Source organism: Manis javanica, chromosome 16, assembly GCF_040802235.1.
Source record: "Manis javanica isolate MJ-LG chromosome 16, MJ_LKY, whole genome shotgun sequence".
Taxonomy (NCBI): Eukaryota; Metazoa; Chordata; class Mammalia; order Pholidota; family Manidae; genus Manis; species Manis javanica.
Genome location: NC_133171.1, coordinates 20,085,462 through 20,157,391, shown reverse-complemented (window position 1 = coordinate 20,157,391; position 71,930 = coordinate 20,085,462). Strand labels below are relative to the sequence as shown.

General features: G+C 42.8%; 2 protein-coding genes and 1 pseudogene across 10 annotated transcripts in view; 2 read left to right on the top strand and 1 right to left on the bottom strand.

Annotated features, from left to right (window-relative positions):
• Positions 1-10,337, top strand: part of LOC108383710 (sodium-dependent phosphate transport protein 1-like) — a 39,265-nt gene extending 28,928 nt beyond the window's left edge. Inside the window, exons 11-12 of one of the 6 annotated variants that reach the window (XR_012126083.1) lie at positions 7,699-7,835; positions 8,498-10,334. Coding sequence is in view for 5 of the 6 variants with exons in the window: in XM_036994469.2 (XP_036850364.2) it covers positions 7,699-7,833 (135 nt within the window). In the remaining variant the exon portion in view is untranslated. Of the gene's footprint in view, positions 1-7,698; positions 7,836-8,497 lie in introns of all 6 variants that reach the window. The other 5 variants (XM_073224261.1, XM_073224260.1, XM_073224259.1 and 2 more) reach the window with 5 other exon arrangements.
• A 23,701-nt stretch (positions 10,338-34,038) lies between these two features.
• On the bottom strand, positions 34,039-34,524 carry LOC118967610 (histone H2A type 1-E-like; annotated as a pseudogene).
• Positions 34,525-40,020: 5,496 nt separating this feature from the next.
• Positions 40,021-61,511, top strand: STMND1 (stathmin domain containing 1). Of its 4 annotated transcripts, none has more exons than XM_073224328.1 (6): positions 40,028-40,563; positions 48,966-49,146; positions 49,736-49,834; positions 53,211-53,362; positions 57,408-57,560; positions 58,312-61,511. In XM_073224328.1, the coding sequence occupies exons 2-6, from the start codon at positions 49,011-49,013 to the stop codon at positions 58,360-58,362; spliced, it is 591 nt and encodes a 196-aa protein (XP_073080429.1). In that variant the 5' UTR covers positions 40,028-40,563; positions 48,966-49,010; the 3' UTR covers positions 58,363-61,511. The 4 variants fall into 4 exon arrangements, with proteins under 4 accessions (XP_036850367.2, XP_073080429.1, XP_073080427.1 ...); XM_073224326.1 differs by lacking the exon at positions 40,028-40,563 and adding an exon at positions 41,056-41,168; XM_073224327.1 differs by lacking the exons at positions 40,028-40,563; positions 49,736-49,834 and adding an exon at positions 41,056-41,168.
• The last annotated feature ends 10,419 nt before the right edge of the window (positions 61,512-71,930 follow it).

Genomic DNA, 71,930 nt, shown 5'->3' with positions numbered 1-71,930 from the left:
CTGGGGGAAGCCAGGACCTGCAAGAACTGAGTGGAGGACTAGGGGTTATTTTCTCACTAGGGTGAAGAAAGCTGCTCTCCAGGGCCAGTCAGGATGAAGACCTTGAAAAATTAAGTTAGAATTTAATCCGAGAGCTTCCAAGTGCTTCATGGGAAGAATAAAGGCTAACAAAAACAAACCAGCCCTCACAAGGTCCGCTTTGAGTCATCTGGATAGACCAGAAAACAGCAAACCTCAACTTAGAGGGGTTCAGAAGTGCTAGTGTCCCAGACGAGCCTGAACATAGCAAAGAAGAACGCTGCTTGCAGGAAGATAGCATCACCAATCAAATTATTACTAGAAATAGTTTTTGAGCACAATCTTCTGCAAACAACAAAAGGTAATCAGGCACACTGAGGAGGCATGACAAAATGGGGGAGACCAGCAGAATGCACACAACAGCAAATAGCTGCAGCAGAAACAGACTCAAGGACTACAGTAACGGGCTCTTCAAATCAGACGGTAACACCAGCACGTACTCTCTGTTAAAGTACAAGCCAAGCTTGAAAGTTTCTGCAGAAGGCTCAAAACTGTAAGTCATATAGAATATTTGAAAAAGTACTAAAAATAGTTGTTTTTTTTTGTTTTCTGTTTTCCCTGTTAATGTGTAATTTAATAATTCATTTTGAATATGCATCAATATTTTAGCCCCATAAGTAGTGTCATTTTCCAGGGTCAAATTGTGTTTTATTCTTTGATTTTTGATTTTTTGATTAAAAAATTTTTTAATTAAGGTATGGTTGATATACACTCTTATGAAGGTTTCACATGAAAAAAACAATGTGGTTACTAGATTTACTCATATTATGAAGGCCCCCCCACACCCCAATGCAGTCACTGCCCATCAGTGCAGCAGGATGCCAGAGATCCACGATGTGCCTTCTCTGTGCTACACTGTTCTCCCCGTGATCCCCCCACACCACGTGTACTAAACATAACACCCCTCAGTCCCCTTCTCCCTCCCTCCCCACCCACCCTCCCACACCCCCTCCCCTTTGGTAACCACTAGTTCATTTGTGGAGTCTCTGAGTCTGCTGCCATTTTGTTCCTTCAGTTTTGCTTCATTGTTATACTCCACAAATGAAGGAAATCATTTGGCATTTGTCTTTCTCCACTTGGCTTATTTCACTGAGCATAATGTCCTCCAGCTCCATCCATGTTGCTGCAAATGATAGGATTTGTTTCTTTCTTATGGCTGAATAGTATTCCATTGTGTATATGTACCACATCTTCTTTATCCATTGATCTGCTGATGGACACTTAGGTTGCTTCCATGTCTTGGCTATTGTAAACAGTGCTGTGATGAACATAGGGGTGCATGTGTCTTTTTGAATTTGAGAACTTGTATTCTTTGGGTAAATTCCAAGGAGAAGGATTCCAGGGTCAAATAGTATTTCTATTTTTAGTCTTTTGAGAAACCTCCATATTGGTTTCCACAACGGTTAAACTAGCTTACTTACATTCCCACCAGCAGTGTAGGAGGTTCCCCTTTCTCCACATCCTTACCAGCATTTGTTGTTCTTAGTCTTTTCAATGCTGGCCATCCTTGCTGGTGTGAGGTGATATCTCATTGTGGTTTTAATTTGCATTTCCCTTATGATTAGTGATGTGGAGCATCTTTTCATGTGTCTGTTGGCCATCTGAATTTCTTTGGAGAACTGTCTGTTCATATCCTCTGCCCATTTGTTAATCAGGTTATTTGCTTTTTGGGTGTTGAAGTGCGTGTAACTTTATATATTTTGGATGTTAACCCCTTGTCAGATATGTCATTTACAAATATATTCTCCCATACTGTAGGATGCCTTTTTGTTCTGGTGATGATGTCCTTTGCCATACAAAAACTTTTTAGTTTGATGTAGTCCCATGAGTTCATTTTTGCTCTTGTTTCCCTTTCTCAAGGAGATGTGTTCAGGAAGAAGTTGCTCATGCTTATATTCAGGACATGTTTGCCTATGTTGTCTTCTAAGAGTTTTATGGTTTCATGACTTGCATTCAAGTCTTTAATCCATTTCGAGTTTGCTTTTGTGTATGGGGTTAAACAATAATCCAGTTTCATTCTCTTACATGTAGCTGTCCAGTTTTGCCAACACCAGCTGTTGAAGAGGCTGTCATTTCCTCATTGTATATCCATGGCTCCTTTATCAAACCAATTGACCATATATGGTTGGGTTTATATCAGGGCTCTCTAGTCTGTTCCATTGGTCTATGGGTCTGTTCTTGTGCCAGTACCAAATTGTCTTGATTACTGTGGCTTCGTGGTAGAGCTTGAAGTTGGGGAGCATAATACCCCAGCTTTATTCTTCCTTCCTAGATTGCTTTGGCTCTTCAAGGTCTTTTGTGGTTCCATATGAATTTTAGGACAATTTTCTCTAGTTTTTTGAAGAATGCTGTTGGTATTTTGATAGGAATTGCATTGAATCTATAGATTGCTTTAGGCAGGATGGCCATTTTGACCATATTAATTCTTCCTAGCCAAGAGCATGGGATGAGTTTCCATCTGTTAGTGACCTCTTTACTTTCTCTTAAGAGTGCCTTGTAGTTTTCAGGGTATAGGTCTTTCACTTCCTTGGTTAGGTTTATTTCTAGGTATTTTATTATTTTTTTAATGCAATTGTGAATGGAATTTTTTTCCTGATTTCTCTCTCTGCTAGTTCATTGTTAGTGTATAGGAATGCCACAGATTTCTGCATATTAATTTTGTATCCTGCAACTTTGCTGAATTCAGATATTAGATATAGTAGTTTGGGTGTGGATTCTTCAGGGTTTTTTATGTACAATATCATGTCATCTGCAAACAGGGACAGATTAACATCTTCCCTACCAATATGGATGCCTTTTATTTCTTTGTGTTGTCTGATTGCCATGGCTAGGAACTCCAGTACTACATTGAATAGAAGTGGGAAAAGTGGGCATCCTTGTCTTGTTCCATAGCTTAAAGGAAAAGCTTTCAGCTTCTTGCTGTTAAGTGTAATGTTGGCTGTGGGTTTGTCATATATGGCCTTTATTAAGTTTAGGTACTTACTTGCCCTTTATATGCATTTTGTTGAGAGTTTTTATCATGAATGGATGTTGAATTTTGTCAAATGCTTTTTCAGCATCTATGGAGATGATCATGTGATTTTTGTCCTTCTTTTTGTTGATGTGGTGGATGATGTTGATGGATTTTTGAATGTTGTACCATCCTTGCAACTGTGGAATAAATTCTATTTGATCATGATGGATGATATTTTTGATGTATTTTTGAATTTGGTTTGCTAATATTTTGTTGAGTATTTTTGTGTCTATGTTCATCAGGGATATTGGTCTGTAATTTTCTTTTTTTGTGGTGTATTTGCCTAGTTTTGGTATTAGAGTGATGTTGGCCTCATAGATGAGTTTGGAAGTATTCCCTCCTGTTCTATTTTTTGGAAAACTTTAAGGAGAATGGGTATTAGGTCTTCACTAAATGTTTGATAAAATTTAGTGGTGAAGCCATCTAGTCCAGGAGTTTTGTTCTTAGGTAGTTTTTTGATTACCAGTTCAATTTCGTTGCTGGTAATTGGTCTGTTCAGATTTTCTGTTTCTTCCTTGGTCAGCTCTGGAAGGCAGTATTTTTCTATAAAGTTGTCCATTTCTTCTAGGTTATCCAATTTATTACCATATAATTTTTCATAGTATTCTCTAATAATTCTTTGTATTTCTGTGGTATCCATAGTGATTTTTCCTTTCTCATTTCTGATTCTGTTTATGTGAGTAGACTCTCTTTTTTTCGTGATATGTCTGGCTAGGGGTTTATCTATTTTGTTTATTTTCTTGAAGAACCAGCCCTTGCTTTCATTGATTCTTTCAATTGTTTTATTCTTCTCAATTTTATTTCTTGCTGCTCTAATCTTTATTATGTCCATCCTTCTACTGACTTTGGGCCTCATTTGTTCTTGTTTTTCTAGTTTCATTAATTGTGAGTTTAGACTGCTTATATGGGATTGCTCTTCTTTCCTTAGGTAGGCCTGTATTGCAATATATTTTTCTCTTAGCACAGCCTTGGCTGCGTCCCACTGATTTTGTGTTGTTAAATTATTGTTGTCACTTGTCTCCATATATTGCTTGATCTCTGTTTTTATTTGGTCATTGATCTCTTGGTTATTTAGGAGCATGTTGTGAAGCCTCCATGTGTTTGTAGGATTTTTCATTTTCTTTGTGTAATTTATTTTTAGTTTCATACCTTTGTGGTCTGAGAAACTGGTTGGTACAATTTCAACCTTTTTGAATTTACTGAGGCTCTTTTTGTGGCCTAGTATGTGATCTATTCTTGAAAATGTTCCAGGTGCACTTGAGAAGAGTGTGTACCCTGCTGCTTTTGGATGGAGTGTTCTGTAGATGTCTGTTAGGTCCATCTGTTCTAATGCGTTGTTCAGTGCCTCTGTGTCCTTACTTACTTTCTGCCTGGTTGATCTGTCCTTTGGAGTGAGTGGAGTGTTGAAGTCTCCTAGAATGAATGCATTGCATTCTATTTCCCCTTTTAATTCTGTTAGCATTTGTTTCACATATGTAGGTGCTCCTGTGTTGGGAGCATAGATATTTATAATGGTTATATCTTCTTGTTGGATTGACCCCTTTATCATTATGTAATGTCCTTCTCTGTCTCTTGTGGCTTTCTTTGTTTTGAAGTCTATTTTGTCTGATACAAGTACTGCAACTCCTGCTTTTTTCTCTCTGTTAGTTGCATGAAATATCTTTTTCCATCCATTCACTTTTAGTCTGTGTATGTCTTTGGGTTCAAAGTGAGTCTCTTGTAGGCGGCATATAAATGCGTCTTGTTTTTTTTATCCTTTCAGTGACTCTATGTCTTTTGATTGGTGCATTCAGTCCATTTACATTTAGAGTGATTATCAATAGGTATGTACTTATTGCCATTGCAGACTTTAGATTCATGGTTACCAAAGGTTCAAAGTTAACTTCCTTACTATCTAAGAGTCTAACTTAACTCACTTAGTATGCTGTTACAAACACAATCTAAAGGTTATTTTCTTTTTCTTCACCTTTTTATTCCTCCTCCATTCTTTATATATTAGGTATCATCCTCTGTATTCTTTGTCTATCCCTTGATTGACTTTGGGGATAGTTAATTTAATTTTGCATTTGCTTAGTAATTAGCTGTTCTCCTTTCTTTACCATGGTTTTATCACCTCTGATGACAGCTATTAAACCTTAAGAACACCTCCATCTATAGGAGTCCCTCAAAAATACACTATAGAGATGGTTTGTGGGTAGTAAATTCTCTCAGTTTTTGCTTATCTGGAAATTGTTTAATCCCTCCTTCAAATTTAAATGATAATCTTGTTGGATAAAGTAATCTTGGTCCCAGGCTGTTCTGCTTCATGGCATTAAATACATCATGCCACTCCCTTCTGGCCTGTAAGGTTTCTGCTGAGAAGTCTGATGTTAGCCTGATGGGCTTTCCTTTGTATGTGATCTTATTTATCTCTCTGGCTGCTTTTAATAGTCTGTCCTTATCCTTGATCTTTGCCATTTTAATTACTCTATGTCTTGGTGTTGTGTTCCTTGGGTTCCTTGTGTTGGGAGATCTGTGTACCTCCATGGCTTGAGAGACTATCTCTTTCCCCTGTATTGGGGAAGTTTTCAGAAATTACCTCCTCAAAGACTCTCTATCTCTTTCTCTCTCTCTTCTTGTTCTGGCACCCCTATAATGCGATTATTGTTCTGTTTCAATTGGTCACACAGTTCTCTCAATATTCTTTCCTTCTTAGAGATCCTTTTTTCTCTCTGTGCCTCAGCTTCTTTGTATTCCTCTCCTCTAGTTTCTATTTCATTTATTGTCTCCTCCACCGTATCCAACCTGCTTTTAATACCCTCCATTGTGCTCTTCAATGATTGAATCCTGACCGGAAATTATTACTGAGTTCTTGGATTTCTTTCCATACCTCCATTAGCATGTTGATGATTTTTATTTTGACCTCCCTTTCAGGAAGAGTCATAAGGTCCATGTCATTTAAATCTTTCTCTGGAGTTATATTAATTTTACTCTGGACCGGGTTCCTTTGGCGTTTCATATTTGTGTATGGCACCCTCTAGTGTCCTGAAGCTCTACTCTCTGGAGCTACTCAGCCCCTGAAGCAATGTCAGGGGTCACAGGGGAGCTTCACTGGTGCCTTGGGGGAGGAAAGAGCTGTTCCCCACTTCCTGGCTGCTGTGCCTGTCTCCACTGCCTGAGCCAGTGGGCCGGGCACACAGGTATAAGTTTTTGTCCCAGAGCAGCTGGATATGGATCCCTGCTTTCCACAAGTGGCTGGAATCTCAGTCTCTCCAGGAATTCTGCCTGTCTTAGCTTTCCAACCCTGTAATCATGAGAGTATCATGAAAGCACCATGAAATGTAGGTTTGTGCTCCCAGAGCAGATCCCTCCCTGCTCCATTTCTCTTCCTCCTGCCGGTGAGCTGGGGTGGGGAAAGGGCTTGGGTCCCACCAGGCCACAGCTTTGGTATGTTACCCTGTTCCGTGAGGTGTGCTCTTTTCTCTGGGTGTATGCAGTCTGGCACAGTCCTGTTTCCTGTTGCTCTCTCAGGGTTAGTTGTATTAATTATATTTTCGTATTATATGCAGTTTTAGGAGGAAGCCTCTGTCTCACCTCTCATGCTGCCATCTTTAATCCTCTCCTCAAAAAAATAGTTTTAAAAATGGAAAATTTAAAAACAAAATTAGGAACTCAGTGGATGAACTTGACATATATAGCTGCAATGCTAACAAGCCAAATCCTGGGAGCAGAAAACTACAAAAGTTTTCCCTTTCTTGGCTGATGGAGACATCACAAGTCACCTGGTGGGTTAAGCGGGGAGAGCCCCTTCCCTAAGCATTCCCAGTGGCCGAGGCAGAGAAAAGGTGGGTAGTGAGTCATGCGACGTCTCTTTAACCTTCTGCTCCACCTCATGGTCCAAAGGAGTTGCACGGCTGAACTTGACTTTAAGGGGGCTATGGAGTGCTACCTTATCATGTGCCATTTGGTCAAGAAAGAGGACCAAAATGTTTGGTGAGCAACTTACTGATTATGTCAGTCTACTCTTCCACTCACCAAAAATTCAGTTTACTCTTCCTGCCTGTGGGACAATTTTACTCCTCCATACAGGATGTGGCACAAACCCAGAGTCCCACCTAGTTGCAGCATCAAGTTCAAAGTGCAGAATGCATCATCCCTTCACTGGAAGATAAAGCACGACACCCTTCTACAGCAGGGGTGACATGCCCCATTGTGCTGTAAACTATCACAGCACAGGGATCCAATGGCCATAATAAATACTTCCTTTCAGAACAGGAAGACTGGTAGACAGACAGCAGGTCCATAGTAATACCAATACCCTGCCAGTCGCAAACATGTTTATGATATATTTCCAAATGAAAAACCATATACATTTTTGGCTTTAACACCATGTATATCATAATGTCATTTTTATATATGAAAATGATATGGACATTGACACAGATCAGAAGATAGACAAATAGTGATTATCTTTGTAGAGTGAAATCATGACCGTTTTTGCCCCTTATGAGTTTTCCATGTTAATGACCTGCATTGAGCCTAAATTAATTTTAATATTCTATTTTAAATGTTAAAAAATGCAACAACAAGCCCCATAATTTATAATTACTTTGTCTTTAATTCTTCAGGATCCAGAATCTTCCTTGTTTAAAACTTTCTACCTGATTGTGGCCGTTAATGTGATAAGCCTCATTTTCTGCCTTGTATTTATTAAAGCAGAAATTGAAGACTGGGCTAAAGAAGGACAACACACACGCCTCTGAAGGTAGGAAGTACTTAGATTAAGAAACAGATTTTTTTTTTTAAACTGGCAGTGTTGGTGCAAGTGCACTGAAGATGACTCCTGAACAAACTGTGGTGTTGCTGACTGAGATGGGGAAAGATAAGGGGTGCGGTTTTGGAAGAGAAGAGGGCCCCATGCAAAGCATGAAACTATATGACATCCTGATGGGGATGGTATGCAGCCCAGAGGATGTACTACCCTTGATTCTGGGAGATACTGGAGCTAGAGATATAAATTTGGAAGCCTGGGCCCCTCTAACATTTAAAGGTGAGAAGGGAAGGGGATGTCTGCAAGGGTGCCTGGGAAGGGCCTTCAGTGAAGTAGGAAGAACCGAAGACTGGGGTATTTCAGAAAAGAGGTAAGAATGAGTACCCATGACAAATGCTACCCCGAGGTCAAATTACATAAGGTTTGAGAATTTCCTAATGGATTTGGCAAGAGGCACCTTAAGGTCACCCTGAGTAGAATGGTTTTGAAATGAATCATGGAGACAAAGGCTCCATTAAAGTTCAAGAGTGCCTTTCTTTAAACTCTGTCAGTGGTAAAATAGAGAAATGTGTTTTTGTAAACCTGTTTCAGCTACTACACAAGTAAGAATTGATAGGTGTGGGACATACCCATTTTATAAACTTCTATGAATTCAGGGATCCAGGTGCTGTGCATCCACGGCTGTTAACATCACAGAAAGAGAGACATGGGAGACATGGCGTACATCCTGATGAAAGAGCGCACCACCACCGAGGTCCTGCTGCGAGGACCACACTGAGATGATCTAGCCCCTGGATAGAGCTACTGTTTGTAATAAGAAGCAGGCAGGACGGAGAACGTGTTGAACTAAATTCTAAGGATATCATCAGCAAATCTAAACCGTGAGAATTTTACAGGTCAAAGACTCAGATTCCGTAACAAATAAATAAATTAAAAGGAAAAAGAAAAAGGTTGGAGAAAGTAGCCTCTAGATTAGAAGGGACTTTAAAGACATACTAACTTTTCTGGCAAGTCTAACTCTACTCATATATATACATGGGTGATAAATCTATAAGTACATGCACAGAAAACATTACTCTAGATGTCAGGATAGTTATTACTTTTAGGGGCAGGGAGAGATTGTGATTAGGATAGACCACATGGAAGCTTCTGGGGTCTTGGCAGTATTCTATTTTTCATGTCCAGGGTGGCTATTAAAAGTATTCATTGAGTTACACATTTGTTTTGTGCATTTTTCTATATCTATGGTTTATAATAAAGGAAGGAAGGCAAGGAGGGAGGGAGACAGAGGACATGAACTGGGGGAATGGAGACAGCAGAAACAGACAACTCTGCAAAGGGAATCAGAGACATGGCATGGTACCTGTAGGGGTATGTGGCACTGGGGGCTTTTGTTTGTTGTTTGTTTTAGAATTGGTTATGGGGACAAATACGGTGGGTCAATATATGGGTTGGTATTTTATCTGTGCAATAAGCAGTGAGGTTTTTACTTAAGAGGGACTAGTTGGGAGGAGGAAATAAGAATTTCACATTGGAAAGGGGTAAAATTACCATTATGAATGAATGATATGATTATTCACCTAGAAAAATCCAACTTGGTTGACTAGAAAGCTATAGAAATAATAAATGCATGCAGTAAGTTTCCTGACTAACCTATTAGTACAGAAATAATTTTTTTCAGGTTAAACAAGAATAACCATTTAGCAAATTTATTGAAAGAAATGATCTAAGTGATGATTGGAGGGAAATTTGATAGTTTTAATAAAAAAATTAAATGGATTCAGTACTGTTGGTACTAAGAATTTCCATAATGGTGCACTCACAAAATTTAATCAAGATGCATTTATACTCAATATTGCTTATTAAAAATGGCAAAGATGTAGATAAAAAATGTAGTCTTAGTTAATAGATTAACTAAGAGTCAGTGTAGTCTTAGTTAATAGATTCTGTATAAATGAATGGAATATAACCAGCAGTTGAACAATATGGGAGATCATACAAATGTTTTAATATAGAAATTACTGAGGTCTTTATGAATAAACACATAACAACACTAGGATATATTTCATAGGTTAACAAAGGTTTACCTTCTCTTTCCAAGGTACAGAGTTGGACACATCTATGGCAGTAATCATTTTATTCAGACCCTATACATTTTATTTGTTTCTATATATGTGACCTATTAAATACAAAATGTTATACTACTAAAGTTTTCTACTATTGTTATTTCTATTCACTTCTGTTTCTGCTCAGGCAATCATTATTGAACATTCTGATGTTATATTACAATTTCAAAAAATTTTGACAAGTGAATCTTAATTGGAAATCATAGAGAACATGGATATTTATGACCATCATTCTCTCCTGACTTTAACACGAGCCACTCTCCACATCAAGGAGCCTACTTTGCGTACCTGTGGGCGGTAGGATGCTTACTGGCCCACAGAGCCGCCCATCAGTCACGGGACTCTGAACCCAGGGGAGAAGTGCAGAGGGAACACACAGCACCTGGGTCCCATCGGTCAGTGGTGACAGTCACCACAGAGACCTGCCCGCAGAGTCCCTCCTGGCACTATGGGTGGGGAGGCAGCCGGAAGATCGGGGAAAGTGGTGGGCATGGGCAAGCCGAGACCTCAGGGGGGCGGGGAGAGGACGGGGGTGGGGGCGAGAGAAGCTGCATGGAGCCCCAGTGCTGAAAGGGGAGAGAGCCCCGGGCTGGGGAGCAAGCTGCAGGGGCGCAGGACCAGCCAGGAGAGCGCGCTGTCTGCGCCCGGGGACAGCAAACCTGTGGGGACCTGCTTTTAGCCCCCAACTTGCCCTTGTCTTTATTGGGTTTCACCAAATTCATAGTGAACCTGCCTGGAGTGGGAAACCCCCTCCTCCTCAAGCAACAGAACTTTAATTTTGATTTTCTGAAATTATCAGTCTTTTCCATTTTGTGATTTTCGCTCTTAACTGCATTATGATATTGCAACCTCAAATTTTTTGTTTGTGTGTTTGTTTTTGATTCCCTGGAATACTTTTTTGTATTCTTTAAATTTCACTTGAGTCATTTCATGGAATATTTGGTTCTTACAAAGTGTACCTAACTGGGGTCACGTATTTCATCCCCTCAGAGCTATCTCCTTCCTACAGATGAGTTGAATCCAACTGCATTTATTATCATTACAAATATACTTCATTTTCTGTTACTTTATATTCCCTTAAAAAATTTCCTCATTCTTGTGGTCCTCCCTCTACTCCAGCCCCTTTAGTGCCTCTAGCAATTTGGAAGGTTTATGGAATATTTTAAATTTTGATTGTGCTTACACTTTCATTAAATCTTTGAAAATGTGTTAATTTTCATTGGCATGCTATTTTCTCTTTCTGCCCTCTCCCTTCCAAAATATCTAACACATTCAACTTTTCTAATTCTTTTTCTCTGGTCAGAACTGATTCTACCTGAGCTTACAATTCCCCAAACATGATGTGGGTATAATTTTCTCCATTACCTGGTCTTGTTAGGCTCGGGCTGGAGGGCCGGAAGTGTGGAATCCGCCTCGCAGCCCCTGGGCTCCGACCGACAGACAGCGCAGGGAATGCCAGCCCAGGCAGCAGGGTGGTTGGGAGATGTTTTCCTCCACGCTGCTTTTTGTTGTGTTGATTGCTGTTACGTCCACACGTACCTGTAACCTATCCTCCATCAGGTGCACACAGCTTTTGCTTTCCGAATCAGCAGTATTTTTCCATCAGGGGCAAAACACACGTTGTTGCAAAACTGTTCAATCTCAACTTCCATCTTAATTGAAGAAGTTAGGGGAAGATAAAAAAGAGCTCAGTCATGGTCATGCATTTCTCCTCCAGCCCAGAGGCCATTGCCAAGGGCCAGGAACTGCAAAAGCCCGTCTGGTAACCAGATGCGCTTCTGCCCTCTTGGCTTCACCCTGGTGGGAGGACCCTGCAGGCCTAGCCCTGGGGCGTTTCCTGTCTTCCTTCCTCGGAGGAACGCCTGGGAGCCTCAATCTGATGGGCAGCTGTGAGTTGATACCAATGTCAGCTTTTCGTTTGGTCCTCGTTGTTTTAAATTTAGCAAAAAGTCCTTGCTGGTTTTGGCATGAGATAGTTTCCTAGTTTTTGTAATTTTCTATTATTGCTTCTTTGAATTTGTTTCAGTGGGTTCCTGAGACAATAGTTGTGAAAAGGGACATGCATTCCGCCTGTGGAAGTTCCTTAATGGAAGCAAGGCTTCTTTGTGCAATAGACATCAATTCAGAATATAGCAAGGAGAACTCCAAAGGAGAAGAATTATGTGAAATAGTTACCAAGATACTTAAAAAGCATATTTATGATAATATATATGTTTTTTATTTCATTAAATAATTAGAATGAACAACAGGCCTGATATAACTAATGTAATTTCAAACTAGTGATGAGCAAAACAATATATTCTGGGGTATTGGTAATAACTGTAATGTCATAAGAAAATATTTCTTATGGCATCTGAAGGGCCCCCACCAGTAAGATGGCAAACTTCCAGCTTCTCTTCGGGGTCCTCGGTTCCCGCCGGCGCCACCTGAAGCCCAATCACCTCTCCCCCGCCTCCCAATCCCAGCACCTAGCCAACAGCCACCAATCTCGTACAAGTAACACCAATCACCCCATGCCCCTTCCTATATAACCCAGCACCTTTCCCTAATAAAGCGGAATTCTCCGGTAAATTGCTGCTGTGTGTCGCTCCTTTACTTTCAGCATCAAAGTCACAGTACTGCTGATACTACTGTCGCTTGTTGCCTGCCATTCATAATGGAAAGAAATGCTAAATTTCAGTCATTGTTTAGGGATATAGAGATGTAATTTTTTTCTATATAAATTCACAGATTCCAGATTAAGAACTCCTGCTTTATAATATTCAACCAGATAAGAAATATTTTATACTGAGATAGAGAAATGAGCAACACCATCAAGAATGTCCAGCCTAAAAGAGCTTTGCAGTGTGGTGTGCATGACAGGGTGAGGGAGGGAAGGGAAGGATGAAATCTATATTTTAAAAGTTGGGACAATTCCAGGTACTGATACACCATGAAGAATATGAAATAAGGTAACATGGTAGGAATGTCCAAGTGACCTACATTAGATGGAAGAACAGAAGATGACATTTGTGCCGAGACTTTAGTGATGGGGGCCATGTGAAAATCTGGGGAAGGAGTGTTCCAAGCATAAAAAGTTACTAAGGTAAATATCTTAAGATGGGAGAGAGCTCAGCCCACCAAAGAACAGAGGACAGTGTGGCTGGGATCTAGTGAGTAAAGGGAGATGAGATTTGGAACTACAATTGACCCTTGAACAACATGAGTTCAAACTGTGTCCACTTATGTGCAATTTTTTTTCAATAACTGTATTGGAAATTTTTTTGTAAATTTGTAATAATTTGTAAAAACTCACAAACAGTGTAGCCTAGAAATAGCAAGAAATAAGAAAAAGGTATGTCACGAATACATAAAGTATATGAAGATACTAGTCTATTTGATCATTTACTGCCATAAAATCAACAGAGTAGGCTATTCATAGTTAAGTTCTTGGGGAGTCAGAAGTTACATGTGGATTTTCAACTGTACAAGGGTCAGTGTCCATAGTACTTGAGCTGTTCAAGCGTCAGCTGTTAAGGGCCAGATTCTGTAGAGTTTTTAGGTCATGGTGAGAGCGTGGTTTGAATCTAATTCTGAGTTTAACTTTTGACTCCCCCAAAACTTTATTAATAGTTTATTTGACCAGAAGCCTTACTGATAACATAAACAACACATATTTTGAATATTGTATGTGTTATACACTGTATTCTTAACAATAAACTCCAAAAATTTTTCCTATATATTTATAGAAGAAATCCATGGGTAAGTGGATCTGCACAGTTCAAACCCATGTTGTTCAAAGGTCAACTGTGTTTCTTGTATGTTTCTTACAAAATTTAATTTATATTTTATGAATGTGATTTTTATTATATTTTCTTACATGTTTGGACTAGGATATAGGGAAGATAAATTGAATTTTTTTTTTTCCTGAAAAACATAACCATGGCTAAGCTACCTCAAGTTATCTCTTTAGGATGGTTTATGAGTTGTTTCTCTGGTTTTCAGGTAGACAGTCACATCATTTGCAAATAATCATAATAATTTTGATTCCTCCTTTTTCTTTTCTTTTCCCTTGGCTCATTACCCTTCACAGAATTTCTAGAAAAACTTAAATAATGGGTTAATGTTACTTTTCCTTTATTCTTCATAGCTTTAGCTGCATAGACTCTGGTTTTACTCTTAAGTAATAAATTGGTTGTTTTTTAAGTTTTTTATTGAATAATAATTGACATACAATGTTGTATTAGTTTCAGGTGTATAACATAGTGATTTGATATTTATATACATTACCAAATAGGCAACATAATAAGTCATTATCAGCAGTCATCATACAAAGTAGTTACATTATTATAGACTATATTTGCTATGTTGTATGTTACAACCTTAGGTCTTATTTATCTTATAACTGGAAGATCACCTTTTAATCCCTTCACCCTAATTTGGCCAATTTATGTTCAGGAAATGAAAAGGGGATGGCAAGGGCTTGTGCTTTCCTTTGGAAATCACTCAGTGAAGAAGCAATGAGAAGTCTGGATTTTTCCCCATCTTTTCTTTTTTAATACACACATGGGTTAAAAAAGGTCCTTGGTCATTTTAAATAACAAACGCACAATCCCAGTGAGGTCACTGAGGATACTCATTCCAATATATAACTCAGCACATCAATTACGCTTCAAGTATGAGACCCCTTTCCGGACTGTCCCGCTGGGACAGAGTTGCAAGCAGACAATCTCCTTCAGGGAAAAGGTGTGACTATTTTCTTCTCTCTCCTCACCTCACCCCCCCAGTATGCTGACTCCACTTCTGGCCCCTTCTGGGGTATAACAAGGGGAGGGAGGGAAAGCAGGTATGGAGTTTCTTGATCACCTGACCCTGTTGTGAGATGCCTTGTGCTCCGGGGTTGGCAGATGTTAAAAGAAGACTCTTCCCTTCACATACACGAGGTCTGTAAGGCGGCAGCACAATGGGTTTTTCCAGCCACTTACCTCCCCTGGCCCTTGGCTCCGCTCTTCACAGACACTTGCTGTGGGTACCCTGTCACCATTTCAGGGGGTCCCTTGATCTGACTGCTGTTCCTGTGATCTGCATCTGGTACATGAGAAATAGCCATTCATCCTCTAGGCTGACAGAATTGGGAAGTGTAGCCCACTCGCAATGCAGCAGCCCTTGTCTCTCTGCCCTGCCCCTCCGATGCAACCCCTCGCTCTCGGGGTCCTCAGGGGTGCCAGTGGCAGAGCCACGTGCCCACCCAAATGCACACTAGACTCCCGTGGTTTCACTGAAGGCCCATCCCAGTAGATATGAATGTGGGATTGGCCAGCCTTCCACCTACTCTTGAGCAGAACAGGACAATTATTTTTAAAAAACAGCTTTAGTCACATAACAGTGTAATTCACATACCATATAATTTACCTATTTAAAGTGTGAAATTCAGTATTTCTTAGTATAGTCGCAGATATGGGTAACCATCACAGTTAATTCTAGAACATTTTTATCTAGAGAGAAACCTTGTACCTTTATCCTCACTCTCCTGTCCCTTCATCCTTTGACCTTGAAGCAACCACTAATCCAATTTCTGTCTCTACATATTGGCCTATTGTGCACATTTCATGCAAATGGGGTTATATGTCTTTTAACTAGCGTTTTTCCCTTAACATGATGTTTCCAAGATTCATACGTGCTGTAGCATGTAGCAGCAATACTTCATTCCTTTCTGTAGCTGAGTAATAGTTGATTGTATAGGATATACCATATTTCATTTATCCATTCATTTGTTGATGGACATTTGGGTGGTTTCCACTTTTTGGCTATTGTGAAGAAATTGCTGTAGACATTTGGCACAAGTTTTTGTGTGGACATTTGCTTCAGGTGTGTGGGGTATATATCTATGCCCAAGGAGTGGAAATACAGGCTCATATGGTAATTTTATACTTAACTTTTTTAGGAATTACTAAACTGTTTGTACAGTGACAGCACCATTCTACATTCCCACCGGCAGTGTGTGAGGGTTCCAATTCTCTACATTCTTACATTTGTCATTTCTGTTTTGTTTTTGTTTTATTCTAGCCATGCTGTTAGTTTGAAGCGATCTTGAGTTGCATTTCCCTAATGACTATGTTTAACGTCTTTTCATGTGCTTATTAGCCATTTTTATATCTTTTTTGGAAAAATGTTTATTCAAGTCTTCTGCCTATTTTTAATTGGGTTTGTCTTTTTTTGTTGTTAAGTTCATGTATTCTGGATACTAGATCCTTATTAGATATGTGATTTGCAAATAGTTTCTCCCATCCTGAGGTTGGCTTTTCACTTTCTTGATAAGTGTTTTTTGATACACAGAAGTTTTTAATATTTATGAATTCCACTTTATTTTTTCTTTTGCTGTTTGTGCTTTTGGTGTCATTATCTAAGAAACCATTGCCAAATCTGAGGTTGTGAAGATTTACCCCTGTGTTTTCTTCTAAGAGTTTATTGTTTTAGCTCTTACATTTAGGTCTTTGATGTATTTTGAATTAGTTTTTATAAATAGTGACATTTCTGGGCAGCTCTCCCCTATGCACTAGGTGAAACTTCAGCCTCCACTGGGAGGGTCCTTGACTCTGAATGAGAAGGAGCAGGTGGGAAGAGTGTAGGTGAAGGAAGGAAGGTGCCTTGCAGACAGCGGAGGGAAGAAAAGTGCAGAGGGAGGGGGTGGGGGCTGGCGAACTTCTTCGGCCGGGGGAAGTCTCCCTCGCCAGCTCCTGAAGCCCGGGTCACCTGGCAGCTCATGTCCACTCAGATCTGCATGGCATGGGGGGCTAAGCTAACCGCACCATCCCAGGATTTGGGGGAGCTGCAGAGCACGGGATGGAGTGGGATTACGTTCTGAGAACTACTCAAAGAAGGGAGGTTTTCAAAGGCCGCTCCTGCAGGTGCAGTTTCCTCTGGGTCACCCAGGTGATGGGAACTTGCAGGCCCAAGTCTGAACTCTCAGCAGCCCGTCTCTACGTATCAGGAGTAAAGTGGAGACCAAGTGAAGACTTAGAATGAAATAGCAGAGAAACAAAGATGCTTGCCACTGGAAAAGTGCAGAGAGACAAAACGCGGTTAAGTTGAGCAGTGGGGAAAGCTTGATTTAAAGTCACACACTTGAAGAGACAAGTATCAGTGTCCTCGGAGAGGAGGTGCTGAAAGGCTGGGGGGTTAACTTTTAAGCATTTATTCAGGAATGTGACAGAGGGCCGGAGGTGTAGACTTGTCAGGTGGTCTCAAGACGCTTGTCTCCAGTGAGAGACACCAGGTCTTCTCTCTTCCGTTATTAGTCCGTCAGCCAATTCTGCAAAATAAACTTAACACAAGAAATTTATTGATCCAGTTTCTCCCCAGGATCATGGCTTCTTTATGGGAATATATTAAATACTGTTTGCCTCATTTTAAGATGGGTTGAGTTATTATCTGTTTCCCAAAAAATATGTTAGGAATCTAACCTCCTAATTTCCTGGCTTTTAAAATGGAATCTTATTCTGAAGACGGAATTCCTTCTGTCACACTGTTTATATCTCAGCTTGCTTGGAAAACTAATCACAATGCTTGGTTCCTGTCTCTGTTCTCCATGAGTGAGAGCTGACGATCCAAATTCATTCTTTAGCATATGGCTATCCCGTTGTTCCAGCATTACATGTTAAAACAGCTATTCTTTCTCCATTGAACAAAAGCCTGGGCATTCTTGTCAAAAATCACTGGACTATAGACACCTTGGATTCTAATCGTGTCCCACTGGCATGTATGTCCGTCCTTACACCAGGACTACTCTGTCTTGTTTACTGTCGCTTTGTAGAAAGTTTTGAAGTGTGAGTCCTCAGAAGGTATGAGTCCTCCAACTATGTACATCTTTTTCAAGATGTTTTATTTATTTAGGGTCCCTTGCAATTCCCTATAAATTTTAGAATCAGCTTGTCAAGTTCTACATAGAAATCATCTGGGATTCCGATAGTTTGCTTTGATTCTGTGGATCAATCTCAGGCGTATTGCCATTTTAACAGAACTGAGTCTCCCAGTCCATGAACATGAGATATTTTCCCATTCATTTAAATCTCTTTTAATTTCTTTCAACAATGTCTTATACTTTTAAGAATGTAAGCTTTGTGCTTTTTTGAATTTATTTTTTATTGAGGTATAATTGACATACAGTATTATATTAATTTCAGATGTACAATATAATGATTCAATATTTGTATATATTGAGAAATGACCACTCACCACAGTAAGTAGTTAACAGCCATCACCTTACATAGTGAAAAATTTTTTTTCCAGTGATGAGAACTTTAAGATCTACTCTTAGCAACTTTCAAAGATGTAATACAGTATTATTAATTATAATCACCATGCTATACATTATATACCCATGCCTTATTTGTTTTATAACTGGGAGTTATAAAATAACTTTTGACCCCCTTTACCCATTTACTGTATCTCTTAACCCCACCTTCTGCCTCTGGAAACTATCAAATTGTTTTGCACTTCTTTTTTAAAATTTATTCCAAAGTATTTTATTCTTTTTCTATCCTATTTTAAATTAAATGGCTTTCCTAGATTAATTCTTGGATTATTCATTGTAAGTGTGTAGAACAATCACTGATTTTTGTATATTGATCTTGTATCCTGAAACCTTGATGAACTTATTTATCAATGCTAATAGTTTTTTAGTGGATTCCTTACCATTTCTATGTAGGAGATTATGTCATCTGTGAATATAGTTTTACTTCTTCTTTTTCACAATCTAGATGCCTTTTATTTCTTTTTCTTGCCGAATTGCCCTGCCTAGAATCTCTAGCATTATGTTGAATAGAAATGTCAAGAGTGGATATATTTTTCTGGGTCTTGATCTTAGGGAGAAAACACACAGTTTAAAATTCTTCCAAAGCCTTTCTCCATCTCTTTTCTCGTGAGGCTTTCACTCTCATGTAATCCTAAATTGTTTTAGAACCACATGACTGCTTTTCTAGGACATTCTGAGCAATGTCTGCACAGTACTATTTCACTTCACTTCAGAATTTTGGATCTATTATGTGTTGCGCCCTACACCGAATTCTCCCATGTAATATCATCATATACTGTTACATAATTACTCACCATAACTTTGGCTACATATGAGCCACACCAGAAAAGAAGACAACAAGAACTGGGACTGAGGGGCAGTCACGGAGCCCAAGAAGATGGCAGGCAGACTCTTAGGAGGCCTGGTCCTCCCCACCTCCTTGCCCTGTGCATCTCTATTGTAGCATGGAATTGTTTACAATGGATAACATGTCTGAATTGCAAAATGTGTGTTCACTTGTCTTCCATTCTACATCAGCTGCTTTACAAATGATTGTTAAATAAATCAATAAACAAACATAAAAAGATCGAATTTTATTCTAAGACTTTTTGAATGACCTTTTCCACAATTCTGAACTTTCACTATGCTGCACTGTAGATGTATAGGCTAGAGAAAAATCTGAGATTTCTATCCTTTAAGGATTAGCCCATTTGGGGGAAACTGTACTAGTCAGGCCCAAGGAGAAATCAAACTTCTTTTCAGAAGCAGCTAAAAGTGACAGATTAGGAAGAAACAAAAGGGCCAAGAAAAAGAGTGGAGATGAATAAATGCAGACATGGGTGGCTCAGCAATAAGCCGGAGACTGCACCGATGAGCAAACAGTTACCTCGGATAAGAGCCTGGGTTGGCTCTGTGATTGCTGGAGAAACAGAATGGAGCCGCCCCGTCTCTCAGCACCTTAATACCAGATGAGATACGGAAAGGAATTCACAGGTTAAGATGAGTCTATGTTTTGAAAAACAAAGGAAATTAAAGAAAAATTGGATCAAAGTAGATTCTTTTTCTTCTCACACATTTCTTCCTTAACCAGACTTCCACACCACCCCAGAACCATACCTTCCATTGATTTATACAGTGATTCAATAAGCATTTACATACACACAAAAACACAAGAATTTATTGACACTGTGTGCAAGCTGCTATTCTTGTGCTAAAGATATTGTAAAATAGTATGCATCACGGTTCCAGAACTCTAGTAGTCTGCAGTAAGAACTGGTAGATGAAACTGTCGTAAATGAAGTGGTTGAGGAGCAATGTGAGTTAAGGGAGGTGCTCAGTGGGAGGGGATCGTCCTGTCAGGCCAGCTGCAGGGTATCTTTCCAGGCCTCTCTCCTCTTGTCTGAAAAGGGCATGGCAGACCTTTCTCTTACCCCATAAACTGCACTCTTCCAAGTAGGAGGCAAGATAAACAAAATAAAACCACACGGGTGACCTCCCCGGACCTCTCACTAGCAGCAATGGATTTGATCATGGGGCGCCCGGTGAAAAGGCTGAAGCCGCCCTCTCTCCATCTCTCGACATCCTCCCAGCGGGGCTTTAGGCTGCAAAATTCTCCCCTTACCACAGCCTGCCTAGAAGCTTCCCATTGATGTGTGCTCTTCAGCACAGTCATTTTTTTTTTTGCTCAGCTAGATTCTTCTCGCAAGTCTTAAACATGCTGTTTCAAATTCCTCTCTTGACCCCAGATCCTTCTGCAGCCCCCCTCCCGTCTCCTGCCTCCCCTTGGCAGCCATACTTCTCGGCGGTTTTCTCCTTTTTCCACTTTCTGCTCATTCCCTGTCTTGCCTGATCTCAGTAAATTTGACACAAGTGACTATTCAGTCCTTTTTGAAACACATTCTCTCTTTTCTTTCCTTTCTAGCACCATATCCTCTTAGTTTTCCTTCTTTCTTTCTAGTTAATTCTCCACTTTTTTTTTTTAAGGACTAATCATCCCCTAGCTGGCCGTGAAGTGTTAGAGTCCCTGTAAGGCCTGCTGCCAGGCTTTCCCTTCTTCGGCTATCTCGTCACCCTGGGCAATCTCAGCCATGTAAGAATTTTAATCACCACCTATATCTAGATGCTTCTAAATTTGTAACTGGAGTCCAGATCTCCCGTGTGAAATTCAGACCCGTGTGTCCGAACCCCTTCTTGTCATCTTCACCTGGGTGTGACGGCGACTTAGGGAGAGGCATCCCCCGCCATCCGGTGGCGAGCCAAAGCCTAGGAGTCATTCCCGACACGTCTGCTCTCTCATTTATGTCTGTCTAGTCATATTTATTGCTTAAATCAAATAATCTGTTCACCTCTCACTACATCCGTTCCCTCCTGTCAGTCGCTCTCTCCTGGACTACACACTGAACTACTTCAACCTATTCGCTCAGGCGGAAAACTTTGAAAAATAAGAACTTTATTACATCCCTTACCACAAAAACACTTGCCATTGATTTCAAGATAAAAATCAGTGCACTTCTCTGACCCACAGGGCGTTCTTGTACGTACTTCTACAGCCTCCTCACAACCTATGCTTCACTTACTCTCTATACCCCGGCCGTACTTGACCTGCCACCAAACCTTGGCTTAGGCGGTGCCCTCTTCCTGCAGTGCCCTCCCCATCTACCTCCTGCAGCGGTTAACTATGGCCCTTCTGTTCCCAGCTCACTTGGAGCTTCGTAGTGGTGGGCCGCTCTCACCCTGAGACTTTGCCATACGTGCCATCATTCATACTCACAGCCTGATATTCCCCTTGTTATTCCACTTTGCACAGTGGTCACTGCGCATTTGTTTGTGTGATACTTTGAGTAAAAATCATCCACCCTCCTGGGATGCTGAGTTCTCAAGCTATGTCTGACTTTGGTCTCTGTCATACCTCCATGTTACATGTTCATTAATAGTCATTTAGTGTTTAATGTTTTTGCTTTTTTCCAAGGTTCCAATATTGCCCCCTTGGGGGCTTTAACACACTGTATGCACTGTCCAGACATTTGCAGAGGGGTCAAGACAGGGTAGGTCTTTTTATTTTATTTTATTTTATTTTGGTATCATTAATCTACAATTACATGAAGAACATTATGTTCACTAGGCTCCCCCCTTCACTAAGTCCCCCCAACAAATCCCATTACAGTCACTGTCCATCAGTGTAGTAACATGCTGTAGAATCACTGCTTATCTTCTCTGTGTTGCACATCCCTCCCTATGACCCCCCACATTATACATGCTAATTGTAAGGCCCCCTTTCTTTCTCCCCGCCCTTATCCCTCCCTTCCCACCCATCCCCCCCAGTCCCTTTCCCTTTGGTAACTGTGAGTCCATTCTTGGTTTCTGTGAGTCTGCTGCTGTTTTGTTCCTTCGGTTTTTCTTTGTTCTTATACTCCACATATGAGTGAAATCATTTGGTACTTGTCTTTCTCCACCTGGCTTATTTCACTGAGCATAATACCCTCTAGCTCCGTCCATGTTGTTGCAAATGGTAGGATTTGTTTTCTTCTTATGGCTGAATAATACTCCACTGTGTATATGTACCACATCTTCTTTATACATTCATCTACTGATGGATACTTAGGTTACTTCTATATCTTGGCCATTGTAAATAGTGCTGCAATAAACATAGGGGTGCATATGTCCTTTTGAATCAGGGATCCTGTTTTCTTCTGGTAAATTCCTAAGAGTGGAAATACTGGGTCAAATGGTATCTCTATTTTTTAGTTTTTTAAGGAACCTCCATATTACTTTCCTCAATTGTTGAACATTCCCACCAACAGTGTAGCAGGGCTTCCCCTTTCTCTGCATCCTCACAACCATCTGTTGTTCATTGTCTTTGGATATTGGCCATCCTTACTGGTGTGAGGTGATATCTCACTGTGGTTTTGATTTGCATTTCCCTGATGACTAGCGATGTGGAGCATCTTTTCATGTGCCTGTTGGCCATCTGAATTTCTTCTTTGGAGAAGTGTCTGTTCAGCTCCTCTGTCCACTTTTTAATCAGGTTATTTGTTTTTTGGGTATTGAGGCATGTAAGTTTTTATGTATTTTGGATGTTAACCCCTTATCAGATAAGTCATTTATGAATATATTCTTGCATACTGAAGAATGCTTTTTTGTTCCGATAATGGTGTCCTTTGCTGTACAGAAGCTTTTTAGTTTGATGTAATCCTATTTGTTCATTTTTGCTTTTGTTTCCTTTGCCCAAGGAGATATGTTTGGGAAAAAATTGCTCGTTTATATTCAAGAGATTTTTGCCTATGTTTTCTTCTAAGAGTTTTATGGTTCATGTCTTACATTCAGGTCTTTGACCCATTTGGAGTTTACTTTTGTTTATGGAGTTAGACAATAATCCAGTTTCATTCTCTTACATGTAGCTGTCCAGTTTTGCCAACACCAGTTGTTGAAGAGGCTGTGATTTCCCCATTGTATATCCATGGCTCCTTTATTGTATATTAATTGGCCATATATGTGTGGATTTGTATGTGGGCTCTCAATTCTCTTCCATTGATCTGTGGGTCTCTTCTTGCGCCAGGACCGAATTGTTTTGATGACTGTGGCTTTGTAGGAGAGCCTGAAGTCGGTGCACGTGATCCCCCAGCTTTATTCTTCCTTATGATGTCGGCTGAGGGTTTGTCATTTATGGCCTTTATTATGTTGATGTACTTTCCCTCTATACCCATTTTGTTGAGAGTTTTTATTATGAATGGATGTTGAATTTTGTCAAATGCTTTTTCAGCATCTATGGATGTTTTTTGGGTGTTGAGGCATGTAAGTTTTTATGTATTTTGGATGTGAACCCCTTATCAGATAAGTGATTTTTGTCCTTCTTTTTGTTGATGTGGTTCATGATGTTGATGGATTTTCAAATACTGTGCCATCCTTGCATCCCTGGAATAAATTCTACTTGATCATGATGGGTGACCTTTCTGATGTATTTTTAATTTGATTTGGTAATATTTTGTTGAGTATTTTTGAAGCTATTGCAGTAATCCAGAAGAGCAGTGAAGAACCTTGGACTAGAGTGGTTAACAGAGCTAAAATGTGATCAGAACCCAGATAAATCCCAGTATGGAGTAACGCTAAATCAATGCTTCAGTTTTACAGAGGGGTAGGGAAGGGGCATTGGAGAGGTTCTTGTTCTAAACAACTTGAAGAACAGCGCTGCCGTTCACTGAGAAAGGGAGTTGTGGGGAAGGAGCAGGTTTTGGGGGAGTGGGATGATCAAGAGCTTATTGTTGGACAGACAGAGATGCCTTTTAGGCATCCAAGAGAAGGGGTTGGGGGTGTTTCTGGATATACAGCTAGAGTTTAGAACTAGAAACTAGAGGAGTTTAGAAGAGAGTAGGGGATGAGCATAACATGGAAGTCAATAATCCGCAGATGATACTGAAGCCATGATATTTGGGAAATGAGAATAAACAGGGAAGAGAACCAGGCACTGACTCTGGGGCTCTTCAATGTTTATAAGTCAGATAAATGGGGAAAAACCAGTAAATGAAACTGAAAAGTAAAGGTCAGTGGGTGAGTAGGAAGAAAGCCAGGAGAGTGTGGCGCTCTGGAAGCTGAGGGAAAGGGCTTCAGGGGAAGGTGTGTCAGATGTTCCTGATGGGCCACGAAACATGAAGCCTGCAAGTTAATTCACTTAATCCTCACAACAATCCTTTGCCAGCTGCTACTACTATCCCCATTTTACAGATGGGGAAACACAGGCACGGAGAGATCAGCTAACAGCACAGCTCTGGCGCCTGAGCTCTTAGCCGCTGTGCCACATGCATATGGCGGCTTCTACTTTGTCCCAGATGGTTCCGTAAGAATACTTATGCTGTGACCCAAGTGCAACCGCCTCCAGGGTTTATATGGCTTCACCGTGTAGGGGAGCCCGACGCCCGGAGTGTCCGAGAAGCCCACAGAACCTCACGGGGAGAGGTACCCTGGGCCTGACCAAAGGAGCTTTCCCCTGAAGGCCGCGCTGCTCTCTTCACGTACAGCACAGGTATTTATAGTGGATGCAGTGAGGAAAGGGGGGATTTGGAGAAATTCTGAAATATACTGTAATTAGAATGAGAGGTTCAAATTCAACAGTTTTGTAAAGGTTTTCCTTCCTGATAAGGCACTACTGAGGAATCGAATACTACTCTAATCAAAGTCCAATAGACTTGCTTGTTAGCTTGATGTGAAAGGCAGAACTTTAGGTGATCCCCCGTGAGTCCCACCTCATGCTATTCACAAATTTATATAATTCTCTTTCCTTGAATAGGGGCTGCACCTGTGGATCGCTTCTAGCCAGCAGAAGTGACGGGATGCACTCTCCTGACTTACTGCAGTGTGAGCCTGATGGAGTCAGCAGGAGGTGGGAGAAGCCCCGTGGGAGAGAGCGGTGGACAGCCTCTTGCACCAGAGAGTGGTCTCCAGCCAAATCCTGCCACAGGCAGAAACCTCAGCCTTTGGTCAATGAACAGCCTCAATGAGCTCGCAAGTGAGATCTTCCCCCGCCTGGCTTCCAGGTGAGAATGCAACCTGGACACCTACTTGACTGCAGCCCTGTGAGATCCGGAGAGGAACCAGCTTAGCCTGCCATGCCTGGAACTCTGGCCCACAGAAACTACGGCATAACATATGTGTGTCACTTTAGGCCATTAAATGTGTGGTAATATGTTTGCAGGAATAGACAATGAATATGTTTGGCAGAAATGGTAAAGACCAGTTGTATATATTAATAGACTACACAAGAACTTTTTTGGAGGGGAGGGCAAGCATTGAAAAATATTTGCATTATAAAACATTGACATTTTATCATGAGAGTAAAATGATATTAATAAGCAGGCAATTCTAAGGAACAATAGAGAAATATCCAAAACAATAACACAGTGAGTAAAGGATGTCGTGGCAATTCATGGAGGGAAGCTAAGTTATGTCATAAGTGATGCTAAGATTACTGGTTAAATACATGGAAAAATAATGTTGGAATCGTATCTTATGTTTTAAATCAAAATAAAGTCAAGATATAATACAGCAATACTACATTTTGTCAAATAGAAGCTGCCATTGATTTTAAGATGCATCATTTTTTGTTCCACTAAAAATCAATTCATCAGCTGATTAAAAAAATCAAACCTAATAGATCGAAAACTAAATTCCTGAGCCCTCCTCCCAAACTTGCTCCACCCAGAGCCTTCCCAACTCATTGATGGAAATTCCATCCTTCCAAACATTTTGTGATTATCCTTGATTTCTGAATTTTACTCCCTATATCCAGTCTGTCTGGAACATAGTGTTGTCTTTAAAATGAAAATGTATGTAGAAGCTGATCACTTCTTATCAGGGCCATTTCCATCTTCTGGTGCAGGGCTGCTTCCATGTAGTTCTGAGGACCAGCATCTCTTGCCCGGATTTTTGCAGTAGCCTTCAACTTGACTTCCTGCTTCCAATCTGTCTTCAAGACAGCAGGCTGGAGTGCTGTAGTTTTACCATAATAGACCACCCCCTCTTCTATTCAGAATCCTCTATGTGGCTTCACATGTGTTCAGATTAAACCTAACATCTCTGTAGTGGTCAGAGGAAATTTAATATTTATACCCTTTGCTTCAAAATTTTAATTTCTTGGGAATAAACAATGAGGAAATAGTAATTTATTTTTTATTATTAACTTGTAGACAGGTGTTATGTTAAAGGATGTATTCATATATGTATTTTTTTATATATCATGAAATACATATACAATAACTAAGTAATGAAATGAAACTCCACAACTTAAATATCCAACCACAAGAGGATTTCTCAAGTAAATAATACTTTATCTTTTGGATATATTGGAATAATAATACATATCATTTAAGAATAATGATTATACTATAGAACAGTATAGAAAAGTATGTGTGGTCAAATGAACATTGTCTTATTTGACTTAACTAAGCAATACAATTACATTGACAATATTACGTGCACTGACAAACACAATGCACAATACCGTGTGCAGACACTTTGGTAGCGATTATCAAGAATGTAAATGCATATGGACAGAAATGAGAAGACAATTCTCAAAAATTAAAGACTTTTAGAATAGTGATATTTGTTTCCTTCATATGCTTGAAAAACATACACTAATATTACTTGTTTTTTGAAAAGAATTAAACAACTTATCACATTCGTTTATTTGTATTATGAGTCATCACAGACAAAGAATTAACCATAAAGTCCTAAAATCCATTTGTCAAGGTTGAGTTTACCTTACCTGGGAATAAGCTCCTTGTCTGCTTTGCATATCTTGGGAGTATTTACTCATCTCTGCTGCAGAACGCAACTTGGTCATGGTGGCCATTGAGATCTTCTCTCCTAAGGACTGTTCTTTACTTAGCAGGGCAATATGTAATCCACATGTGTCAGCTGAGAGAAAGAGGTGAAACATTTAAACAGTGGGCAAAAATCAAACAAAAGCTGTACCCTTCCATCGGGATGGGGTGGAGGGAAGGTGACTATCCCCTCTTGGCTCAATAGAACACGTGTGTTACACCTAAAATTTGGAACTGTTCATTATTTAGATCTGGATTGCTCACTTTGTGTCACTGGCTCTGGAGTTAGGCATTTCTAAGTTCAAATGCAGGCTTGCGATCTACCTAATGTGCCAAGTGCCACCAGGAGCAAATTCGTGTGTTTCAGTTTCCCATCTGTTGTTAATAATAACAAGAACACCAGCAGCAGCCATGGCACCTTCATTAAGGGCTGTCAGGTTTCAGCCGGCCTCAGCGCGTGGTTGCTGTGCGGTTTATTGTCGCTGTTGGAGCCACCACAGAGGTGCCTCACCTCAGAGCTGTCCCCTCTGGAACCCTCTGCTGGACCTGAGGACTTGGCTCCTGGCGCCCTCAATGGCTCCCATACTGCTTCCTATTTGACCCAATGTGAGTGTTGCTGATATATGTGTCACTAATAATTGGGGACCAAATTTGCATAATGAGATGATACAATCCTAATTCCATATTATTTTTCACCAGAAATTGGTGATACGTTTACAAAGCTCCAGAAAGAACTAGCACAGAAATCTTGAGCTTTCTGCATGTAAGAGAACTAAAGAAAATCCTTACTACTTACAGTATTAGGATCTTTGAAACCCAAGGGGATTTTTGTGTGGTACTGGGTAGAGGTGTACAATATTTGTGCTCTGTTTAGTGCTCAATTTATTAAATTTATAAATCTCTTAAAGAAAATGTTGCAAAATACATAAATACTTATGCTACTAAAAAATTGAACTTGTTGGTTTAATTATTAAAATCTTAAGTATTTAAATACTGTAACTTCAGTAGACCTGGTCTAATACAATAATACCACTGTTGCAAACTGAGGCATGACCTCTTAGCATCTCTCTATAATCAGGTTTCATTGCTCAGAGGTGATTTTCCCCAAGAGATGGGGCTTGTAGAGTAGACGGCCCCACACGAGTCCAACCCCCTCCTGCAGCACGTGGCCAGCAGTGTCGTTCAGCTCCTCACTTCATGACAGTGTGTGGTGACCAAGGTGCATTGTTCTGTTTTGTTCTCGGATCCCACTTTTCCTCAATTGCTTGCCCTACTTCAAGAAACCGAATCCATCCATTCTTTATATAAACGAACTTTATAAGTGGACATTTAAAAAAAAATGGGGCACATTTCTGTCTATGCTCTGTATACTGAAGTTTTATTTTAAAAGCATCCCTAACAATGCCATCCTTCTTTTATTGTTATAACTATTATATGAGCATTTCTTAGAGTAATGTTTCCTTTTACAGAGTTACTTTGGAATCATGGTTTAAAAGTGACTCCACTTAAGTGTGATTGGAATTTGCCTTTTATGTTAAAATTATCCTCCTGGGGTACCATATTAGCCTACCTAAATTTTGTACTATTTCATTGGTTCTTGACTCAGCATCCCTCTAGATGCCGTTTGGAACCAGAGCCACCTCCAGCCCTGTCTTGGGTCAAAGCTCTGGACCCCAACTGATCTGAGTGGGAAACTAAGGCAGTGAATTTGATTACAAAAGGCTGAAGTCCTTCAGGACACTAGGAATTGCAGCCCTGTTGCTGCAGTAAATCTGTCCAGGAGAAAAGTCCAGTACACCCATCTTGAGGGGCAGTGGATCTTCAAGTAAGAGATGGGATACAGTTGCCAGTTCTTTTTATCCGGAGTGCTTCCTCTCCACTACCTTACAGCTCTTCCTGTGTGCCCTACCAGCTATTTGGTACAACAGGTTATCAGAGCCACTGTTACTAACCACTGTACCAAAGGGCTTACATCAATCCCAGACGGAGATGCTGACACTCTTTGTCCAGGTCACCTAGTTGGTAAATGAAAGAGCTGGTGTTTGTTAACAATGCCCCAAGTTTAACCCCCAAAATTCCACTTTTAAATGCCTCACAAGAGTGCCTGTTTCTTGGAAATTTCTCCCACAGTTGGCATCGTCTCAAAGTTTGTGGACGATCAGGCACAAAATTTTAGCTTTCTGCTTCTACCTCTCTTCTCTGCATGGTTAAGGAGATAAGGGCTTTTACATTTTCACTCACACTTTCTAAATCAATATGAGAACACCTGTGTGTATAAAAATGATCAGTTTTTACACAAGCCTCAGAAATCTTTCATTTCACCACCAAGGTAAGTGGCTTAGAGTCTGAGTAAGGACTTCGGTTTAGAATCTCCCCTTTCTTCCTGCTCCTGCCTTCACTGCTTCCTCAGCAGACAACTGAGTCTTCTTTGCCACCCCTGCCCCCACCCAGGGCTTGAACTGCTGAACATTAATGAGATTCATCAAAACAGAAGTTGAATGAAAAGCGTGTCTTGCCAAGTGGCCTTTGGTGGAGTCCACAGAAATGTATGCCTTGAGAATTTGGAATGTGCACCTTCTCTGTGGCTCCGCCTTCTTCTATGCTGTGACCTTCCTGACCTTTCTCTTCGGGCAAGTCTTCCCAAAACTTCAGATGCATTCTGTAAGCCAGGATCTAGTGTGGTTCTTGCTTTGCGGTCTCTTTAATGACTTTAGTTCTGTTTTGAAAATGCTAAAAAGAGAGAATATTATAATTCAATAGTTACTTTGAGTAGTTTTATTTTCAACTTTGTTATTTTTGTGTTTTTCCCCTTTGAAATCGTATTCGTTTTTTTTCTTTGAAATACATGAACTATCATATTGTTCGGCAGAAAGACAGACATGAGCAGGACGCAAGGAGAGAAAAGCCCACCAAAAGGGACTCAAAAAGACAACCAGATAAAACCAGAGAGCCAGAAATGACTCACAGAGTTCATCAGATGAAATCACAAGGACAACAAGTGACTCAGAATGTCCAGACATTCCCCAGATGAAAAACAACTCCCCATGAGAAACTTCAGAGCACAGGCACTCCCCAAATAAGGAGAACATCAGAGCGCAGGCACAGCAGACATCGAGTGCAGCCCGTGTCTTCATTCCACCAAGCACATCGGTCCTCCAAGGCCAAGAATTATCAATCAAGGACTTCCCTTCTCTGCCAAAAATCCCATAAAAGAAGCCTCACCGTAGGCAGTGGGAGCCTGTCTGACCTTGGGTCGGCCCCGCTCTGTTAGCGTGTAATGAAACTTGAAAACTTTGCTTTCTTGACTTTGGTTTCACTTCTCACTCTATCTGACTTCCTTCCTTCTCCAAAGTGAGCTCCTTCTGAATAATATCACAGATGAACTTGAACTTTACTCTGTTGCTCTCTCTGGTCCTTTCTCCTCTCCTTACCTGCACACACACACAAATACACACAAACAACAAAAACATCTCACATAAATTTAGTGAGATTTCTCCATATTTTTCAGTCTTTACTGTCTATAGGTATGTTCACAAACTATATAAAATAGTGCTTTGCATTACTTCTAAATTTGTATACACATTGTCGTGCGGTGTGGACCTTTCTCGAAGTCACTCTGAAGAGTATGCAGCATGACCGGGTCTCCCACGTGGCGGCGGTGGAAGCCAACCTCTCTGTTGTTGTTGTTTTTTTTTTGGTTGACTTGTTTTCATCTGTACTTCCACACACTTGAACACATCTCCACCACTTTTCAAACTTATGTGTAGTTTTGCTTATCCTTGTCTCAGAGATGAGGCAATGCCTCCAGATTCCCAGTTGTAAGTAGATAGTTCATTTCCAGCTCCCTGACTGCTCTGGGCCTGCAAAACAGACTTCTTTTCCTGTGTGAGCATTGAAATCAGCCTCCAGCCTTGGAAAAGTCGACCTGGTTCTGCTGGTTTCAGCTCCTGCTCATCACTTTGATCTTAAGTTCCTTCTTAGTTTATGTTCCCTGAGGAGATCTGCTGATTTTGAGCTTGACTATTTATACTTATTTGAACTGTATTGTGGTAGAGTGAACCACCTCCTGGCACCCTTGTGGAGGTGTGAGAGCCTAGAAAAATCCATCACCGAGATCAATAATTCAGAAGGAGAAGCCTGGGTCTTGGGGATTCAGAGCTATTTTCCAAACATTTATTATCTGTCATCCTCACAATTCTTTCAGGTAAGTTTTATTACATTCTTTACAAGGTAAGAGAAGAGAAAAATGGATCTGTCCCATCTGCACTTTGGGAATTTAAGCATTGGAGGGTGTAAATTTCACCTCCCAATGTAAAAGAGTTTTCCCTGAGTCATTTTTGAAGGACTCGGGACTCTGGGATAAATAATCAACTTCAGGATGCAAATATCATGTGAAATATTTCTAATCCAAAATATCATCCAAGTTAGAAAATCTGACTTTGGTTGTGCAATTTAATTTTTAACTTCATTTAAAAATGCTCTTGAGTTGTTTGTTCTTACCTTCTGCTTGGTCTGACTTCACACTTGCGTTGTCCTTCTGTTTGTTATCCACCTTTTATTCATGTTTTTCTTTTGAAAAAGGTTGGTTTTTTAAATTGCTTTGTGTTAGTCATGAATTCTTTGATATGTATTAAAGTTATCCTCAGAGCTCTTTTCATAAGACTGTGAACAGCTTAATAACTAGCCAATTGATATTAGCATCACTAATAATTAGCCACACAAAACTCACAAGATGCTGGCTCTGATTCTGGGGAGTATTTCAGAGGACTTCAGGGCATAATCCCATTGTGCTCATAGAGAGCCTGTTGTCCCTAGTCCGGAAAGCCACGGTGGGCTCTGGCAGAGGGGGCACACTTACAGGCACACTTTGCCCACACCTCATACTGTCCAGCAGTGTGTCAGGTAATTCAGGAGCAACTGTCAAGCAATCACATCAGATGAGTCTAAATCCTGAAACCAAAGACTTGATTTAATGGAAACGGTCAATCTCTGGAACTTGGCTGCTTTTTCACACACACCCTAGACCATGGACCCATACGTTGTGTTAAGTCTGCTCAGAACCTTAAGTCCTCGTCATGGCTGTGGCAAATCGCTTTTCTCCAAGCTCCAGTCAAATCCCTATTTTGCCTCGCCATCTCTATAACAAAAGAGTCAATCTGGCCGTTGACTTAGAGTGGACACCATCTCTTACTTTGCCTTCTATTAGCTGAGCAGAAGCACACATCCTGTTAGCATCTACACAACACGTCCAGTTATGCACTAGATTGCCATGCTGCAAACACTCCTTGCTTTTTTCCTTAGAAATAGCTGCCTTCTAGTCAGCGTTTCAGAGTCAATGCTGCTTATTTCAGCATCTCCAGTGCCAGGAACACCTAACTTAAACTGCAAAATCTTATGCGATTGAGGGTAGGAGTCATGGAAAAGAAAAACATTAGTGACAAAACAAATTTTTAGGAGAAGACATGGAAGAAAATTAGGAGGACCAGTGGGCTGGGATGTTACTTCCAGACGGGATAGTAAGAAAAACTAAGTTGCTGTTTGTTTGACAGGAAGAATCTCATAACCATCGTAAGACAGTGCTGCCTCTTTTAACCAGCACGTTATAGAATTTTAGCTGAATTCATACCCAGACAACTTTACTTACTACCTGGGACGTGGTGTTGTACTTGGTTGACTCACACTTACTTGGAAATCATTGAAACAGGGATATATTATGCAACAAAATAAAATCACTCACCAAATCTCATATACATAGACTAGAATAGAATCGATTCCATATATTATGTAATTGTGTATAATAGAAAATCAAAACATGAAAGTAATCATTTGCCATCACTATCATTACTGCTATTATCAACTCTGAAATGTCATGTAATGATATTCATGACTGAAAGCAATTAAAAATCTAACTTATTGAAAATAACCATATATCATTATATTTGAAAGTTGGAGGTAGCAATCTACATCAAGGAAATATCTCTAATAGATTACTATATGGAGAAGAAAAAGGACAGCCTAGAAAATAATTAACCACATAAGCACTTTTTATTACTCTACAGGATTAATGGCAAAATATACCCATTTCTCCTCTGTAGTCTGAAGTCAAGTGTGCCTGTGTGCCCTACTCCCCACTGCAGACTGGACTTTTCCACAGTCCAGTCTGGAACCTGACCTTAGCTAATGGTACTTTTCAAAGAAGCTGAAGGTGGTCTGGTGTTAGTTTTAATAAAAGCAAGTTTTAGACTAACTTCTGCCACATGTACAGACATTTATGAAACAACTACTTATTTGACAGTTGGCATCAGGACAATCCATGCAGACTGTTTTGTCAGCCGCCGTCTAAATGTCAGGTGTCAGGCAAAAGCAAATCAGCCTACACCAATGGTTCGGACACAAGGTCATTTAGAAATCATGTTTAGAGTGCCGTCCATAACACTACAGGCCCTGCTAGATTCTTCGGTCACTGATGTGCTACACTCTGGACTTGGTGGAGCTGTGGCTGGCAGAGGTCCAGTAAGAGCCTCCTCTGGCCTGTGACCTTTCTTCATATAATTCTTGCCGATCACTTGGGGTAGAACTTCTTGGGGAAACTGACAATCCGCAGAGTGAAACCTTAAATCAAACGGTACATACTTATCTTCCTATATTAAGATACTTAAAGACAAAATGCAATTTTAATAGGCCAAGTTTTAAGTACTACAGCACATTCCTTAGACTTGGAGAAACCAATATCGCAACAGTTGACACATTCATTGTAATTTGACTATAGGTAAAACAGTCCAAAGTAACAAAACTGCCTTAAAAGTGCTTTCCTGGATACCACACAAAACTGTCTCACAAAACAAGAGTTTGCAAGACAATCCAATGCAAAACTATGCTTAAAAAAAAAAAAAAAGTTAACATAATATTGCTAGAAAGGACAAAATAGAGACTGTCAAAATAACAAATGAAAGGAACAGAGAAACTTTATTGAAATAATGCTATGTAATATCTGTCTACAGCTTTCACTGAAGCGGTAACGGCTCCTACAAGAGCCTTTGGTATCACTTTCTTTCTTCCCTAAGAAGCAGGTCACCCGCTGAGCTTTGTTATCTGGGGGCATCACCTGCCCTTGGCCTTGTGGTGGCTCACGGTCTTGGGCAGCAGCACGGCCTGGACGTTGGGCAGGACGCCGCCCTGCGCGATGGTGGCTCTGCCCCGCAGCATGCGGAGCTCCTCGTCGTTGCGGATGGCCAGCTGCAGCGGGCGCGGGGTGACGCGTGTCTCCTTGTCGCGGGCCGCCTTGCCCGCCGCTCCTGGGCCTCGGCGGTCAGGTACTCCAGCACCGCCGCCCGGTACATGGGCGCGCCGGCCCCGACCCGCTCGGCGTAGTTGCCCTTGAGGAACGAGCGGTGCACACGGCCCACGGGGACCTAACGCCGGGTCTTGGCCGTAGCGCGAGCCTTACCATTTTGTATCCCACGTCCAGACATAATCAAAAGTGTCCGTTATAACGTAAGTTACTGGTAAGGTAAGTATGGGGCCTATTTAAGTCTGATGGCAAGTTGTGATTTGCCATTTGATAGGCCAGTATCCTTGTATCCAATCAGAGGACCGTACAGAAATCACCTCATTTACATACATGCCACTACTGTTATCCAATCAGATGTTGTCTACCCAACACGTCAGAGGAGCGCCATACCTATAAATACCACCCTTGCCATCGTTAAATATTACTCGTTTACCGTATGGCGTATGGGAGCTGTGTGCTGCTAACCATGCCAGAACTGGTATCAACGGGTCTCCAGCAAAGCATGGGAGGGTACAAAATCTGTTGGGCCATCAGCATTCCATGTAGTTATTTAATTCCTTTATAGGAATTATTTTATCATTTTAAATCAGACCAGCAAACATTTTCCATAGAGGGCTACATCATAAATATTTTCAGCTTTGCAGGCCGTATGGTCTCTGTCACAACCGCTCAGCTCTGCCCTTGCAGCACAAAAGTGGCCATAGAAAATTCATAAACAAATGGGAGTGTCCGTGTTCCAATAAAACTTTATTTACGGACACTGTCACAAATCGCTAATGCTTCTCTTTTTTTCAGCATTTTTTATGACCATTCAAAAATATAAAATCCATTCTTAGCTTGTGTGCAGATAAACACAGGCAGTGGGTCCGATTTAGTCCATGGCCCATAGTTTTCTAGTCCTCTTTTTCAACCAATAATTGACAGATAAAATAGAAATACCAGTGTAGCCACCAACCTCCCTTACTTACTTAACCCTTAGCAAGCACTCAAAAACAACAGCTACAAAATACCTAGGAATAAACCTAACCAAGGAAGTGAAAGACCTATACCCTGAAAACTACAACTCTCCTAAGAGAAATTAAAGAAGATACCAATAAATGGAAACACATGCCATGCTCTTGGCTAGGAAGAATTAATATTGTCAAAATGGCCATCCTGCCTAAAGCAATCTATAGATTCAATGCAATCCCTATCAAAATACCAACAGCATTCTTCAATGAACTAGAGAAAATCATTCTAAAATTCATATGGAACCACAAAAGACCTCAAATAGCCAAAGCAATTCTGAGAAGGAAGAATAAAGTGAGGGGGATTATGCTCCCCAACTTCAAGCTCTGCTACAAAGCCACAGTAATCAAGACAATTTGGTACTGGCACAAGAACAGAGCCACAGACCAGTGGAACAGATTAGAGACTCCAGAAATTAACCCAAACATATATGGTCAATTAATATTTGATAAAGGAGCCATGGACATACAATGGCGAAATGACAGTCTCTTCAACAGATGGTGCTGGCAAAACTGGACAGCTACATGTAAGAGAATGAAACTGCATCACTGTCTAACCCCATACACAAAAGTAAACTCGAAATGGATTAAAGACTTGAATGCAAGTCATGAAACCATAAAACTCTTAGAAGACAACATAGGCAAACATGTCCTGAATATAAGCATGAGCAACTTCTTCCTGAAGACATCTCCTCGAGCAAGGGAAACAAAAGCAAAAATGAACTCATGGGACTACATCAAACTAAAAAGTTTCTGTATGGCAAAGGACACCATCAACAGAACTAAAAGGCATCCTACAGTATGGGAGAATATATTTGTAAATGACATATCCTACAAGGGGTTAACATCCAAAATATATAAAGAACTTACATGCCTCAACACCCAAAAATCAAATAACCTGATTAACAAATGGGCAGAGGATATGAAGAGACAGTTCTCCGAAGAAGAAATTCATATGGCCAACAGACACATGAAAAGATGCTCCACATCGCTTGTCATCAGGGAAATGCAAATTAAAACCACAATGAGATATCTCCTCACACCAGTAAGGATGGCCAGCATCAAAAAGACTAAGAACAACAAATGCTGGCAAAGATGCGGAGAAAGGGGAACCCTCCTCCACTGCTGGTGGAAATGTAAGCGAGTTCAACCATTGTGGAAAGCAATATGGAGGTTCCTCCAAAAGCAAAAAATAGAAATACCGTTTGACCAAGGAATCCCACTTCTTGGAAATTACCCAAAGAATACAACTTCTCATATTCAAAAAGACAAATGCACCCCTATGTTTATCGCAGCACTTTTTACAATGGCCAAGACATGGAAGCAACCTAAGTGTCCATCAGTAGATGAATGGATAAAGAAGATGTGGTACATACACACAATGGAATACTACTCAGCCATAAGAAGAAAACACATCCTACCATTTGCAACAACATGGATGGAGCTGGAGGACATTATGCTCAGTGAAATAAGCCAGGCAGAGAAAGACAAATGTCCAATGATTTCCCTCATCTATGGAGTATAACAACAAAGCAAAACTGAAGGAACAAAACAGCAGCAGACTCACAGACTCCAAGAAGGGACTAGTGGTTACCAAAGGGGAGGGGTGGGAGAGGGTGGGTGGGGAGGGAGGGAGAAGGGGACTGAGGGGTATTATGTTTAGTACACATGGTGGGGGGGTCACGGGGAGAACAGTGTAGCACAGAGAAGGGACATAGTGGATCTCTGGCAACTTGCTGCACTGATGGACAGTGACTGCAATGGGGTATGTGGAGGGGACTCGATAATAAGGGTGAATGTAATACCACATTGTTTTTCGTGTGAAACCTTCATAAGAGTGTGTATCAATCATACCTTAATAAAAAAATTTTTTAGAAATCAGCTATGACTGTAATCGTCATCTGGGACATGTTTAGGAATAAAGGTCAGCATTTAATTCTTCTATTCATAGGAAGAATGCTAGTAAACTCAGGGACTTTGGTGGCGAGATCAGAACAGATTTCTTGACTTCCCACTTCCTGGAAAAGTTCAGGGTCTGAACTGAAATCATAAAGGATTTCAAGGTGAAGTCTGAAACCCTTCAGCCTCGTGGTACCCACCTGCCCTGACACCCTGGTGCTCCGAGTGCTGCAGAACACCTCTGTGCTCTCCGGTTCACCCACCATCCCTGGAAGAGTGAATTTCTCTCAGAATACCCAGAAAAGGGGAAACTAACTCTAGATCCCTGGTGGTGACAAATAAGCATTTTCTTTTCTTCACCTTGACCTACTAACTTACAAGGATCGCTCTGTACCAGGGAAGAGGAAATAGAAGCTCACATGGCACTGGAGCTCCTGGTTGTGATTTTAGGCATAAAGGTGCTTCCTAGACTGAGAACACCTTGATAAAATGAGGCCAGAGTTTCTTTTACTCTTTACTTGATCATCTAATGGACTTCATTTTAACTCTCCCCCATCATTTTCTTCCTTAATTCTTTCTCCTGTTTTTCATTAAATACTAATGATTTAATATTCAGGTATATTCTATACTCTTCCTACTCCAAATGTGATCCTCTACCCGCAGTGACACCACCACTGGAAACTTGTTGGAAATGTGGTGTTAGGGGCCCCGTCCCAGAATCTGCACTTTAACAAGATCTCCAGGGCTCATACATTACAGTTTGGAAGGCACCAGACCTTGTAATATCCTTATCACTCCAGAGAAAGAAGCCCAGGACAACCCTCAGGCTTAAATAAATTCTGTAGGAAAGTGGAGAGTTGAATAATTTGAGATTATTCAAAACTGCGGAAAAATCCAGGCTAATGGTCAAACTTTAAAATGAACACACGACGGCCCTGCTTCGGTGAGAAGCAGAGGTTTTTCAGTCTAGCAGTCTTCAGATGAAAACAGGTTCCCCAAGGCCGGAGCAGGGTAGGTGAGGACCCAGAGCCCAGGGCCTGTGCGAGCGCCCCAGCTCCGGTGTGCGGGGAGATGCGGAGAGGAAACACGCATGTTCTGTGGCCGGGGGCCGGGTGACTGAGGCCGCCTGACCGCAGAGAGGCCAGAGAGGGGCAGGCAGAGCAGAGCCCTTCCTCGGCTTTGTGGAGCGCACAGAAAGCCGGTGGTGCCTGGCACATGTTTAACAGCCAGCTCTCCGGGGAGGAGGCCAGGGAGCAAGCCCAGATGCAGAGAACTTTGGCTGGTTTCGAACTACCAAGTTCATGTCACTGAAAGTGGAGTTGGAAAGAGAGGTAAGTAGTGGCTCGTCAACCAGGCACATAAATAAACTCAGGAACATAGTAAGTCATAATAAATTCAGAACCAATGAGTAGTTTTTATTTCCTTTGTTTTTAATATTGCAAATTTAATTATAAGTTTATATACTTAAATTCTTAATAACAGCTGTGTTTAGCAAGTAGGTTCAAGTATGCCTGACGATCAGCTCTCATGAGGCAGTGTGAGCAGCTCTGGCAGATACCTAGAAAAAGGGCATTTTCTCAACTTTGCATGGCAGTTATAGGATGTTTCAAAAGATACCTGCTCAACGCATTGGGCACCACTCCATCCATCCATCCATCCATCCATCCATACTAATGTCCTAGCAAAGCTCTGTTCGCAGGTTGCCTTAAAAGAAAAAATTGATCTGCAGTATGTTGCTCTCTCTGTTCATCTTACAAACCTTGATTAAACTTTCTTAAGAACATCTGACAGGTGTCCTCTGTGTTAGATTATTCTAGTTAAGAATTCTCTGGTTTCCAGTTGGAACATTTCATGTGAAATGTCACACCCATGAGTGAATACTTCAGAGATGTTTCCAAAACACCATTTCAGCCTTGTTTCAACTCTTCACTCACAAACCTTTTGTGCTTCTTGCTCAATGGTTATAAAGCTCCGACTGCAGTTTCATCTCGCGGTGCCTCTTCCTCAGTGTCAGCAAAAGGAAAATTGACAGGCAACACCAAACAAGCAATAAGGAGAGAGAGTGAGAGGAGTTTAAAAATTACAACGTCAATAACTGGCTTCCTGTAACGGAACTGGCCGTTCATTTCCTTGGGAAGGATCCAGGATTTTCACGTTTCCAAGAATCCTTGCGAGTATTTTCCTGGTGTGGTGGACACACGAGGGACTGAGTCAGTCCCTCTGGCTGCTCGTCCCCGATGCCTCATTAACTAGCACCCTCTCCCCCTGTCTAGGTCCCTCGAGCTCTTAGCCTGAGTTTGCAGCCTGTAAAATAAGGGGTTGCAAGATGTCGTCTAAGATCCCCGTTCAGCTAAGGTATCACTGATATACACTCTTATGAAGGCTTCACATGAGCAACACTGTGGTCACTGCACTCCCCGTATCACCAAGTCCCCACCCCGCGCCCCGTTACAGTCACTGCCCGTCAGCGTAGTAGGACGCTGTAGACTCACTGCGTGTCTGCTCTGTGCTGCACTGCCCTCCCCGTGCCCCCCGCGTCATGTGTGCTGATCGTAATGCCCCTAATCCCCTTCTCCCTCCCTCCCCACCTGTCCTCCCCACCCTCTTTGTTCAGCTTCTTTAAAAAAAAAAAAAAAAAAACCCAAAATAGAAAGTAACTGAAAATAGGGTAAAAAGGAAAAGACCCAGGAAAGAACCAGTTGCTCCGTGGAGCAGTCCTCCTGGTCCGCTGCTTCTGACGGATCCCACCTTTCCCAGGTGATTTTCTGAGACATGCACACCCATGCTCAGCCCTTAAGGCTCCTAAAATGCGTCTCCCATGAAAATGATTCGCGGAACCACTTCGCGGCTATTATAACCCTGAATGTCTGGTCCCCCTTCCCCCCCGGCGGCCTCGGTGTGCACGACCGTCCCTCGGGGTCGCCCCGCTACAGCGCCGCCTGGGGCTCCCCCTCCGCCCTCCTGGCCGCAAGCGCTGCTTCCGCGGGTTCGACCCCTGCGTCGGCTTCTCACGACCGCCTTCTCCTCGGTCCCCACCGAGTCCGAAGCACAAATGTCGGCAACTCCCGGGGGCGGCCAGGCAGCGGGGGTGGGGGCGCGAGCCGGGGAGATCGCGGCGGGACGCGGGACCGCAGTGCTTTTAGAGCCACCCCGGCCCGGCAGTGGGCCCCCCGCTCCTCTCGGGGGGGCTGCGGCTCGCCTCCTAGACGCCTCCGGTCTCCCCGTTTCCAGGAACAGAAGTCCCGCCGCCGCGCGCGGGTCCCAGGGGCGCGTGACGCGGTTTATTGTGGCAACGGGTCCCGGCAGCTGCCCAGGTACCAGACGCGTCCTGCAGTGCGAGGGGGAGGCGGGGGGACAGGGCTGCGGGGCTCGGGGAGCGGGGGGACAGGGCTGTGGGGCTCGGGGAGCGGGGGGACAGGGCTGTGGGGCTCGGGGAGCGGGGGGACAGGGCTGCGGGGAGCGGGGACGGGGCTGCGGGGCGCGGGGGGACAGGGCTGTGGGGCTCGGGGAGCGGGGGGACAGGGCTGTGGGGCTCGGGGAGCGGGGGGACAGGGCTGCGGGGAGCGGGGACGGGGCTGCGGGGCGCGGGGGGACAGGGCTGTGGGGCTCGGGGCGCGGGGGGACAGGGCTGTGGGGCTCGGGGACAGGGCTGCGGGGCGCGGGGACGGGGCTGCGGGGCGCGGGGACGGGGCTGCGGGGCGCGGGGGGACAGGGCTGTGGGGCGCGGGGACAGGGCTGCGGGGCGCGGGGACGGGTCTGCGGGGCGCGGGGGGACAGGGCTGCGGGGCGCGGGGACGGGGCTGCGGGGCGCGGGGGAGCCCGGCCCCAGGAGCCGCGCGCGGCGTCCGGCATGGGCTGCACGCCGTCCCGGCCCGCCGACGATGAGCGCCGCGTGTCCGCGCCCGGGAAGGGAGTCCAGGTAAAACGCGCAGAGCGGCCGGGGTCGCGGGGGCGGGGGGCGGCGGCGGGTTCCCCCGGAACGGCCTCCGGGACTGGCTGCGGAGAAGCGGCCCTCTGGGGATCCGAGCTGGGCTGGGGAGCCGTCGGCCAAGTTCTCCTGCCCGAGGCTGCACCCCTTCTTTGGGGGCAGCGCTGGAGTTTAATTTCCAAGAGTCCCCCCAGCAGTCTCTCCCCTCCCCCTCAGGCTGCGTCTCCGCGGTTCTGGGGACCTGGAGGGAATTTTTTCGGGGTGCTCCTGGAGAAATGGGTGGTGGTCAGCAAAGAGCCCCAGGCCTTCCCCACTCTCACCACCATTATCCACAAAGAGAACTGGGAACCCGCAGGGTCCTTTCCAGAGAGAGGGACCCAGAGTCAATGCTACCCTATGATTCGTCATCAAAAGCAGGACACTTTTCAGAGTGACGGGGAAAGCTGTCAATAAATGCGCCGCCACGGCCTGCTTGGAGCCCATACTAGTCGCAGCAAACTGGGATTTATGTCGCTCTTTCTAAAGAGCATTTTTGAGCTAATGTCCGAAGAGCACACACGTCTCAGGAGGCCATGTGCAGGACACTGGTGCCCATTATAGCTGGTACCCAAGGACACCCGCTGGGCCCTTGGAGTGTATCGACAAACCGGACCCTAGTAAGGGCCGAGGTCAGGCTGAGCGCCCAGTACCCCGGGGAAGCTGTGCCCAGGTGCCCACTCCTCTTAACACTGTTTTCTGCTTTCCAGCAGCCAGTATCTGCATTTACAGCCCTGTTACCTTTACTGGGTCTTCCTGCCTCTCCCATCACCATCCCAGCCCCGTCTACCTTCCACACTGCCGCCCGTCCTGCTAAGAAACAATTCTCCGGAGTGTGCGAGACCCTTTCGGTGTGGCCACACTGGTCCCTAATGCCATCCTGTCCTCTCCAGTCCCTCCCACTCACGGGCTCCGGGATCTGCCCACCCAGGAACTGGAAGCGCTGGCTTCCTCCAGGCTTCATCCCACTCGGGGCCTTTTCCCCTGGCCTTCCTGGAATCCCTCCCCGGGTCCCATTCCCAGTGCGCCTGATGAAGCCCTCCTGACCCTTCAGTTCTGAGCCCAAAACACCCCCGCGGTGAGACCCTTACCATGTGGTCAGTGTTTGCAATTCCTTCCCCCTCAGATATTTAGGGGCTTCTGGGGCACTCTGGTCCTCTTTGTTATTACTCATTATTGCTTTGAACTAATAGGTAGGAATACTATTTTTCTCCCTTTTGGCGAAAATTTTATTAAGTGTGATTTAAAGTAGCAATCTATTGTGCTTTTCTCTTTTTGGCACAAAAATCTCTATTTTGTTGTTGTTGTTATTATTATTATTATTATTATTATTATTATTATTATTATTACCGGCATAAAATAGTAGTGGCTCAGTGATTACATACAAGACTTCAATAGAAGAAAATTTTCACTGTTTCTTTTCTAGCCATTTAATCACTTGTTCCATTTCAGGTTATTACTGAAAAAATGTTGCCGTGGAGAGCAGGACGGAATGCTAAAACCAAGCCTTTCCAAGTGTCAAATACACTAGGTTCTTCTAGGCCGAGCCTTCCAAGACTTGGGGTGTTTTCTGGGTTTCTTGCTGAATTTCCTGGGTAACAGAGGCAGTGACTCTGTCTCTTGGATTTGCTGTGAACCCCCTGCCTGGTTCCCCGGATCCCTCCTCCGCTGTGCACCCTCACCTACCCTCCAGCACATGACCTCTAGAGTAAAATCTGCTGTGTCATCCTCCGCTTTAAAAAAAAAAAAGTACCAATCCATTATGTAGACACACAAGCCAGTGTTCAAAGTTGTACCTACCTGGGTTCGCTCAAGGTTAGTTTCTATCTTTGGTCAAGTATTTTAACATCTCTGTGTTTCAGTTTCCATTTCTGCAAAATGTGGGTGATAATAATAATAATAGTTATGTTATAGAGATGTATTAAATGAATTCAATGATGTAAAATGCTCAAACCAACGCTGGGCTCGGAATCAGCGCCTAATACGGGTTATTGCAGTCGTTCTGGTTCCATGTGCATCAGGTGAGGTCTTCACCAGCCGCCTCCCGTCAGTTCTCCAGCGTCGCATCTCTCCGCACGCCCACAGGCTGGCCCAGCCTTACTCCTGGCTCCTCAAGCCTCTTTGGCTTCTGTCTCCCCGCCTTGGCACCCCCAAACCAGCGTCTCTGCTTTCAGGCCTATCCTTCCTCTCTTCGTGGGCCACATGCAAATAAATACGTATCCATCTTTCAAGGTGACCCAAGGCCACCACTCTTCCCAGCAGCCCCACTCCCCACTACTGCCTGCTAAGCGTTTCTCCTACCACATTTCAAAACATTTTATTGTATTTCGTTGTTTCCGTGTTTGCCTCCCTTCCTTAGTTTTTGCATTCTTGAGGACAGGAACTGTTTTTTATCTTTGTTCAGTGCCTAACTACAGTGCCCGATGCAGACCAGGCACTGATGGATATTTCTTGAGTAACTGCATGTCCCTCTCAGTTTCCCAATTCCTTAGTGTCATCTTGTCTCCCAGTTGCACACTAGACTCACGACAGTGAGCACAGAGGAAATTCAGTATTGAAGTAACCTGAAAATAGACGCAGAGTTGATGCACTCACAAACTTTTCTTTCCCCACCCCAAGCACTTGACTTTGGAAGTCTGATCTGGGAAAGGTATGATTATTAATGAAACACTCTACAGCTATCAGAACAGAACTGCTTTTGCCACCTTCATAAATGCAAGGGGCTGAGAGTTCAGTAGCTCAGCATTGTCTTTAAAATGGTAGGAACATGTTTGCATGAAATATTTGTGTTTCTTAGTGGCACAACTTTAAAATGTTCTGAATTAAACTTGAAACTTGCCTACAGACTTTCTATTCACTATTAGCTTAGTCTATAGAGGCAAGAAGACCCTGTAATAAAATAACACATAATAAGAAAAGCACCGGAAACTTTTCTTAGTTGGAGAAATGCTCTTTCATGTAATTAACTCAGAGTTTATTGCTTGTTATAAAATGGAAGGAACTAGATTGCAATAGATGATCTAAGGATCCTTTTGAGTTTCTCCCTAATCTTGGACAGGAAAATTCTTCCTTATCTTCAGTAAAAGGGACTAAATTACTTCTAAAAGTCCAACTTTTAAGAAGATCATATTTCTGAGTGTTGCTATTATTCTTACATTCATTAGAAATAAACTAGAAACATCAGATTTTGAAGCACAAATTCTTCCTATATGTGTATAGACATATTTATAAAATTCATCTGGAAATAATTTAAGAAGGTTTCAGCTGCAAGGAACCTTGAAAAATAACTCCCTCTAAGCTGTTTGGAAAAAAAAAATTTGTCTCCCAAAAGCTTAGAATGCAACATGTAATACCTTCAGGCAAAAAAACAACCAAACAAAAATACCTCAAAACCAAATCCTGTCTATAGTTAACAGTAATACCTCTTTTGGAACGCTGATGATTCCTCTGCATAGCTGTTAACTTGGAATTCACAGCTTTTCCATTCTAAAATTGGCAAAATTTTATCCTTAAGACAATGAAGCATTAAATAAAATTGATATAAAATGTGGAAACATACTAATCCTGTACTTCTGTTACAACTTCACCTCAAGGAAAAAAATAAAACCATCCTTCCACCCACATCCCAATACCATTGCAGACAGACTTCTTATTAGTGTGAAAATATAAACTCTGCATGCATAGGTAGCACAGAAAACTGTTTTACCATATCCCAAGGGGCATAGATCTAATTAATTTGTAAATATCCCTGGTATTTGAACTACATCTATTCTCAAGTCTAAATTATAAAATTGGGTCACAATTTCCAGAATGTGTTGTATGTAGATAAGATACATTCTTAGTTTTCTAAAGAGAAAAACCTTGATTTTCTGCTCTGGAAAATGAGGGATCTTATAAATTATTTTATGCTGAAAAACCGTGCTTCATCTGCCACAATTTAAGTTTTAGTCTCTAACAGCTTGGAGGCCGCCTGTAACTAAGTAAGCATCAATGCGTAAACATCCTTGCTAAGGCCTGGATTAGTCACTTTGACAAAACAATTGGGAGGTCATTTGGGGTTGTGGCATTTAAATCTGTTCTGACTTGAAGCTGACAGAATATCTTTGTGAAAAGCCACATTTCAGACTGAAAATATTCCAATTTGCTCTCAATGTGGGCATTTTGTATATTCTTGTAACTGTTGAGCCAGTTAAACTTTTCTCCACCGGTAAACAGCAAAACTAGTTCCAGTGTGTAATTCAGTGCTTTTCTAGGTTCAAAAAATGATGGATCTACAAAACAAAATGAACTTGTGGCAATGCCTGTCTTATCCCTGCCCATACTGGTTTATAATCGTTTATTTGGAAAGAGTGGCAAGAATGCCTAATGTGGTCTTTGATCTTCACCTTCAGCATTAACCATGAGCCCCTGAAAGAAAAGCATCAGACAGGGTCTCTTAACCTTTGTGAAATATGACAGTATACATTTATTCATATATTATGAGATGATAGATAGATACGTGATAGTTAACGTTACAAAAACAAGGGAAAAGGAGACCCTGTCTGACGTAAAATGATTATTATCATACAATACTACAATGACATGGAACGTATTACCTGTAGACTTTCCCTGGCTAGGCCCACTCTACAGGGACTGTACAGCTCACTGCATCTGTGAAGAAGGCAAATGAGGACAGAAAGAGAAAAGCGTGTAGTCGCTGTCGTTGTGCTGACTCATATTTTAGATCTGCTGAGTTTTTGCCTGCTTACTCGTTGGTTCAGTTGGTTGATTTCCCTATTTCTCTGGTAGTCCTGAAGCACAGATTAATCAGCCCTCAACACAGTGAGCTGATGTCGATTTAGCTGGAGGGTTCGTGTTATGTAAACGTGGTGATGATCTGCTATGTGGGTCTCCCTACCTGAATTAGGAGAACGGAGGGGGATGGGGCCACCGTGACCTAGGTAGGCACTGTGAATTCTATCGAGCCTCTGAGGGCTGCGCGCCGCTTCGGGGGGCTTCCAAAAGGGGATAGAGTGTGCTCAAATCTTTAAAATTTGTATGATTTTTATTGTGAAAGTACCAAGACTTCCATACCAATGTCCTATTTTTTATTCAGTTTTTCCTAAAGGGAATCATAGACTCATATGATTAGTTAGTTCCTAGAATCATAATTAAAACCAGAAAGGACTGCCCTCCTTCGCCCTGAAGCTCTGAGAGGTCTGGCTCTCTAATACTCTTGAGCCCTCCTTTTTTCTCCATTTTCACTGCCGCTGTCCTAGTTCATGTTTAATCAAATCTCATCCGGACAGGTGCAATAATCATAGCTGGCCACCCTGTTCCGTCCCTTCCTTCCCTCAACTCCTGTCAGTTGCACTGATCTAAAAGTGATTTCCTAAGAAACACACCTGGTCCTTTTATTTTACTTTCATGTATAAAAATCCGACAAAGGGCTCCTTTGGCATTCAAGACAAAAGCACACGCTTTCACTTGCTGTGAAATACTTCCCTTCCCCACCTCCGCACCTGCCCCTGGCAACCTCAACCTGTTTTCAGCTACACTGGGATGATTCCGGGGCACAGACACGCACTATTGCTTTTTCCTCTGTGTACAACAACTTTTTCTCCTTGCTCACTGGAGACTCATTCCTCAAGACCATCTTGTCCCCTTTAGCACCTTTTGCTACCCTCAACAAGACACAGAGGTGGATCAGGGTAACGGGGCAGTGCCGCACCCAGTGGGGCTGGAGGGTCCCTCCCCGAGGCCCTCACACTACTCAGGGGGAAGAGCACGTGCTGGGCCAGGAACGTAGACTCACTGGACCTCAGAAGTGCCAGGGAACCATACCCGGTAGAAGAAGCTTGGGCTGTTATCTCCTCTGGGGACAATGGGGGTACAATGCTATGTGACTTGGGTGGAGAAGAGGTTGCTAATTAACTCAAGCAACAAAAAGAAGGGCCAGGGCTGGAAACAGGCAATTGGAGGGGATATGAGAAGTTTTTCCTGAACATACTAGGATTTAAAACATGCTTCATCTACAAATAAATGATAGTTCTCTCAACTGAATTAGCTTAGCTTGATGAAAAACTCATCAGATTTTTCTTATTTTTCTCCTTTTCCTGTGGAATTATGGAAAAATTTGACATGGACCTGCATTTTGGAGTCAATGGCTCACTGAATCACATATAGGCCCTTTGTACATTGTTATTTACAAACAATGGGACTGTGGTATGAAGTAAAACATTCTTTAAAAGAGAAGGTGGGATTGTAAGTCAGTGCAGGATCTTTAAAGGGCCTCTGGAAACACATATTAATATAAAATGTGTAAATCTTTTGACCCAACATGTCCGCGTCTAGGAATTTATTCTCACAGAATGAGTGGGCGAGTTCACCCCGATGTATATGCACAGCTATTATGCCAGCATTGTTTATTATATTGACAGGTTAGAAACAACCAAGATGTCCTTCAGGTAATATAGTTATGTAACAGACTACAGTGCGATCATCAGATAAATGACTGCTGCCCACCATTAAATAGGATAAGGGTCTAATATGTGTTTGACATAAGTATGTCTCTGACATATTGTTAATGGGAAAAACAGGTTACAGAAATTAACATCATTTAGTACATAACCTGTTTTATTTTACATTTTAGAACTGTTTTATTGCAATATAATTCACATGCCATAGATTTCACCCATTTAAAATGTACAATTCTCAGTCACTGCCACAACCTAATTTTATAACATTGGTCTTTGCCCCTAGAAGAACCCAGTACTCACCAACAGCCAACCCCCATTGCCTAAGCAACCATAAATCTATACTCTTTTCCTATTAAATTCCCCTTTGAGGACACCTCAAACTGCTCTCCACCCCCATGGCACTGTGTGTGCCCCAGTGCCTCCACATGCCCGCTCCCCCTTTTTGTTATGTGTCTTTTCCATTACAGTCGTCCCGTGGATGTGAAGGGTATCTCACTGTGTTTTTGATTTTGCGTCTTCCTACTGACTCATGACATTGAACACCTTTGCTTGTGCTAATTGGCCAATTCCAATTTATTTTAAAGATTATGTGAGCAAACACACCTGGGAAGATATATACTAAAGTGCTAATAGCACTTTTGTCTAGGGAAGGGTGCTTCTTATTTTCTACTGTGTTTCTGTAACATTCAGGGATCTGCCAAAGGAACAGAACTAGTGTATGGATGCCTGGATCAGTGGGTAGATAGGTAGTTGCTAAGAAGATGGATGATTGGTTGATAGGCAGATGATAGATAGTTGTATCATAAGGAATTGGCTTATGCAATTATGATGGCTGGCTAGGCAAGCCCGGGATCCATGCAGTGGAGTATGTGGTCAGAAGGGTAGGCTGGAGCAGGCTGTAGACAGAAATGATTAGAGGAGCCCATCTAGATTATCAAGGATAATCTCCTTTACTTATAGCCTAACTGGTTGTGGTGTCAACCACACCTTCACAGCAACACCTGGACCAGCGTCTGACTGAATGACTGGATACACAGCCTGGCCCAGGTGATGCTGAGGGCCCACCTGGATGGTCCAAGCCGATCCTCACCTCCAGTGAGGATCCTCACCTCACATCCGCAAAGTCCCTCCTGCCATGCACGACAACATCCACAAGTGGCTGGTCCTGGTCAGCCTACCCCGGGGGCCAGTCGGCTGAGTACTCAGGACACAGACCTCAAGACGCTGTCTCCACTTTCCAAGAAACCGTTCTCTGGGAAACATTGACTCTCACAAAGCCACCCCCTTTTCACAGGCTGACGTTGGTGCGACTGATTCCAGGGGGACCTGCAGCCCTCAGATGGAAGCTGTCCTGCCCAGGGACACTGTGAGCAGCCCCAAAGGTTTGGAAAAACAAGCCCAGCTGGGAAGCTTGCCCGGAACCATTCTGGAAAGTTCCCCATCTCTTAGTGAAAGAAATGGAAGAGTAAATTCAGGTATGTTGATCTCCACGAAATGCTGTCACTCTAAATATACTGTATAATGTATGTTAGTGACCTTTTCTCACGGTTTTGTGGGGTAGGCAGCTCTCTAACTGGCACAAAAAGTCCCTCTCTCTAATGCACTAGAATTTTGCCTCCAACCTTCACTATATATGTAAATAACGCCAACCATTAATCTTCTTGTTGATGAAGTAATTAAAACCACTTTTTTTTCACTTTAAAACGAAGAGCCCTTATTGGTGGTGGGGAGCAAGCCTTGGGAGTAAGGGTTTCACAAGTTTTGGTTGAATTCCCTTCAACACCCACTATGTTACCATCTCTCCAAGGGAAAGTACTGCATTTGAAAACATTAATAAAACCTACATCAAAGTGTTTCCCCATCTCTCCGTCCAAAGTATCAGCAAATATACAGTCACCTTATCCTTCCAAAACCTAAAAGAGGTCATTATGATCTGATGCGCTGTTGAGAAACTCTTGGTAGTTTTTCCTGTGGTGCGTTTTCACTTTACTTGAGTTACGCCCCCATCCCCCTCCAGCCCCACCCCCAGGTGCGTGTTTACAGCTCTTATTTATATTCCCTCAGCCTCTGAAACAAATCGAACTTTAAGCGTCAAGGAAAAGTGTTCTTCTTTCTTGGGGGAAGCGTCTCTCTCATTCCTCATCGCTGCAGTTGTTTCCCCAGGTACACGTCAGAGTTGGTGGGTTGGTAACTGAGATTCTTCCTCGTGAACATCCGTGGCACCCTCTGGGTATCACAGATTTCCTATGCGTCCCTGTCTTGTGGTTCTGATCACGTGCAGACGTGACCTCTGAGAAGGAGGTAGGGGCAGGGGGTGCGTGCAGGGGCAGCCCCCCATCTCTGCTTGTAGGGCCAGCACTTCCCAGTCTGGTGACTGGAACCCCCTTGGGCTGCAGTGCTCCGTATCTCTGGGGTTAACAGCCGCATATTGCCAGGCGGCAGGGACCTGGGTGTGCCCCACGCAGTCGGCCCTGCCGGCTGCGCACTGCTGAAAGCAGGAGGGATGGCGGGCATGGGCAAGCAGGGTAGTGGTCCCAGAGACCGGCCCTGGGGGGGTGAGCTACCAGAGCAGATATTCCCAACATGTGGTGATCATTTTCAGGAGAGAATGAATAAGAATCAGTGCCCTAAGCTTACATGTGTTCTTTGCCCGGTGTCCCCTCTTTATACTGTCTGCATGCCTGCTCTTCACATTTACACGGTGTATTTGCTATAAGTTTTCAATTTTCACACCAATACTTCCCTAGCATTTCCTTTTTTTAAAAAAAATTGTTTGAATAATATCAGATTTAAGCAGCCATAAAAACCTAAGTTGCCTATATTCTTTCATCCAAATTTCCCCAATGTTAACATCAGCCCACATTTGCACTGTCATAGCCCCTCCCTCTCTCCCACCATGTCTCTCATATGCAAGTATATTTTTTTCTGACAGTAAGTCACAGACATAATGATTCTTTATTCCTAAATACACAAGTATGCATTTCTTAAAACAAGAACATTCTTTGCATAATCTAGGTACAAGGATCAAAATTAGGAAATTATCACTGACACAGTACTATTATTTCATCTACAGGCCATATTCAAATTTTGTCAACTGTCTCAGAAACGTCCTTTATAAATAAACCTCTGGTTCAAGACCTAATCCAGGACCACATGTTTGATTCTGCTGTCACATGGCTTTAGTCTCCTTTCGTCTGGGACAGGCTCTCAGCTTCTCTTTGTCTTTTATAACCTTAATATTTTTGGAAATATAGGCTGCTTATTTCATAGAATGTTCCTCAGTTTGGGTATACGTTAGGTTCAGGTTAGCTATTTTTAGCAAGAATACCAATGTGATATGGTAGCCCAGTTAGGGTACATCAAATCAGGAGGTATGACGTGATATCTTTCCTTGTTTGGGGTTTTTTTTTTTTTCCTGCAAAAGCTTTTTTTAGTGTAGTAACCTTTATCAATCTCTTTCATTATTGAATTTGGATTTTGAGTCATAATTAGCAAGCCTTTCCCTATACCAAGGCTGAAAACAAATTCACCCACATGTTCTTGTATGACTTCACTTTTAACACTTAAAAAAAAAATTTCTAATCCCATGAGAAAAGATGAATGTAAATGTTAACCACATAGCAAACAAAACTGTATGTTCAATATGATTCCAATTTATAAAAACAGATTTTTACGTAGTGACAACGGTAACCTCTGAGTGGTAGAAATATGGGCATTTTTATTCTCTTCTTTATTCTTTTCCGTATTTTCCAACTTTGCTAGGATAACCTTGTATCACTTTTATAATCAGAAGGAAGCACAGTGTTATTTAAACACTTTCCCCAATAATCTTCAACATCCCCTGAAACTTTGCCAGTTAGCTGCAGTGACCGACGGACTCCTGGGATCTCTATGGCTTAGCTGCTCTGCATGTCCAACCGCCTACTTTGGTGGCCTCAGAACAAAAGAGAGAGATGCTTAAAATAATCTTACTATCTTTGTGACAGATACCGACAATAAGCATCCTGAGAGGGCGGCGTTACCGACCAGCAGAAGCCTTGATGTGTCTGGGAGGGGCCTCCGTGAGGGAGGCGGTGAAGCATGTGGGTGTCGAAGTCAAATATTCTTGGATTCATGTCCTAGTTAATTCCCTTGCTACCCATGGCATCTTGGGCAAATTCATTAATTTTTCTTATGTAGTTTATTTATTTATAAAACAGGGATAGCACTTTCTCATTCACAGAATTCATGTTTCAATTAGACACTGTAAAGTATACATTATTTTTAAAAAGCCACGCATGTAAGTGCTTGAAAAATCTGTAATTTTGACCCTTGCCGATTAGACACCTTCTAAGAAAAAAAAATCACTCTAATTCCTTGAAGAGGATTCACCTCTAACTTTTTTGGAAGTTTGCTGTGTTGTTTCAAGTTTCTAGTTTACCTACTTGAAAAACGTTTTTCCTCTCTGATCTGAAAGCTGTATCCAGCTCTTTAAAATGAGATTTGACTCTGTTTCGAACACCTGCTTGAACAGAAGCAAGCACTGGAAAGGCAATGAGATTATGGGGACTTTGTTGGGGTTACACGCAGTGGTCAGTTAGGGGAGTCTTTTATAATAAGAAGGTGACTATTCTGAAGTGAGAGACATCTGGTTAGTTTGTGTGTCTCTGTGTTTTTTCTATCTTCTCACTACGAATTTATGAAAACAGCTTTTGTTAACCAGTGAGGTTAGACATTTTTATAAAAAGGACTCCATCCACTAGACTGAATGGACTTGGTTACTGTCAGGACTCCTGAAGAGAACAGACTAGAAGATCGCTCATTTCTAGAACTCCTCATTGCACCTTTATTTTATAATGTGAGGTTGTACAAAGGGGTGCTTGCATGCTTCTTTATATAATCAGATGGTTTGTAGCGGAGGGTGTAGCCTATAAAAGCTCCCCTATAAACTGCTTCATCACCATTCTCAGCATCACTAATAAAAATTTAGCTGATTATCACTTGACTCCAGTGCTGATTTGGTTCAGAGGCTTTTCTCAGAAAGGCTTACTTGTACTTACGTGGATTCAGCAGATGGTGTGATTGTAAACTCAAGGCTGCCGAAATAGAAGTCTCTTGGCAACTGGGCGCTGTTTATCCTTCGTGTACAAAGCATAGAAACCAAACGGCAACTCGGAAGAGTTGCCAAAAGAGTCTCTCATTCTTAGGTGTGGTTCAGCTTCATAATTAGTGCAGAAAACCCATGAAGTCTCACCCAAGTGTCTAACTGTTGTCACAACAAGAAAGGGGTGCACAGCAGCACACGGAAGACTTTCTGTTAGGTTCATACAGTGCCTGGTAAGTCAACGTTGTATTGTGTCAATGTGTTGTCCCCTGTGAGGACACGAAGAATTTGAACTTCAAAAGGATCCAAAGATTTATAGTAGAAACAGGTATTTTGGTGAGAGTGTTGGGTCTAAGAGTGAATTAAGTAGCATGATTTATAAGGCATCCATTCAGCACTGGATTGATGAAATGTTCACGCTTAGATTTCTATGCCTTCTTCCTTTCCTTTTGGAAGTCCTAGGGACCGGCGGACCGATCCGTAAGCCCCAAGCCCTGGGGAATGGAGAGCGACCAAAGTCGTCAGACATCCTGGAGGAATTAATTGTTCAAGGAATAATACAGAGCCACAGCAAAGGATCTAGAAATGGAGAATCAGATGATATCATGGCAAGTAACTGTAATTAACAGTAGCTTATAGTTAAAAATAGCTACAGAATGTGATTGATCACAAGTCTTTATTTCCAGCATAAGCTTTTTTCAAGTCACAATACAAATTACAACATTTATTATCCAAGCCGGGTTTTTCTCCCATGAACTCTCTCATCTCTCTGTACCCCACCCTTCTCAGCACATTCAGGAATTGTCCTGCTCCTTAATGATTCATGAGTCTAATAAAACACATCATGGCTTTTTACCGAATTGAAGATGCAATAAGCTCCCTTAAATAACATGCCTTCATTCTTTCAACAGTTTTTAGTGAGCATTGCCTATGTACTAGGCATTGTAAATATAAAAGTGAACTCTGACTTATCCAGTAAGATAATAGGTCTAAACGCCAAAACTAAAACGGATGCGCTTACGCGTTTACATGTGCACCCTCTGGTCAAACGTGAGGAAACCAGTACAATGGTAGATGTCTGTTAAACCCTTATTTTTCTTTGTTGGTGCACCTTGATGAATCTGTCCTGTTTTTCCTTGGTGGGAGCAACACTTTCGCTCTGATTTTACCTGGTTGTGGCCGAAGTCTAGAGCTCTTAATTAGTTAGTCAGTTTCCTGTAAACCCTTGAAGAGGGGAGCTGACTTTATTGTTGCTCTTTTGTTCTCTTGCTTGTTTGGTTTTTTTTTAAAGCCAACGTCTCAGGCAGCACCCACAGCCCTAAAACAAGGGCAGAAGAAAGGTGAAAGAGAAAAAACCACAAAGCAAAGGGGCCTAAGGGAAACGAACAGAAAGGAAAAGAAAGAAGCAGAAATGGTGGGAATACATGCCAGGAATCACAGCAGAGGCTCTTTGTGGTGCTGACCCCTGTGTTGTAGGGAAAACAAGCAATTAGGTACAAGAAGATGCATCATTTAAATCGTTTGCCACCTAGGCCACGTCACATAGGGTGTGAATGAAGACAGGTTCATTCACTGTGTGCAAGACATGCTGAGAACTCATGAACAAAGGCCAAAGGGACATTTTTTTTTTTTGAAGAAGGGAAGTAAGTCCCATAGAAACCTGCTAAAACTTATGGATGATGCTGTCAGGCTACCAACAGTAAGAGGAGGTGGGGGAAAGCGGAAGGTCAAACGGTCATTCACCTAAAAAGACAAAATTCTCACGCATGCCCTGTGGAACCCAGCCTGGTTAATTTGCGATAACATTACACATGTATAAATATACAGATATGCAGTCATAATGATGGCAAATGAAATAAAATACACTCCTGAGGAAAAAAAAATGTCATTCAATGAAAAAGAGAACACCATTTTAGTGAGAATTTATGTCTGTACAATGCTACTCTGGTAACAGGGCATCTTGGAGCACCTCACACTATTTCAAAGCTCTAAAAGAAGGGTGGTTCTTTAATATGGAAAGAGAAAGGAGATGTTTTTCCAGCTGTAGGTGAGTCTCTGGGGGTCAGAAGAAAAAAGGTGTGTCAAAACAAAAGGCAGGAGAACCGTCTGGAAGAGGCTCAATGGTGGAGACACCCAGCAGCTAAGCGATGCCTTCTGAAGGAAGACGGTGTAGACCCCTGATGGTGACCCCAGTGGGAAGGGCAGAAGAACATTTTTCAGGGATTTCAAGCGCCAGAGAATAATCAGTTCAGATAGAGACCTCCTAAGAGCACCAGCATTAATTAATATAAGCTACATAGTGAAAAAAATGTGTCTATTAAAAAGTGAAAACTATGGGCCTGACTTGCAATCGCATCATTAAGGAAGTGGAAGATGAAGACTGTCGATATCAATGAGACGGAACGCTTGTTGCAGTGCTCTCAGCAGGACTTAAATGTGGCAGGACTGCAGAAGTAGGCAAGAACCACACACTTCTGCTTCCCCTTTTGCTTTGGAACTGGGCCAGGATGCCCCAAATAAGCCAGATTTGCAACAAGCCAGAGTAACACACAGCTGTGCACTTATTGCCTGGGATGATGGTCCTTAAGCTGGCTGCACATTTGGGTCACCTAGGAAGCTTTCAAAACCCCAGGCCTCTGGCCCCCCTGGGACGATGGCTGGGGGTGGGGGGCCCAGCTGTCATGCTTCTGAAACTCCCAAGTGATTCCCGTGGGCAGCCCAGGCTGAGAACAAAGGTTCAACGAACAGTACACAAAGCCCTCAAATTCATTACAAAGCTGGGAAGGGTTAACGCTTTTGAAATGAAACCCCTCATTCATTGTGAAAGAGAGTTCTAAAATATTCTTGAAAATATATTTTCAGGGATAGGATGAAGATTATCCCCAGGAAGCACATGGAGATAAAGGAAAGATAGGTGTCATACGTACACCCTCTCCAGTCAAGTGCAGACCCATGGAATACTTCGATACAAAGGAATTTAGACATAGCTCTGTCCCTTCTTAGCCAGATTATTTTATCTTTAATTCAGGGATCATTTAGGGTGAAATGTAATACAGGATGCTGAGAAATGAGGTCCTGCATTCTTCTTCTAAATCAGGGGACCCCCCCGTGAGCCAGACTCTCCCTGGAGGTCCACGGCAGGATCTTTGGTCTTTTCCCTCAATTTTTATCATTGGCTTATTGGCAAATACCATAGCAACTCCATAGTGCCCTCTGGATCACCTGCTTTCAAGCATATTCTTACTAATAGATGTCATGCTTACTCAGAATGATAATGATATGTAAGAAGCTAAGTACCAGACTAAGTGAATCTTTCAATATATTTTAAAATATTCTAGTGAGACTTGAGTGTCTATATTATAAATGTGCATTGGTTTTATGTATTTACGTACATACGTGTATGGACTGGCACGGAGCCCTCTGCAGAGAGGTGATCGGCCCCACTGACTGCGCAGGCGTTGCCCTCTCTAGCTGTCTTTCATCCTGGACTCATCCCTCCCTGCCTCCTGGCACCTCCTGGGTCTCTGGACACAAGACCCAAGTCTCTGCTTCCCCTTCCTTCTCTGGGTGACTGCGGCACTTGGGGACCTTTGCTGCAGTTCGGGGGAGAAGGAAGTTGACTGGGTGAAGACTAATGTCAGTTCACAGGGAGTGACCTTCCCCAGGAGGCCAGACGGAGACAGAGCAGGAGTGACAGAGCTCTTGAGGAAAGCTTTGGCCTCTTCTGTGCCTAAGACTCTGACTACATATGGGAGCAGCGCCGAGGCAGGTTCGTCTGTGGGGCAATAGCCAGCTAGGAAAGCTCGGAGGAATGCACAGTGGATGTACTATACACGAGTTAGTTTGGCCAGAAACAAGATGCAAATCTTATCACATCTTGGTGATCCCAGCATCTTATCCCATTTTGGGGTATCTTATTATCTTTGGAGAAAATAATGGATGTGTTAGTAAAACTTACATAGATTTTGACTTTTTTTTTTCTTTTTTTAGTTTGTAGGGGAGCACCTCTCTAAGCCTGATGTGATCAGAAAGAACTTTTCCTTTTTTTATAACTAGAAATTATAATCAGAAAGTCATTGTTACTGCTTTGAACTGTGCCAAGGGTAGTCAGTCCGTGAAATAGTATATGAGGTTTTCAGGCGTCACAAAAACATTTATAAGTACCCACAGCAAAGGCCGGCACGGAGTCGCTCAGGAATTGTTAATACTGTCTTTCCTCCACAAGGCCAAAAGTGTGAAAAACTAATCTTGATCTCAAATGAAAGTCACCTGTACCTCGTGGAATATCATAGAACTTTCAGGTCTGACTTTTTACCTTGAACTCCACATTCATCAGTCATCCACCACGTTTCCCATCTTGGGTTCGTTCTCAAGATTTGTTATGATGAGTCTTCCATTTAAGAACATCTTTGCATCCATTCACGCTTTGGGGGAACAGCCTGTTTTTTTTCTAGTCATCTAGTAGATGTTTTTTTCTTTAGGAATTAGTTCTGTTATTACCAGATTTCACACTGCTGTTTTTTAAATCTGCCCAAAAATCTGTTTAGATTTTTAGGGTTAATGTTTTAAACTGCTGATTCCATCTCTCCTGCCTTTTTTCCTCTGCCAGTGAGTATGTTTGTTTCTCCATTTTAAAAAGTCGTCTTCCTGCAGGTAGACACGGCCAAGGCACCGCTGAGAAAGCCACCAGCCAGGCTGGAAAAACTTAAGATCGACAACGAGGCGAAGGCCTTCCCACGGAAGGTCAGAGCAGAGAGGCAGTGGGCGGTGGAGCCGGGCAGGAAGGCACCCCAGCTCCTGCAGGAGGTGGGTGCTGCCTGCTGACATGGGCTCACGTCTGCAGCTTCCCTGTCAGCAGCTCTAAGACAAATGGCATGGATTGTTACAAGTTTTTCCATGATCTGTATGCTTCTTATGCTGTGTATTTAATTTTATTTTCATTCTCCTTGTGTGGTGAAGGAATAAAGCAGGATCTTGAAGCTGGTCGAGCTAGCTTCACCCTGTAGTTTAAGGAAGCACTATTAGTTTCTACAGATGAAGCATATAGCATTTTCGTTTTCTCCATATAAAAAAAGACAACCTGGAGATGGGGTGAGGGGTGAGAGTAGACGCGGGGTGAGGGGTGCAGCCAGGAGGAGGCGGCCAGGCCGTCACACAAGCCCTGTAGCATTTGCACAGGGGTCCCCGGAGCCCTCACAGCCGTTCTGCCGGGAACCAGCCCTCGGAGCTCGGGTCTGACAGCCTTCATGTCCATCTGCACGCGGCCTCTGCAGAGAATGAGGACGGGACAGAAGGGTCCGCGGGTGCCGCGTCAGCAGTGGTCCCTCCGCACGCGCCCGTTCAGTGAGGAATGGAGTAGAGAAGCCATGCAATTAGTGACAGGCAGTATTAATGGGAACGCAGAGAAAGTTCCCTGGGCTCTGTCTCATTCATTCGCTGACACTGCTTTTCAGACCAAAGAAGAAGTAGAAAGGCTGCGGGGTGAAGTAGAAAGGCTGCCCAGGTAGCCCTTCGGGTCCTGCTGGAGCGGGCGGCGCTGAGCACCCTCTTTCCAAAGGACCCCAGGCCGGGCGCGGACCTGCTGACCCCCAGGACGGGAAGCCGCTGAGAAGGGAGGCGAGCCGGGGGGCTGCCGCGTCAAGGGCTAGAAACTTCAGTTACGGCGGAATCAGGGCTGTGGAGTCAGACGTGTCCTACAACCGGGCAGACGACGAATTCTAATAAGCCGTCTTACGTGGATTTCGTGAAAAGGCGTCACTCCGCCCTGGGGGCATTCTGAGTCTCTCCTGTCTCCTGTCTCCTGCCTGCAGCCCCCCGGGATTTGCCTTCGGTTTGGGAACAATTGCGCGGCTGAACGGGCTGGAGATGCGTTAGGTAGCTTCAATGTCCCCGCGAGCTTTGAACTTGACCAGCTTCAAGGTTAGGAAGTTGGCATTCTCCTTCAACGCGGATTTAAACACAGTGATGAAGACGTGTTTCATTTACAAGTTCCTTCCAATTTAATGTGTTTATGCCAAATAGAATCCTTCTTTCGTGCTCCTGTCCATTGGCTGTGCCCACCCGAGAGGGTCCTTTGAGACAAATTGCATGGACTTGTATTAAGCGTTTTAATGATCTGTATGCTTCCTATGCTGTATTTTTAGTTTTCTTCGTTAATTCTCTGTGTGTTGTGAAGGCTGAAGGCACTGTCTTGAAGTCAGTTCAATCACAGTTTCATCCATATAGCTTTAGGAAGCGATAGCCGGTCTGAGAATTAAATATAGAGTTTTCTTCATATGAAAAAAGAAAACTTCAACTGGGTCTAGGGGCGGGAGCAGGTCCAGGGGAGGGGGTAGGCCGGGAGGGGGCCCTAATGCCAGTGCCTGAGGCCAAAGGACACCAGGCTGCACGTGCTGAGCCGCAGGACGGGACGCTGCTGAGAAGAGAGGCGAGTCGGGGGGCTGCCACGCCAAAGGCCAGCTCCCTGGGGGCTCTCTGAGCTGAGGACTTGGCTGGCCTCCGTTTTATCGGAGTTATGCTCTGGTTCTTTCCTCTCCCTCCCCGCCCACATTCACTCAGTTACCAGGTCTGACCAGTCTACATTCTAAAGACCTCTTGCACCCATTGGCATACTTTTTTCCGGCCACTACCTTGTTTGGACCACCCTGCCATCATTCAGCCGATTACTCCAACACTTCCCCTGTCTTCCTGCAACAGCCCCTCTGCATAAGACCCTTTGGGGGCCCCTTGTATTGCCAAGGAAAAGTCCGGACTCCTTTTGTGACTGGAAAGGATCTCAGCCTCCCGGGTCGCCCTTACTGAACTTCCGGCTCCTCAAACTCGCCCACTTTCCCCAGCCAATGAGTTTTGCACATGCTGCCCCCTCTGACCCTCTTCTTGGGCTGACTAATGCCCTCTTGTTCATGTCTCCACCTAGCCCACCTTCTCTGAAGCCCTGGTCTGGGTTGGTGCCCTCTCTCTGGCACACCAGGCCCCTCATCGTGGCACTGCCACCCGTGCTGGATGGCCTGCTGTGTTTTCCTTGTCACCACTAGATATTTCAGGTCTACTAGGGCAGGAGATGAATCTGTCTTGTTCGTGGTTGCATTTTTTGTACTTTGAAAAGTGAATGGCACGTAATAAGTGCTGTGTAAACATTTCTTCAGTGCATGAATTGATGTGCCTGGGCATCTTGCGGAAGCAGGAGGGCAGCCCCAGGAGACGGCGTGTTTTTCTGGGAACCAGGGGCTGGGGCCAAGCTGGTCTGACAGGAGAACCACACGTGAGCAGCAAGATATTTCTCATTCAGCCAATGGAGATTATCTTGTGGTGGCATGTGCCAATCTTACAGAATATTAAAGTAGCTAAAAAGATTGCACTAGGACACTTAGGCAAAGATTTGGGTTATCATTCAGATTTCTGCAAATAATAAAACTTAAATGACTAAAAAAATACTTTAAATGCTAACTTATAATAACCATTGTAAATTAAGTGCCCAAATTTGATAAATACCTAAATAATACTTTCTGTTGAAATCTTGTGCTCTTGCCTATGTTACATATAGCGGTTTGGATATGCTTGTTGAGTCAAAATTTATATAGTATAGATGTGAAATTATTGTGAACACCCTGGCTTGAAAGCCACTCTGTGTATATAGAGTTAAACATGCCGAAGGGTGACACACCCTGAATGACAAGCTTGTATTTTCTTAACAGGACCGTCCACTTTAACAGGAAGGGAAGGGAGATGATGAGTTGTAGAACCCTTGGATACCAGAAACAGCTCCAAATCTCTGAGTATGTCACACTCACAAATACCATCTGAGCATTAGGGACAGAGAAGTGGGGGCTCACCGACTGAAGCAGCTTCGCAGAGCTTAGCATTCACCGAGCTGAAGCTTGTGTTTGAACTTGCACGAGCTACCAGCCCCATCTCTGGGACATTTCTTTTTTAACTTCAAATGTAAATGTGACTTTTTTCCGTGATCACCTTTCTTTTCCTTTTTCTTAAAGGATGATTATTACTAAAGAGTAATGGAAAAGAAAATTCTAAAATACAGCCTCTGGGATCATGCTAATTTTATGTGTTGAAATAACATAATTGGTTTTCTCATTCTTAAAACATAAAGTTTTGAACAGCCACCAGGGTATGTCAACTAAAACTCAAACTACAACCTCCAGGAAGTTATGAGTCAGAAAAACAAGATTAGGTAAATGTCTCTATAAACATTGTAACTGGGGACCACTGAAAAATGCCTGCACAGAGTTTTTGGGGAAAGATGGCTTTGCTGTGTCTAATAGAAGATATTTTAATATCTAGGAACTCCTCCAGGATTTTTTGTGGGGTAGGTGGGAAGCCTTACAGATGACTCACATTTAAAATAATATTTTAAAGGTGAATTGAAAATGATTCCACATATATTTAAATTACTACACGTTGTAAAACTCTTACATTAGCAAAAGTAATTTTGCAATCCCAGGGACGGACAAAAATAGAACTTATCATGGAGTGTTGCTATAGTGACTACCAGCAATTTATGACCGTGCCTATCTCTGTGTCTGTTATTCCATTATCAGTAAGTAGCTAGTATTTGAAGGAGTAATTATAGGGCAAATACCACCTTCTAAAGATTTATAATGCTACAGTGTGTCAGCAGATCACTTCTGCACCCACATAACCTGTATACACTGTGCCCATTTGTGGGACTGTGGAATTTACATCTCAGGCAGGTCAACAAAGGGCATTATTTTAAAATAAATTGCAGGAGATGACAGTTAAGGTGTCTCTGTGTCACTTGTATATTTGCTTTTAAAAAAAAACTGTCTCTTTGTTTTGATTTTTAATTACATAAGTAATATGTCCTAGGAAATACTGAAAAACATAAGCAACGAAGGACCCCAGGGATCGAGTATTTTTCTCCTGCAGAGATAACTGCTGCGAACATTTTGCTACATGCACTTCAACACTTTTTCTTAGCAAAAATGGATTCATACACCCTAAGCTAATTGCAACTTGTTTTTTTCACTCAACAATAAAATGTCTTTTTATATAAATAAATCTACTCCCACAGTATCTTTCCTAATGCTGTAACATTGTTTAGATTTTTCTATTCTGTTTCTACAGATTCCCATAGTTAAAGACAGAACATGTTTCCATTTCTGTTTTTAAAATGTTGATAAGTAGAAGAACTTGAAGATTTCCGGATTTGCAGCAAAGCAGCCTGACACCCCCCCCCGCCAAGGGCCACGCCCTGGTCGCCCCGCCCTCCCCTCCACACTCACACCAGCTTCCCTCGTCTATCCTTCCTCCTGCCCTGGAAGCTTCCCAGTGAACACAAGGTCAGGTGCAAATCTACCTCCAGACTCTTCTGCTCAGAAAGCTCAATTCATCTCATCACAGTTTCTATTCAGCACACTGAGATCTCAAGTATGCTTCCCATGTGGTGATAAAGAGAAAAAAAAGAGTGACACATCTTATATGTCAGTTGGCTTTCCATTGATCAGAAATAAAGACTAGCCCATTGCAAGGTGTTATTGACAGAAAGTGTTTGCAGTTAAGAGCCTGAAACAAGAAATTACAGTCATAAAGTATTTTGACTATTTTAAGCACAGAATGCAATCATTCTAAACATCAAGGTCATGAAAGGAGTAATTCAATTCCCAGTAATTTCTAGTAATTAATACATAAATGTCCTCTCTGTAATGCAGTTCAATGCCTAAGCCAAACACAATATATCATCTAAAAATATATATGGCAACAACTCATGCTGTTTCCTGCTAAGTTTAAAATCAACAGCAGCGTTCACTTGCTAAACAGGAGAACAACTGTATATAGAGGATCATTTACCAACTCCTGGACTGGCCTACGCCAGGGATGCTGAGTGTGGCCCCACCATCAGCCCTGCATTCCCTGGGAGCTTGGGATGAATGCAGGTTCTTGGGCTCCACCCCAGACCTTCTGTTTCAGGTGAGCACCTCAAGTGAAACCTGTGCTTCCATGCCCTTGGGGGTCAACCGAGCCACGCCCAGAATCAGCTGCCCACTGGAGAGGAAGGGGCGCTTTCCAGCAGGGCAAACACCCCTCCCCTAAAGGCCAACTTGAATATTTACCAAGAATAAGTATATTTATTCTAAAAACTATTTATGCCATTTGTTCTAGGTATTATATTTAATTTTTAATAGCTTTTTAAAAATGTGGTCTGTAAAGGAATAGAAAAGATTGTAAGAACAAATCTTCGAAGGTCCTGCACTCCCATCATTTCATTAAGTATCCAAATTTCATCCTCCAATTTAAGGAAACAAATGGCAGTTGTAGGTAGGCTGTTATCGGTGTGATTTGTATAATCATTCCAATCACACCTTGGAATTCCATCAAAGTATTTTCAAATGAAACTATATGTAAATGTTTTAAGTTGAAATATTTTGTGTATATGCATTGTTTCTTAAGACACCCTGTCTAATCGACTATTTTTTTATTTACTAACCATCTCCCAGACCTGACTGCACCTATTATATTTTAAAGGAATTTTATAATACAACCTCTAGTATGTTGATGTGAATATTTTAAATATTTTATATTTAAAATCAGTTCTTTCTCACATGCCATTCAAAATTGCTGAAATTATTTTTCAAACCACTTAAGGGGATTTGAAGTTCTAAAAAAGCTGGAAGATATACTGTTAGTGTTTATGTAACCAGTCCCTGTTATTGGAGATCTTGGTTATTTTCAACTGATCAATTTTATAAGTTATTGCAAATAATTCTACAGTCATCACCCAAATGCTACTTTATTCAATTAGTTTTAAATTTCATCTGGTAAGTTGTATCAACTGGAATTTTTATTTTTTTGGATCTTGAGTCTACCATTTGCAGAGAATTTGACAACTCAGAGAAATTGCCATTTGCACAGAAATATTGTGACAATGAAGCGACTATTTGATTAACTCAGACGAATTGGAACTATGTGTTTAATTCTCCTAGGAGGGTCTGCTTATTCCTTTGTCCTTCCAAACTTGCTAAAATCTAGCTGTCACCAACTGCAGCAGCTGAAGTAGAGAAATTCATTAGGACTTAAGTCCTCAGCCCACGGTGAGGAATAGGCTAAAGACCAGCATCTCCACAGTCACCTACTGTACAGCCAAGGAAATCATGTCCTTGGCGGACAGCCTTGGGGGACTGGCTGGGCCAATACGATATTCCACTCCCTGTAATGTAAACACCATAGGTCAAACGTGGTCCAAATGTGGGCGATTGCATGTCGCTTGGCCTGATGAAAACCTGCTATTTCATATGACATATGATCAAGGGGCATTTCAGGGCCTACCTAGAAACGTTCTCCAGATAAGTGTGAGGATGGGGGGAGAGAAGGAAAGCATGGGTTCTCGGCCAGCACACAGGGACCCTCACAGTGTCCCCCGGGCCTCCCAGCACCCAGCTAAATGGAATCCTCCCAGAGGTGGCTGCTGATTTGCTGTTTCTCCCCTACAACAAGATCAGTGAATATTTTCCAATAAGTCTTTTTCCTTCTCCACCTAGTCTGAAATCAAAAATCGTTTCCAACTCCAATCCCCAGTTTTTCTGAGATAATTCCGTACTTTTGAGTTAATATTGTTAAATTGCCTGTAAAGTAGGCTCCTTTGCTTCAAGAGTTCGTATTTGCAATTATACGCAGCTTCCCAGTCAGTCTCCCTCATTCATTTAGGAAGACAGATGTGCACGTATTTCAGCAGGAAATAACTCCAGTTTCATTGCTTCAGCCATCACTGTCTTACCTCATCGCAATGCCTAATTGGGACTGCGATCTGGTCAGGGCATCCCCTTCCATTTGGGGTCACCTAGGTGGTAAAGTCTTAATTTGTGTGTATCTTCACATTTCTTCCACGTGTGAGATGGGAAACCTTGGCTGGGTACGGGACTATTGTTTGTAGTTTTTTCTCTCAGACATCTGCAGATTTGATTCTGCTGTCTTTTAGTTTCTAGTGTTATAAGAAGTCCAATGCCAGTCGGACTCTTTTTCTTTGGGAAGTGATTTGTTCTTTTTGCCTGGAGGTTTTATGATTTTCTATCTCTTTTTAACTCAGGAATTTTATTATATCTTGATGTGTGTCTTTTCTCATACATGTAGTCTGGAAATCAGATATTCTTTTAACCTTCAGGACACCAAATATTTGTTTAACTTAAATAAATTTTCTTTTATTATTTTTTAAAGCATTTCTTCTCTTTCTAGAGCTATATTACAGAATTAAAAGTTTAGGCCTATTCTCTAAATCTCTCATCTTCTCTTTTGATGTATGTTTTTTTCTCTGGTCGATGAGGTAATTCTTGGGCTTGCTTTCCTAAGCCCACTAATTTGGGTTTTAACAGTGAACTTCTATTTATCTTTGGAATTGCTTAATTGGTAAATTATGTTTTGTTTTGTTTTTAGTTTCATAATTCTTTTCTGTGTTGACAGTGATTCTCTTCATTTGACCTTGTTCCCTGCCTACCCCACCCCCACCCCCCCTAAATCGTTGCCTGTCTAGTCCAGCAGCTTCATTCTCAGACATGTATTCTATTTGTTACAATGTGTCATTGCGCGTTGACCTTCTTTAGGTGGGACTTGTTATTGTAGTTGGACGTCTGATTGGAGCACTCACATAAGATCATTTAAACACCCTAAAAGGCAGGAGCGCCGGGAAGAGGGAGGCAGAACGGTCCCCGCCCGGGGAGTTCATGAGTAGAAGCCAGGCCGTCAAGTCCCGATGATGCACGTGGGAGGAGGGTCCCCGACACTGGCCTCCGTGTACTTTCAGTCTTACGGGCAGAGAGGCAACCCTTTTAGCATCTTAACGTTAGAGAAGCCCAGTAGCCAGACACATTTTGTCAGAGTATATGGTGATTTCTCCAGGGACTCCTTTAATCTCTGAAAGCTACCAATATCCACCATTGTCAGTCCTGGGCTCCCTGAGACTGGTCTCCGGATAGTCATCCTGCCCCTGGAAGAGAAAGCCGTATGTTGTTCTCTCTGCCAGAGTCCATCTACACCTAAGACCTTGCTTTCTCCAGCTCCGCGGAGATCCCAGGAGTAGTTTGGCTCAGAAGACCCATAAAGATTGGAGCTGGGAGTAAAGGGAGAGAGACGGTCCCATTCCGATGGACCCGTTCTCCCAAATGCTTCTGCACCCTCCACGAGGGCTTGTAAATATGTTTCTATTCATTTTCTTATTCTTTAATCAGATAGAATCTCTCACCCACAAATGTATTTTGAATTTTCCCAAATGCTTCTTCAATATATTGTCAAAGTGGATCTGCTGTTTTTCTCCTCTGCCCTATTAATGGAATGAATTATATTAGCACCTTCATCAATACCACACAACCTCCTGGACTAAACCCCCAGCCAAGTTATTTTGTCAGATTCGTTGTGTCTTCATTATGGTTATTTCTCACAAGAAAGATATCATAGGAATTTTCTACCTGAAACCTAAAGCTGTGCTGCCCATCCTCCTCCCAAGTTGCTAGATTTGAGTCCGTCTGCTGATACCGCTCCTGCCAAGGGAGCCACATATTTGCATTCAACTCTGCTGAATCTGAGGAAGTTGCCCTCTGAGCTGGAGACCCCCTTCTCAGCTCTACCAATACCTAATTTATTCATGCTGTGATGTTTGATCAATCTATGTTTAACACCAAGTTGTATTTTATTACATCCTTATTCTTTTCTTTAAATTAAACTTTTCATTTTGAAGTTGTAGGAAATAATACAGGGAGATCCTATGTGCCTTTTACAGTTTCTCCCAGTGGTAACATCTTGCAAAGCTGTAGTACACGATCGCAGCCAGAATACCGACAATGGTACCGACAAGAGAGAGGGTATTTCCATCACCACAAGGATCCTTCATGTTGACCTTTTAAAATTTTGTAAATGTTCGTGGTTAAGAAAACATGTAAAATAAAATTTACCATCATAATATTTTGAATTGATTACCTCTGGTGAAATTCCAAAGTGGTTATGTAATTAATCACGGTACACTAAAATTTTTTTTTCTCCACTGGCCGTGGAATTTATTAAAATCACAGGGAGGATTTAGAAGCCGCATCCTTCTTGCAGCTGTTTGCTTTGGTCTGTGTCCAGCAGGTGGCGCTAAGTGATAGTTATTAGGAGTCAATATGCTTTTTTTACCATAGTCCAACAAAATTCTAGGTTTATGGCACTTTGAGTCATTCTACTTGATTGCATAATAACAAAATTTTTGGATAGTCCACCCCTTGAATTATGTAGCCCCCGCATCATGGTCACGCTCTCCACACGCCTCTTGCCCCGCCTCTTGCCCATCCATACCCGCGCGGGCGGCTGTACCCGCATCCGCCCCTTGCTCCCCAGTTCCTTGACTTCCCCGTACCCCCGATTCCCTCCAGCGGGGCACCCAGGGCGTTCCTTTGGACGTCTCTGTTCATCGCATATGCACCTGCGGGTCCCGTCCGGTCCAGATACGGTCTAGATGGCGGCGGCTGCCCGATCCACGTCTTCCCTGAATCCGGGCCCCACCCGAGCACCCCAGCAGCACCCCAGCTTCGCTTGTCCCAGCGGAGCTCCTCGTCTTCTCCCACGGCCTCCCCATCCCGATGGACGGCGGCGCCCCGGCCTGGCTGGGCCCCAAACCCTGGGCCACCATGACTTCGGTGTGTCCCCTGCACCCCTGCCCAGTCGTTCAGCAGGAGCTGTCGGCTCTCCTCCCAGAACACACCCGGGGGCCGCCCACTGCCCGCGACCTGGGCACTGAACCCGGGGCCACACCACAGCCGCCCCTCACCCCGATCGCCGCCTCGGCTGTGCCCTTCAGTCTGTGCTGATGACAGCAGCCAGAGCACCCCGGTTACAACACAGAAGAGATCCTACCCCTTCTCTGACTAACATTACGAACACCTCCCATCTGCCCTCAGAGCCTTCGCCCGGTCCCTGCTGCCTAGGGGGGCTTGTCCCCCAGACAGCTGCCGCCTTGGCCAGGCCCCGAGCTGTTAGATGCTGACCAGGGCCGGCTCCAGACCCCACTCTCACCACGCCATGATTCCCTAGCCTGCTTCCAGCTTTATTCTTCTCCATGTGATCTACACACACACACACACACACACACACACACACACACACACACACATACATGCTGTACACATGCATACATGTATGTATTTGGCTTACTGCCCGTCTGTCCCCATCTGGGGTGCAGGATGTGTGGGCCCAGACCTGTGTCTGCTTCACCACTGCTGTAACCCCAGGGCTAACGAGAGCTCCTGGCCCATGACTGACCCTCAATACAGACGTGTTGAATGAGTGAAGCAGTGAATGACGGTCTACATGGAATTAGCGGTTGGATCCCCGGATATTTCTCGCCACACCAAATACCGCCTACCCTCGTGACATATAGTACTTTGCCCTCTGAAGTTCGGGCACAGTCAGATCTCCAAGTCCCTGTTTAAGGTTTCATTGAAAGGGAAGATGAAAACTCAGAACAGACCGATTCACGTGCTTTTGTAAATCATTTACCAACATAAGCTCGGCCAAAAGTTCCGTTCCCTCGAGCCGACTTTCATCTGAACATACAACTCCTGATGGCATGAATTCTACAAGGTGAGCACCATGACATGTTTTATGAGTTACCAGCCAGTGACAGGAAAACACCCCCGTCCTTAGAATCATCTATAAATTTAGGGTTTCCCCATTCTAGCCAATGTTCTAGGAACCTGAGAACAGATGACTATAATTAATTTTTTTGAACTACATGAGATTTCTCCTGCGGCCACATAAATCTTTAAGCCCTAAGATACTTGCATCAATCTTAATAAAGAGCAAGGACTTTGGTCTTTATTCTCTTAATGACAAAATGGCCCGCATTTCAAATGGGAAGAGTGTTATTAAGTCACTTCCCTGTCTTCTTGTCAGGTGAAGTGGTCAGTTTGTTTGCTCAGGAGAGACCATATCCAAACTGTCTCTTGTACTGATCAGATTTGAAATGCCAAGACCTTTGTGCGAGAGTCAGGTAAGGGGCAGGAGGTGACATTAAACCCAGTCTATAGGGTGCAGGGCTCGAAGGGACTTCTTGGAAATCTGCATGCCGTCTGTAGTATCTAGCCTTGAAAACATTTCCCAAGTCCAGCTGATATGCCACCTTCCATGTAAAGAGTGATTCTGCCCTTTCACTTTGAGTATTTTTATGCTTTAAGGAAAAAGCCAACCAATTCTGTCCTTATGTGGTTTGCCCTTGACTATCTGGTCTTTCTTGCAAGAAGTACTTATTCGCCATATATTTTGTGCTGGACACTACTGGGTCTCAGGGATATACAGAACACAGGAATAAAGAGAACAAAATGTAGCTTTATTCCAGGAGCCCACAATGTGTCAGAGACATGCAAACAGAACATCAAAATGCAATGTGATTCTAGCACATAGGAGAGGAGAGAGAAACTGCATTTCTGAAGGGTTCTATGATGGTTCATGGAGAAAAGTGACATTTAAGCAGAATCTTGACTGATCAGTGGGCATCTACCTGATACAAAAAGAGGAGAAAAAGACTCCAGGGAGTTAACTGTGTATGCAAAGACTGGGTATGAAAGATCATGGTGTGGGGCTGGAGGAGGGGGGTGTTTGGTGTGCCTGACCCGCAGATGCAGAGCGTCACCCTGTAAACATGAAAGGGGTTCAGGCAATGGGTGAATGCAGCACTCTGGTTTAGGACGATCGCTCCAGTACAGTGTTCCGTGAAGGGGGGCCCAGAACAGCAGCGGAGACCAAGTACCTGGGGACTTGATGGAAATCCAGATTCTGGTTCCAATTCAGACTTCAGCATCCAAAATTCTGGTTGTGGGGCTTGGGAATCTGTGTCGCGTCAAGCATCCCCTGATCCTGATGCACACCCAAATTTGAGAACCTCAGTTCTTGTAACAGCGTAGAAGATGAAGTTGGCTGAAGACAGACGGAAGCGGTGTAGATTGTTCCAAAGAGCTCCACCCTGACAAGAGGGCAAGCGGGGAGCATGAATTTGGGCAGGACAAGATGCACTGAAGAGACCTTTCTGAAACCTCATGCTTGGCAGGAGATAGGCAAGGGGTATCTGGAGCGCCATTTCTCCAGTCCCGCTGGTGACCCCAACCATGTGAAGGGCTTTGAGAGTCACGGCTTCCAGGCCTCACTCTTGACGCCTCCTGCTTCGTGCTCTTCCCGCTCTGCTACCCTCACGTCTCCTTTGCATTTGGTGCTTTTCGCTCATGAAATCTTCCTTCTTGCTAGAGTCATTCAACTACATGCGCTTTTGGGGGATTTCTGATAAGTACCGCCTACCCTTCTACAGGGAGGACAGACTTAGGGCGCCAGAGCTGGAAGGGGCTGTCACTCCGCCGGACCCTTGGCTCTCGATTCTGGCCACTCATTAAATTTTCTGAAGAGGTTGATTTTTCTTGAATGATGCCCAAGCCCAACCTCTAACAAAAGAAATAGTCCAAAAAGGGACAGAAGAGCATAGTGGTTGCCCGGGGCTAAGGGGAGGGGAAAATGGGGCATTGTGGGTTGATGGGGACAGAGTTTCAGTTTTGTAAGATGAAAAAGTTCTAGAGATCTGTTGTTGCACAGCAATGTGAATGTGCTTAACATAGATCAGATGGTAAATTTAATGGTGGGTTTTTTTTTTTACCAAAATGATATATGAATTGAATAGAATCTTAAAGCCCAAACAGCTGTCAGCTACCATTTACTGCCTCAGAGGATTGCTGCTCATCTGTTTAGAACCACTTTCTTCCTCTGGAAAAGGAACCCAGATTCCACAAAGCAGAGAGAGCAGACAAAAGATGGAGAAAGACTGAAATTGAGGGGCATCATCGGAGCCCTTGGGTCAGGTTACACCCGAAACAGTAAACCTGTGGAATTCCAAGTTGGGAAGGACAATAAAGGTTCTCTTTTTCCTTAAAGGAAAAATAAATAAACAAATAAATGAATAAATAAAGACAGCCTGTCAGATCCAGCCTGACTTTTATTATATCCTTCAGACCACAGTGTAGAAAAGAACTTGGACTAAACCATTTTTTAGGTAACAGGTCAATAACTTTTTAATAGTGGAGTAAAGCACTCTACCACCATTTAACCTGCATTTGGCTTAATACGTGTTAACCAGTCGGCTGTGATTGGCTGTGGCTCGCGTGCAAACTGAACGCGCTCCTGGGATCATCAGCCGTGGCCTCTGGGTCACAGACCAGCTTTGCTTCCTCATAGTAACCGTCTCGATTCTACTCCGAAGTTCCAATATCCATGGAAACTCTGGAATTCTCACAGGTGGATTTTCAAGATAATTGCTATTCATTTTGTAGCAATTCCCCTTCTGTGCATCCACTTTCCTACTTGGTTATTTTTATCAGTGCTCAAGCTGGAGATTCTGCACAGCCTATAGTGAGCCATGCCCCCAAACGTCTTTTTAAGGGGGTGGGCAGAAAGGACATCTGGAAATCTTAATATGAAGAGAGAGGGGAACATTTCTCCAGAAATAGACCACCTAAAACATCAATGGAATGGGCTTCTCATTTCTTCTCTATGCGATATAAAGTGAGAACTTTCATTGGATTTAATTGCCTCCCCTTTTACTGATCTCTGGCTCTTCAAAGGAGGTAAAAAATAGATAGTTAAAAAATTAAAAAGTGTCTGTGCCCATAGTAACTTCTGATGAAAAGGACAGACAGATATATCAGAGGATAGACAATTTAGATCAAAGACCTGAAACCAAAATTGAGTGATCAAAGACCAATCAATATAAAAAGCAAATGTTTGTTGCATTAGAATAACAGTCCTTCCAAGAGAGAATTTTTTTCCCAATTGAAGATGTCCCAGGTGACTTTTTAAAAAATCTAGTTGAAATCATAGTTTACAAACAGCATTATTTCATGATCTGTTTAGCATTAGAGCACATTTTTATGTGCAGAATTCCCATTTCTATCAATTTTTATAATGGCTGCATAATATTCCAGCCAGAGAACATATCTGTTAACCTTTCTCTTATTTAATGCTTTGGCTGTTTCTGACATTGTTCTACTGGAGATAACCATGCTGAACATCTGTGTCCATACTGTGAATTGTCTCCTTAGATTCTCTGAAGGGGAATTATGGAGCCCAAGGTAAACATTTTTATCATCCTTAATCCCTGCTGCCCAACTGATTTGCAAAACAGATTTAGTCGGTTGGAGATGAGTT

Bases quoted from the DNA above. Each gene is read 5' to 3' on its own strand.
- STMND1 (XM_073224326.1), top strand. From the start codon at position 41,100: ATGGGCTGCACGCCGTCCCGGCCCGCCGACGATGAGCGCCGCGTGTCC. The intron at 49,835-53,210 runs GTACACGTCAGA...TCCTTTTGGAAG, and splicing joins CGCTGCAGTTGTTTCCCCAG to TCCTAGGGACCGGCGGACCG. The intron at 57,561-58,311 runs GTGGGTGCTGCC...CTCTTTCCAAAG, and splicing joins CACCCCAGCTCCTGCAGGAG to GACCCCAGGCCGGGCGCGGA.